At 43.1% G+C, this 72,089-nt stretch overlaps 2 protein-coding genes across 5 annotated transcripts in view; both read right to left on the bottom strand.

The window, feature by feature from the left end:
* Positions 1–54,836: 54,836 nt before the first annotated feature.
* Positions 54,837–61,931, bottom strand: hmmr (hyaluronan-mediated motility receptor (RHAMM)). Of its 2 annotated transcripts, XM_040175571.2 has the most exons (20): positions 61,700–61,931; positions 61,344–61,442; positions 61,163–61,239; positions 60,959–61,036; positions 60,606–60,794; positions 60,397–60,483; positions 60,178–60,289; positions 60,019–60,084; positions 59,834–59,907; positions 59,664–59,734; positions 59,236–59,582; positions 58,994–59,142; positions 58,667–58,902; positions 57,376–57,492; positions 57,069–57,269; positions 56,266–56,973; positions 56,101–56,173; positions 55,595–55,771; positions 55,343–55,496; positions 54,837–55,245 (listed from the first exon to the last, which is right to left on the bottom strand). In XM_040175571.2, the coding sequence occupies exons 1-20, from the start codon at positions 61,743–61,745 to the stop codon at positions 55,229–55,231; spliced, it is 3,078 nt and encodes a 1,025-aa protein (XP_040031505.1). In that variant the 5' UTR covers positions 61,746–61,931; the 3' UTR covers positions 54,837–55,228. The 2 variants fall into 2 exon arrangements, with proteins under 2 accessions (XP_040031505.1, XP_077958494.1); XM_078102368.1 differs by lacking the exon at positions 54,837–55,245 and having other exon boundaries at positions 55,320–55,496.
* A 4,517-nt stretch (positions 61,932–66,448) lies between these two features.
* Positions 66,449–72,089, bottom strand: part of LOC120818472 (NXPE family member 3) — a 12,231-nt gene continuing 6,590 nt past the window's right edge. For all 3 annotated transcript variants that reach the window (XM_078102367.1, XM_040175594.2, XM_040175595.2), the window contains 5 exons: positions 72,087–72,089; positions 70,518–70,813; positions 69,846–69,916; positions 68,660–68,863; positions 66,449–68,576 (listed from right to left, as the gene is read on the bottom strand). The exon at positions 72,087–72,089 is cut by the window's right edge and continues 435 nt beyond it. In XM_078102367.1, coding sequence (XP_077958493.1) covers positions 68,023–68,576; positions 68,660–68,863; positions 69,846–69,916; positions 70,518–70,813; positions 72,087–72,089 — 1,128 coding nt within the window. In that variant the 3' untranslated portion in view covers positions 66,449–68,022. The remainder of the gene's footprint in view (positions 68,577–68,659; positions 68,864–69,845; positions 69,917–70,517; positions 70,814–72,086) is intronic.

Genomic DNA, 72,089 nt, shown 5'->3' with positions numbered 1-72,089 from the left:
TCTGATAGCAGGGAAGAACCTAGGAAAGGAAGCAGGGACTTCCAGCTAGGACGGTGTGAAGACTCCCAAGAAGCAGATAAAAGATGTTAATACTTGAGACTAACGAAGACCAGGCAGCAGATTGAAAGTTTGCTGCCCTGCTACTGAAATGAAGTTATTGACGGATGCTTTTTAGATGAATCCGTTTCCTTTGTGAAAGTGATTGTGGTTGTGAAGGGGAATGACATTAAACATTCAACACTTAAACATTGGCAAATCATACAAAGCAATCTTTCTTGCTGGGAATCCTCGAGGAATCTTTTTCTGAAACCCCTGTAACCACATTTGGAAGAGTACTCTACTTAAAAGTTGTCCATTCATTGCTTTTACTGTCTTTTTTGATGTGGTCAAGTCACCATGCTCAATGCTCCGTTCATGCAAATGGGTCTGTGCACACAAGTGCATGGAAAAATGTAGTATTCAAAATTGCACTAGCTGCCTATTATCAATAAACTGAAAGGTCCCTACAGTGTGGTCTTTGTCAGCAAAACTTAACAAGCCTAAAACTAAGGATTGCAGAAGATAATAATGCTGTTCACACATCTTGAGTGTACAATTGCACGTCATTGTGTGAATGCAAATGATGGATCGTCCCCTACGCTAAAATTCTGGGATGCTAAATAGATTTCCTCATCTCAGAGGACAGAAAACATTGCAATAATATCTTCGCAGGGTGCTCTGAGAAATGAATCTAGCATGTGTGTTATAATTGTTCAATGATGTTCACTAAAATGTCATGTTTAAGTCAAGTCTTAAGCATGCTGATAACTTCTAACATGCAAAGCACACACAACTAATTACAGCTCCTCCGAACATAAACATAAACATGAACCAGTATTAAAATCGACAAACACAACCAGACACAAACACAACCTCAGCCCAGCTTTTATTGAACAAGAATCCAATTACTTAACCCAGCTTCAGGTTCCGTGCCCTCTTTGCTCTTCCACCTTGACAAGTTTGCGTTAATATCTGCTGACAGCCTGTGTCCGCCATGCACACTCACACACCTCACACACCAGCATACAGCTGATCCCCATAAGAGTCTGATTAAATGAAAAAACTGGAATGCCCATTTTTCCATCCCAGGGTCAATGCATACCAATGAGAGACAGAAATTACAGTCCTTGGTATATATGCATGTGTGAATGTGAATGACAAAGAGAAAAAATGAGATTTTTTATGTATTCCTACAGTATTGAATAAAGCTATGTGGATTTATTTCACCGCCTTTCATAATCTCTCCTGTTCATAGATCTCCATGACTTCTGGATCCTTATTGTTCCCAGTCCATAGATCACTTACTAAGTCAAGTAATGAAGAGGTCATGCATAATATAATTTGCTCTAGCGCTACCTGGGGACATTTTCTTACTTCACTAAAATCTATGATAGTTTCCTTTGAAAGGCCATAACTCTCTTTCAGTAGCAGGCACTGGGGTCACAGATGCTAAATGGGGCATTTATAGATTACTGGTAGAAGGAGGATATTGTGTTGAGTCGTTTCAGGCCTGTTATTGAGGCTATTTGACTCCACGTGGTTTAATTTGGTCCTGGTGATATATCAGATAAAAGACCAACCTTTCAAATCATTCTTGTAGCTTTGCTCCAACACACACACTAACTCTGTCCCATACCAAGTGTGTATTGGAGTATTGGAGTTTTTTTAAGAAGATCAATTTCAGTTAAGCAAATGAAATATCAATATTATCATCAAAATGATATTTTTACATGTGGTTGTCTATGGGGACTGTCATTAATTATGGATAGATACAATTATGTTGAGGGCGAAGGGGCTTCACCAAGGCACAGCGGTCCTGGACACTGTTTTGCAGTTCAATAATTACAATTTAAACCCATTTCTATTCATACAAGATATCAGCTAGCATCATAGTAATGCCTGTATTTACCAACTATATTAACACCACTGACTGCACCACTGAAGAAAATAGGAAAACACAATCATATTGTTTTCCTTTTGCCTTATTTCCATTTCTTTATGTTTGTATAATGAATATGATAAGCCGAACCGCTCGCAGACGCGCCACCCGCCTGGCGTTCATTCTAAGAAATATCAAATTACTGCATGCAGTTCAAAAAATCTTTGGAGATACGGTTCAGGTACGACAGACTCCAAGATGGCGATTGTCGCGTGTTCTTCTCAGCTTAAGAAGTGGGCCGCCATTGGTCAGGTGTCCTGCAGGGTTGCTAGCCAAGCTTATCAGTCAGTTACAAATCAGGCGAAGAAATTGCAAGAGCAACATATCTGCCTTTTCTCTCTGCTCTCGCTCACCGGGACTCCTCAAGGGGATCGAGGCGCCAAGAACAGCACAAATCTTCACTTCTTTTCTTGCCTTGCGCCTATCTTTGACGTCTCTCCTCTTTTCCTTCCCTCCACGCCGGTGAAAAGTTCCAAGATGAATGAGAAACTTTTTGAACTCACGCGATGAGTTTGAAGAATAATCAATTGCATATTATATATTCAATTGGCTGCATTTTTCTGTTTGTGATTCAGCATTAGTTATTCCGTTCTTTGCATAAGCCAGTCTAAAATGGCCCATATGTTAAATATTGCGCTAGAATGCCTCCCCCTCACTGATCTACAGTTTGATTCACACCTGCTGTGAATTTGCAGATAACACCTAAAGGAAACATGGTTGTAGCCTCCCCCCACATTTAACTTGAGTGTGATGAAATGAACCAAAGAACATTTAATCAGTAATATTCCCGAGAGAACCACCCTCGGGAATATCACTATTTATGGGTCAAATGTGTTTAATGATGTATTTAACATAAAGATAATTGGCAAATAGGCCGAGATACAGTAGGTTTAGACCTGAATGGGACTTGACAAAAGGATCTCACCCAAATTCTGATAGGTCACAAGATGATTGACAATTTAAAACATTTTCAAAATTAAGTTGAATTTATTAGGTATCTTTGCCTCTTTCCTTAAAATACTGTAAACATTTTTAAGCTGAGAAACCAGCAATATTATACAATGTTTTAAAAATATCCATTTTAGGACAAGACGAGACGGGAGACTGTTGGGCTCACACCTTTGCAGAGACCTGTCTCCCTGGTGGCATCCCGGATATGGCTGTTGCACTTGACGTGCGGACCAACAGAGCGCTGGTCTCCGCAGGGTTCGCATCCGTGATGCTTGTACGACATACATGCATGACTGTATGACATGTCTTATACCTAATACATAAAAGAAGATCCCGCCCCCCGTCCCCTCCCCCAATCAGCCGTCCACTGCTGCAGGTGGTCTTAGTGGTTGGTGTTTGCAGGTTAGTGTATGTGTGTGTGCGCGCGTGTGTGTGTGTATGTGTGTGAAGGGGGGCTGGGGCCCCTTTTCAGCCCTTTTGAAGTGTGAAACAGCTTAAGTAAGCACCATTTCCATATTTTAGATTCTGATAATGGACTGCCTTGCCATCACCAAATGACCCTGACACCACACTGGCAGCCAAGTGAGTGAATTAGTTAATGTCCAAAAATGGCGGTATTTGCACTCCTCTTACTTTTAATGTGTTGTTTGTGTGTACGTGTGTGTGTTTGGGGGAGCTTGTGCATGCAGAGTGCGCTTAATGACTTTTGCACCTCTCACATGTGCCTTGAAGACACATTTCAGTTTACATTTGCTGTATTGAATTTATAATTGCTTGTTGGCCATATAACTTCCTGCATAATGAAATGCTTTCATAATAATCAATAAAGGAAATAGAGCGGGCCCATTTCAATGTTGCAATAGGAGAAACCCATCAAGCTGAACCAATGCTTTCTGTGCTGTACTGTGCTACCATATCAGCGAGGTGGAGAACTGGAGTGGATTCCATTTAGAATTCTCCACTTGGTGACCTCTATTTTTCTTTCCCGTGTGATGACATGCGGGAGGTGAGGAAGGATGGATGTCTGTCTGCTTTGTTGGAACTGGTCCTGGCCTTTAGCTGCCCCCCCTCGCCCAATCTCTCAAGCCAGCTCACAGTGGATTGAGATCACTCTCATTTAGGCGGGCCTATTTGTCTTCCCTCTAAAGCACAACCTGCCCTAAAGATGTAATTCCATAAAAGCATGCAATCAATACACCAGAAACTGCGCACTCATCTATCATTTCTAATAAAAACAGATCAAATATGAAAGAAAAACATAGGAAAAATGTTAATTCTCGGAGCCACACACTGTGCGGCTGTGGGATATACATGCCTGTTTGAGTCTGTCTATGTAGAGACAAAAGTATTGCAAGTAACCCATAGAAGGACAAGTCCAAAAGGCTGTCTCAGTCATCAGTGCTCGCTCACGCAGGTGCAGAGGAGTGCTCGCTCCACTGGATGGCACTGCTATGAGGCTTGGCTTGGTCTTCAAAGCGGTGGCAACAATCAATTCATGGGTGGTGTACTGTGTCAAAAACGAGGAAATATTAATTTCTTTGCTCCTGGAAACCGTAACATTTACAGGAAAGATATAAATACAGTATCCACACAGACACCAACACCCACACACAGGCCTCATTAATCTCCTCTGTAACGGGACTCTATCCTCTGGCTCCGATATTACAGTAAATGGTGATGCATATCTGCAAGCAGTCCTGCCCTTGAAATAGGTACTGTTCCATTTCTAGCTAATTCCACAACCATTAAATGGTTGGCACATTTTTCACAGACATATAAATTGCTTTAAGCTGCGGCTTACTTTCAGCACATTGAAATACAAACACGGATGTTCTCTGCTTTTTATCTTACTCTGTCCTCTGCCTCCCTTACCCCCCCCCCACTCCCCCCCAACCCTTCCAATCGCTCATCCCACCCCACCCTTCTCCTTACAAGTGAAACCAGCATGGATCGCTTTCTAGCTTGCAGCAACGTTGAGGTAATAGCTTATTAGCAGCCAATAAACATCAGTCATTTCGATTCAAGCTAACTCTCCAATAACGTTCATAATCACCGAGACACAGATATGCCTAAAAATCAATGTCACATTTTACCAGGGGGGGGGTCCCCTGAGTAGTGCACTAACTACCAGATCAAGGTGGTGAGGGGAAGCTTTTTTTCATCCAACCACACGCAAATGTATTAGTAAATCGACAACAATAACGGCTTACGCTTGCAGGCAAAATCAATCGAAAACAAATAGTCCACAGGTACTTACATTTCGTTCAACCTTAGCATAGCGTTCCACCGCACTAATCGACTGTGTTGTTTGAACTGCGCAACATGCTAACGTGCTGTGAGAACGCCTGGAGGCGGCCCTTCCTCTAAAGAGAAGTGTGGTAGAGCAGACATTCACATCACAACCGGCATCCAGACCTGACAGCAGGACACCTGCAGCCTCATTGATGAGAGGATGAAGTACTCCCCCCCCCTCTCACATTCCCTCATCCATCCATTTTATATTCTCCTCTCCCTGCGCGCCCACAGCCACAGAGCAGCTGGCCAGTTATTTGTGACCTGCCAGTCTGCAGGTGTAACAAGGTTCCGACGCAATTAAGAATACATTTCACAGGTACCAGCACAACAAATCACAGGCTTGACTTTCTGGATACGCACACACACACAGACACACACACACACACACACACACACTCTTTGTCTCACTAGTCACACAAATCAAACGGTACACAAATGACAACATGAAATAACTGCTCATTGTTAGAGAAGAAAGGCAAATTATTAATCGATTTCATTTGTGCCGCGCTGAGAGGGATTCAAACAGACCCATTTTTTAGAGGAAATATTCGTGTGGTTGTGCAGCCTGGTTGGCGTAATCACCACCTATTATGTTCGTTTAGTTGAGAGCAAGAAGCAAAGTGGTCAAATAAATCACGGGACGCCATTATTGTGTCAGAAAAACAATACACTTTATGCAATAAATTATAAATATGCACAAAGCAACGTCAACCTTTCTCAGCGCGTTGATTTTACATTCTCGGAGGAGATGTGAGGCCGGTAGAAAGATTGTGTTTTAGTTTAACGGGAAGATGGAACACTGTCATGTCAGAATTACAAACTAGAGTTTTCCTGTCCAGTCGAATCTTCTGACCACCGTGCAGTAAGTGGTAAGAAAAGACAAGATCGACATTTTTTTGCAATTTCTGGATGAATGTTTCTTGTCTCAATTTCATTTCAGGTACTTCGACAGCCTTGACATTTTTTTATTGGTGTAATGAGATTGAGCCAGCTCCTTTTTGGCCTTGTATTAGAAATGTAATGGTTTCGGTGGACATAAAAATCCCTAAATTCACCTTCCACAATAAACTTGCACCGATTACTTTCAGTAAAATAGTTTTGAATGAATGATATACAATACATATAGTGTGGAAATGATTCACTTTTATTGCAACAAATATAAAATAGTTATTTTGTAAAAACGATCAGAGCACAACAATAGTGTGAGCAATTGCCCATGTTACAGTTATGTGGGCTGTAAACAATAACACCTGGGTTGGATGGCTGTGATATAAAACACCTGAGTTAGTGCACAATGCCAGAAACAAAAGTCAATGTTGATAACGTACCATGCTACGTCTCGTCCCGACATACTATTTCTGAAATGTTTTTGTCTGGAGCTCGTCGTGTAGCATATGAACATATCAATATTAAATGCACCGTCAGCAGAGAGCAATCCCAACAAGCCTTAATAATGAAGCAAAACACGCCGAAATAGTCAATAAACATCGAAAATACGCTATCGAGGGTGTGGAAAATGGCAGATGTTCACATGGACTATATGTTTACACGCTGCAACACGAAATTCAACTGACGCAGCTTCACTAGCGTCACATCATAATTTGCCATTGCTTGATTAGACTTTCCTACATTTATGCTAATTGCAGGACGGGTGATTTCTTTTTATATTCAGCTTTTTCCTGGTCGGCAATTTACTGGAGTCTACTAAATCAAACTATTAAGAAAATCAAAAAATCCCTCTTTTATTGTTGTTAAGAAAATGCACATTAAACCGCTTTGAAAGAGCGTGAAAGATCCCTCTGATTACTGATTACACATTGTGCATCATGCAATTTACAGAAGTTTCACAAGTTTTAAATTTTGTTGTTTGTCACTTCCGCTGTTAACATGAGATTTCATTTTGGGGATTAGATCGCATTTCTTATAATATGAATTTGAAAACCTCACAATGCATACTCCTAGCATGACGCTCTCAAAAGATCATATGTATGGACCGTATGCCGTGGCACCTCCTCTCCTTTTGTGTACATGTGTGTCTGTCTCACAAACTAGACACTGCGCAGAGACAGAGGCGGGGGGGTGGTGGGGAAGGGAGGGGGGGGTTTGACATCTGCAAATTGAATTCTGCCCAAACGTGACAGTGATGAAGTGTTGTTCATAGCAGCCGTGATTGTCTCTATCGTCACTCCTATCCGTGAGTGTTACAGCAGGTCTGCCCGGCCGCGACCCTACAGCCCCAGCTGGCTCTCCTATTAATGACATTATTGAAAAATCAAATTCATACTAGATACGTGTTTTATTAGCCAGAGCTGTCAGGTGAGATGTTTGGTGTTCATGTGCCTCCATCCTTCTCGCCGTGTGTTTTTCTCTCCCTCTGTTTCTCCTTGTAAGATCGGGTGTCCCTCAGCCCTCAGGCCGGCTTTTAATAATAGCGTAAGGTGTCGAAAATTGATCTGGCTTCACAGGCGCAAGCTTTTAGGATTATGTCAATAATAAAACAAAGTTTGGCCTTTCCCTATCCTGCATTTCTCTTCAGGCGAACAGAGGACCTCTTTGTTGCACTACGACTGTCTTTGTGGCTTAAACCATTCAACAGAAGGGAAAGGGAGGAGGAGGAGGAGCACAGAGGAAGGGAATGGGGAAGGTGTGGTTACCTGGGGAGATAAAAGAATTTAGAGAGAAACCTTGACGCGGGTCTCTCAGCGGAGCTTCACTTCTCCTACAGAGTGTAAAAGAGCGTCAGGGAAGCAGAGTAACTGGAGGGAAAAGAGGTCAAAAGTAAAGAGGGATGCGAGGCAGGTCCTGGAAAGAGGAGTCAAACAAGCTCACCACAGAGGTGATGTCGAATAAAGAAGCGATTGATCCAATGGAGAGAGCAGAAACCGGTGAGCATGGGAAACACGGTTAGCAGCTGACATATGTTCAACAGCAGCGCTGGATGCCCTGCAGGTGTGCTGAAAATAGTGCAACGGAGGAAGGATTTCAATAGCGGCCCCTCAAACAAATACTTGAAAAGGTAAAGTGGAAAGATACGGCTCCCCACATCCAGTTCCTTGGAAATCAATGCTCTCTGAAGTTTGGGAAACAGCAAATAGTATGCAGCATATGAGAGAACCTTCTTTTCAACGTTCTCTACTGCTGTTCTTTGCTGTGGGTGGTTTTTATATTTCCCTTTTAGTATTCTGGACACAGAAGCACTCAGGCCCGAGCTTCCTCCTGTGATATGTGCTATACTGCTCTCCTTCCTCTTTTCCTCCGCGCCTCCACATCTCACTAAATGGCAGGCGAACACAGACAAGACTCAGCTGGTTGACGGACTCCTTCAGTTCACACCAACAACGGCAAGGCAGTGGGAGACGAGGCTGCTTCGATGGATATAGCCCCACATAAACTTGAATCATTTCTCTCCTCTGTCACTCCGTCTATACATCCTTTCCCTCTCTCTTTCTCTCTCTCTCTCTCTCTCAGCCCAGAGAGCTGCTGTCCTCAGAATCTGAGTAATGTAAGGGTAAACTTACACTGACCTCTCTTCTGGTAATGAGGATGGAGTGACAGAGGCTCCATCATGACACAAGCCGGCAGTGAGGGAGATGTATAGTGTTTTTGTGTGCGGGTGTGTCTGTCCTGTTCTTAAAAAAGTATATATATATATATATATATATATATATATATATATATATATATTGGGTCACAGAAGCAGGCCTACATCTCAGTGTATAAAGGTTGAGCAAAAATGTCTCAAAATTTCATCATTCTCAGCCAAAGCGCGTGAGAGGACAAAACAAAGAGAAATGAACCCCTCGGCGTCTGGGAACTTCTGAGGTTTAGGGGAAAAGTTCCATGAAAGCAACAAGCATCTTGGGTAATACTTGATGAATATAGTTGCCATGGTGAAGTCCAACCAGTCCATTCTGTTTCTTTATCTGCCATCAGAGCACTTAGAGCTTCCGGGGCCCCTGGTGGCAAAAAAGCTACTTAACATTAACAGAAGACTTTTCAACTACGTCATCTGCTTTTCACCGTACTATGACCGAGGAGCATTTTTCAGTTTTTTGAAATGTACTGGACAAATATGATGTGCACAGACCAGGCAGGCATGTGGACTAAGGGTGCTTTAGTTCAACAATGGGATACATTTTCATTAGATTGCATGTTCCCTATTAATAGCATAAGGCTTTCTGCCTTTGGGCCATTAAACCAGAATGAGTGAGCACACCAGGAAAAGCACTTTCTTCGATATAGTAGCAAGCATGACTAACACAAAGTGAGTCATATTATTACATGATATATCCGTTGAATGGTAGAGAGAAAGAAATAGTTGGAGATCTTGGAAAATAACTATACTACTAATATGAAGCTGGAGCCAGCTGGATTAGGTCTTAGACAACTATTAGCCGGAAGCCCCTGCAGGTAACATGGGGGTAGATCTTGAAATATTTTAAAAGGGCCAGCCAAAGTCAGAGCTGTCACTCATAAAAGGCAGGTAAAAAGAAACAGCACGAAAAACAGCTCTGACGTGATGTAGCGTGAGCATTGAATACACAAAAATAATTCAGTAGAAAAGAGCCATACCATACTCACCACGCTGCTCTGAACGAACTTACCTGTTTCCTGCACCTGGTTGTTCTAATATTCCATTTCTATTTCTCCCAACCAGCATTAAGCTTTCATCTAGGTAGGGCCAAACCCCTTAAACCCCAACGTCATCTGGTAGCGGATTGAGTGTGAGAGTAAGGGATTGAAAATGTGTTTTTACAGTTTGGACAGCACTTTGCAGCAACATATCACGTAACCATGACAACCTTCTCGGCTCTTTTCCTCACATGATGAGGATGTTTTGCTATGACTTGGTAATTCCCTAAGGCAATGTCAGCATCTAATAATGGCTTACAGAAAGGATTCATTAAGGGCTCAAAATGTCTGCCAGAAAGCCTGCAAACACTCAAGATTTAACAGGACAGAACGTTACCCTCAGTTAGCCATAACAGTGGAGATGGGGGCTGAATTTGAATTGTCAAATTTATTTAGGAAGTTTCCTAACTGAGTGAAATGACCTGGAAGGAGTGTAAATGATGATGAGAGCTGAATTCTCTAATGCTAAGGAAAGGAGCTTCAATGTTTCTCTACGTAGCACCTTTAACATAGTAACCACTTGACCTTCCGTTACGAAGGGAAAGGAGAAAATTCCGACGCACAATTCCTTTGCGGTGGCAATATTTAAATAGTGACGTATCATTTGAGAAATAACGATCACGACCGAGAAACGCAGATCATGTACGTAACCGTTAGCATAACTCATTTATGTTGCAGCCTTGTTAACAAAGTAATACTTTGAACCTGGTTGTTTGTGTTGTCTGCATGACTCAGCACTGAAACAATACATGGGCGAATGCATCTAAGATGCTTCTTTGTAGTCCATTTTCAGAGAAAGTTTTCCCGCTGCAGACGTACGTCACATCATAACTACGTAACTTAGTGAAAGAGGAGTTGGATTGCGGTGGATAGGTTGTCTTTTCCTAAATCTTTGTGAATTCTCCTAAGCATCTTTCCCTGACATCGTTATGTTTTCTACAAAGGTCAAGCAATAGTGGTTAGGAATAGACGTTAGGTAACTTTTTTGACAATTCGAATCCAGCCTGTTATTGGGCTTTAATACTGCTTCTTCTTCTTCTTCTTCTTTTTCTTCTTAAACCTACTAATAACTGGCATTCCTGTTGTATTTTGTACTTCCCTACCTTTTGTGCCCTTGTCCGTTTTCCCGCCCTTGGAATTTTCTGCCTCGCCCCTGATTGTTTTCTCACCGGCACCGCCTCAGTGTGTTTAAACCCTGCGTGTGCCTTGACCCCAGGACGTGAGTGTGCTACTAATGCTACGGCTAGTAACTGTAGTTCCCAGTAATGCAGAGGTCTCAAACTCCGGCCCGCGGGCCACATCCGCCGCCGACGGGGAGGGGGGGGTGCGTAACGCCAGCGCCACCCACTCACCGGCCGTACCGTCAGTGACGCCACCCCCGTCGATCGTACCGTTTCCCCGGGCGGACGGTCAGCGACCGTAATGGTCTGGCCCGTGTTCGGTCGAAGTGGGCTGCATCTGTCCCGAACCTCAAATGGGTTTGAGGCAGTAATGGTTTGCTCGTGATTTTATTTAATCTGCGTTTACATAAACCTCAGATCTTTCCCGGGATCCCCTGTTACCTACCTCAACCGTCCAACCTGCCACCTGCCTTCCTTCTTGTTCTTCCGGCTTGTTCTAACACCGCACCAACAGTTCACACGGCCTGACTGGCGCCCATCCAACGCCAACCCAGACCAACGACATTTGAACCACTGGTTTTCTCAGTAATCAACTGTCCTTGCCCAGTCTGTGGATCTCCTCCTTAAGTTCAGCTCTACACTACGCTCTACACATGCTGGGTGTGTTCCCTTTTCCCAACCCTTGTTCACTAAGGAGCCTTCATGACACACAGACACACAACAGTCAGAATCACAAGCACAAACAACACACCCTCTTCCCTCTGCATGGCAGGACATCATGAACATTTTTGTTGCATACTCCTCCCACTGGTTGGTAAAGCGAGTGTCACGGTGTGGTTCACTTCCTGTTGTATTTTGTAGTTTTCTGCCACTCGTGTCCCCGGGTAATTTCACTTCCCGCCTTGTCCCGTCATCCCCTGTGATCGTCTAATAGTTTCCACCGGTGTCCAATGTTCCTGCCTGCTGTTTTTCCCCTGCTTCCTGTGTGTTTTTGCCCCGTGGCCTTTGATTTTGTCTTTTTGACAATTAAAGTCTTTTGTTTCCGGAGAAGTCTGCGTTTGAGTCCTGCCTCCCCCACGCATCCCTGACAGCGAGTGACTGAGCGGGACTAACCTTTCCAGAAACACTAAATAGCCGATGCTTGCAGTCTATGCCCTTATTTGTGAGTGTGAGAGAGTTAAAGAACAGAAGAAAAAATGAAAGCGAGAAGAGTTTTCACCAGCGGTGCAGCTATCAGCACCAATATGTATCAAGCCCAAAGCAGCCGAGTCCTGATGTCATGGATGACCTTTACGATCAGACCTGCCACTTTAGTTACAGATCAGTCCAAGAAGAGGCTCACAAACACCTTTACCGCACTCTACCAGCACCCCTCCATTCTCTATTCTGATATACACACCCCCACCTAGTGTGTATGTCACTGTTCATGTGTTTATGTTTCAAAGCAAGAGTAAACTCTCTGCAGCTTTTGACAACCAAAATAAAAGTGGACCTGTACAAGCAGCTGGACATCCACTTTGAGACTTTGTATGCATAAAAATATCTCTTTCACATCCACAACAATTGAGTGTCAGATTGAAGTATTAGAGTTTATGCACTTGTAGTTAAGAGGAAGAAACAGAAAATCCTGTCAGACTATAAATTGCATACTGTTGCCTTGTCCTTTAATGCAGGTGGCTCACTCACTTTTATCCATCAAACCACATGTAGCTGCTGAGGATATAAGTTGAGTCTGTTTTGTGGACGAGGGAGTATGGTACATCTGACTCTACACAACCTACAGGGGAAGACAGAGTGAAGATGAAAAGAGGCGGAAATCATAGGGTTGAACAGACACAACTTTTCCTCCTCCTTAAAATAGCGCGTGTTGAGTGGGTGACGCAGTGGCCTTTAACATGGGGATAAATTCCCCTGAGGATGAGAGGAGACAGGGAGGGAGATGGGGGAGGATCAGAGGAGGCTGCAGCCTTGCTTGTTGGCCGCTCATTGCCTCCGCAAGCTTAGACTCTCACATTGTCTCACTCCTATTTAGGCCTAATCACAAACAGCCTGACAGCCTGATTTTGTTTTCTCAATTTAGAAAAAAGGCCTTTGTTACGTTAATCTTCCCTCTTTTCATATGCTGGACCTTAATTCTGAATCCTGTTGCAGCCACTACAGCCAACACATTTGTTGCCAAATTGCCATGAAAGCAGGAGACCTTGTTCATGATACAATATTGCAGTAGCATTTAAAAACAAAAGCAAAGCTTATCTTAGAACATGATGGCAAATACTGCTTGTGCCTTAAATCTATAAAGGCATGTTTATTCCGACATTATCCCATTTATTGTCTATAAAATGGAGTCATAATCCCATGGTCTACAAAGGGCTGTATAGGTCACCATTACAAGCGATCTACTGATTAAAGTCTACAGTTTTGTCCCAAGGGCAAATGTACTTGGCATCTCCAGCACCCGTCACTTAACCAGCCACAAGAAAGGACGTTATCTTCTAAGAGCCATCTTTCCCTTGCTGTCATTAGCATAAGCTATGCACAGCAGTGTTTACCGCATATCACGTCAGCTCTGATAGCAGTGAAATTGATTGCTATTTCAAGCTCCGTAGTAGGTTCCTGTGGGTAATTTGTGTGACTTTCCAGCAGCTGATTTAGATGAAGTGGTTTCGGTCTGGAACAGGGGACGACAGCTGCAGAATGTAGAATAGCTAACTGGTGACCTGTGAGTGATGCACTGCCCTGCATCTATAGTGTAAATGTAAAAGTTGTATTTCTGAAAACTATAACCTAATTGATGCGAGTACCGTGGATCATGGAATCCGGTGCTGTAGACACTTGCTTTAAATGATGAGGGGTATTGGAGTCACAGCGTTATTCAAATGGTGACATGACAGTGGATAGGCCGTCTTTTTTTGCTGTTTTCTGAAGTATGAATTGATTTTGGGCCACTTTGGGGCGACGCAACATGCTGTAAAGGCAGCATTGACATATCATCTCGTTTTTATTAGCAAACAGCTGCCTATTTTTACACATTCAGCAGATACTGAGCAACATGATACATTTCTTAGATTCATGTTTGTGGCAACTTGCAAAATGCAGTAACTTTCTTTCTATAATAGTTGTGTAGTAGTGTGTTGTTATTGTAAACATATTACTTATTAGCTTTTGGTTCAGTGAAAATACATACACAAACATTCTCAATGTGAACGACCCAAACTTTTTACTCTCAGCAAAGAAAGTAGTCACTCCACGATCTGTACCTGATTTCAAACTTTTTACTTCACTTTGTGAAAGAATACTTACAAAGCTCATAGAAAGTGATATGTGAACACAATTAAATGAATAATGAAAAATATTACGTACACCTCGGCAAAGGTTTTTTTTAAATTCCATATATTAGCATTGGGAAATAGTCAATGCAGAGCAGCTACAATAAATGAACCATATAATTCAGTTGGTGTCTAGGAATATGTAAGCTGAAAAGAAAAACTGTCTGAGAGGAAAATAATACCGAAATGTTTATGGACCCTTCTGTAGTTTTTTTTTGTTTGGTAGAGCAAAGTAAAACATGAATATACTAGCAAAAAAAGAATACTAACTGAATGCATTAATATCAGAGACAACATATAAACAACATGAAATATAAAATAACCACAGTCCTATACTTTGGTTTTACCCGGACCTGGTGGTGTCCAGGGTTGGGGCTCAATGTACTCACTTTAACCTGAGGAAGGAGGCCTGTATGCGGATACAATACCACCAGAAGGGGGTAAATACATTAATTAACAATTGATTATTTAAAATTGTACAATAGTTTAACACTTCAAGGACAGAATGCAGCTGTAGCTGAAAGGAAGTTGGGAAGGCATGTTGCAGTTTGCTCCCTTGACATGATGGTGGTCTGCCTGACCCGTGGTAGTCTCACACACTTTAGTTGCCCCCTCAAAAACTATGTGAAGTTTAGATGGTTCATCATTAATCGTTCAGGGAAATAGCCTCTCTTTCTGTGTCTGCGTGATTTTCCGGGATCATTTTGGACACATAGTAGGCTACATATCCATCTCTCTCATCCTCTAGCAGTTTAGCTTTTCAACAAACTTTCACACATGGAAGAATGTTTTGCCCATGGATACCTTGTTTACCTTGGCAAGAGCTTGTGATTTTGTATTTTATATTTAAAAATATAATAGTATTTCTTCTGGATAGAGGTTATTTTCTTATATAGTAGTACTGATGAGCATCATCTGCTTTCATTTTTGGTCAAATAGCTGAACACAGAATAAATAGCTCGCCCTTTAGCAGCTAAATACTCCGCTGTGTTCACCAACTACTTGCTAACTTTGGTGCAGAGGGTTTATTAGATTTATTAGAGATTTTACCCTGGAAACAGCTGCTGCTGATGTAAATGACGGGGATGAGAGCGGTGGCCGTGACTCAAAACAGTTAATTTGCCAGCCATGAAATCCCCAAAATAAGTTACTAGAACTTGAAATGGTGCAAATGCTGAGAGAAGTTGGGTAAAAACATCTGGATTCATCGCGTCCACTTCTTTCAAATACACAGTTATTTGATTGTAAAAACATATTCATTAGCAGCTTTTCAAAATAAAGCCTCCAGTATTCTGTTCTTTTCATGTCAATATTGTGAGAATTGGATTGAAGAGTGAACTAAAGCAAGGTTTGCAATGAAACTTAATATATGTCCCAAAAACCTTACTGTTAAAACAATGTCCTGACATCTATCAAAAGTGATTTCAAAATCAAATTTGAAGTCACTTTATGATTTTGCTCCAACCAACGAGACAGAGCCACGGTTTCAACAAAAAGATAATCAAGCCACTGTCAATAATGGTGGATGGGGTTAGATTAAAATTAGAAATAATAATTGAAAAACTCTATTAAGCCAATAAAAAGAAGTTGCTGTATTGTAAACAAAAATAAAACCCACAACCAAACAAATTAATGTCAGGTGATTATTCATTATTTCTGTTTTGGTAAAAGTTGCTCCCAAGATTGTGTTGCATTGGATCTGTCAATCCCCACAATAAAAGAATCGTGTTGTCAGTATTTATACGCTGGTGTTCATGTATGTGAAGATTCATGAGAGCATGCATGAATGTGTGTGTGCAGGCATCCATGTGCAAGTATGCATGCGGCCATTCGGGCCTGGGAGCAGGTAATTACTGCACTGTGGTGAAACATCATTATTCACTCATCTGCCCACTAGTACCATCTGTCCTGCTGAGCACCACCTCATACACAATCAGCACCACACCAAGGACAACTCCACCCACACACACACACACACACACACACACATCCATCCATCTCCTGGAAGTACTGGCTTACAGGACACTGCTTATCACTTCACCTTTCTCTCAATCTATGCCCTATCACTCTCCTTTTTTTACCGTATACAGTGTGTTCCTGTCTAGGCTTGATGCTAAGTTATTCTAACTAATTGAATTTGTGACTTTTCTTGCAGAGTTTCATGTATCACTCTGGTGTATCAAGAGCGACAGCCATATTTCATGTTGCAGTTTCACCTTTTAGTATGCATTAGTCCAGATGAGACCATTAACAGTCAGTTTGTAAATTGGCAACGATACACCCCAGCTGCTGTTGGTTGACTGCAAATAACTTCACGAGATAACATGCGCTTAAAAGGATGAGAAAAAAAGAGACAGTCCTGATGAAAGTAGGCTGCAGCAGCACAGTAGGTAACGACAGAAAGGGGAAAACCACCACTCAAACTCTGCGGGAAACTCTTGCATTTATTTTAAAATATGCAGGCTGCAATTAAAAACCATGAGATGACTGAATCCATCCTAATGATGTGCCTTATTATGTCCATTACTCTCCACTTGCTCTCCATGCTCTGCAGGGGGAAAAAAGGAACTTTAATAGCAATTTGCAGTAATGCAGCATGCCATAATTTCTGACGCTGTCTGCTGGCTGCATCGCTGGCCGGGTGTAATTGCCGTTTTGCTTATAGCTGATGGATTAGAACATAAAGTTACAAGAGAGGAACAATCCTGTCAAGGAGATGGATGGATGGGCTCATTGCAGTGAGTGTATGTGTGTATTTCAGGGTCTGGCAGGGGTTTGGATAGATACTGTAAAGGCATCAAGCTGCAGATTTGGATTGCTTCAGGGAATTCATCCGGTTTATATGCGTTTGACTTTTGCAAATATCGTGTGATTGCACTAGATTCCCGCAACAACACAACAAACACATACAACTCACACACACACACAACAAGAAGAAACACACACACACACGAGCAAATGAACATTAGAAGTCCTAAGTCAAACGCATTTTCTAATGAATCTATTCATTTTACAAAGCTTGTGTGGTCAGATCAAGGAGAACTTCTTCTCAAGTGTGTGTCTTAAAAATGAAAACCTTCTTTTTCAATACATTTTAAATGGTATAGTATTGGATTCCATAGCACCACAGGTTATTTTATCTTGCATAAAAAAGAGGTTGACAGGGCCGGGTCCGGGCTGACATCCATTCTGTCGAGGAACACTTTGTCCGGGAGCACTGAGACGATTAACGCTGTCTAAGTAAATAAATAGGATGCCAAGGTAAAATAAAACTCTGATGCAATTACACAACCACTTCCAGTTAACCCCCTGGCAATTAACAAGCTGTCAGCTGGGATAGATAGGAGTGCGCATGGCAGCGCGGGAATGTGTGTTTGCAAGCATGTGCGCATGTTTATTCTGTGTGTGTGTGTGTGTGTATCCAGCTGGCCATATAACACCCCACTGCTGATGCAAACTCAATACGCTTAATTTAACTGCACAGAAACTCTATCAGCATACTGAGAAAAAAGCAGCGGGGTGCAGCCGAAAGGGAAAAGTGCTATCTCTTGAAAGGTCAAAGGTCATAAGTTTAACTGTGTTGATAAATGAATAAGACTTTCTGACAACAGTCTTCTATAGAAATGCGCCTTGTACCAAAACAAAAAAAATAAGAAATTTAATTTAGAACAAAAGAATTAGAAGCAGAATTAACTCGAGCCGAGAACGACTTAGAAATTATACAGCAGCTCCAGCAGTGGTCTTTTGCAATACATCAAAGGCTGCAACTATTTGCATAGAGAAAGGAAGCGAATGAAACAAAAGGAGGGAAAATGAAGAAAAATGCGAGATGAAAACGGGGTCTTGGCTTGGTTTCAGACACCCTGTAGTTTGTGTGTGAGTGTGTTTGTATGTACACCCATCCCTGGGGCCTAGCTTTAAGGAGCCATTAAAAGCCAGATACGAGCCAGGCTGACCTCCTCGCACTCCTAACGATTTTTGATGCCAGTGGAAAAAAAAAGCAAAACATATCATCCCTCCTCACAGCCATATTGCTATCATAGCACTTTAATGAAAAAGAATGCTGGGTACTGTCCCGGAGGTCCCAGACGGATTGAAAGGTTAGAGTCTAGAGTTTAGGAGGAATTAACGGGAGGGAGAGGCTCACAGGACATGGGTGATGACATAGGACAATATCAGCTTCCTTAGAGAAGCCCAGACAATATTTGACCTCCTCGGGCCAATGTTAAACACTCTCTCTAAACCAATGTCAAATGCCATTCCACGTAAGCGGGCGCACAGGGTCTCTGTACACACGCAATCGATCTTGAGAGCGGCAAAGCAGATCAATTGTGAATCCAGTGCAATCACACAATATTTGCAAAACGCTCCCCTGCGAGGTAGGAAGTCAAAATGCAAAAAAGAAAGCCCTCCTGTGTAATGCGCATGCAGTGCAAGTGCAAAAAATCACACACACCCACACATGCACACAGACAAATAACACATTCTCTGAACCCATTCTCCCTTCCAATCAACACAAAGCTAATTATTGTGTTTCACTGGTGATACTCCAGCGTGGTAGTAGCTCGCCTGTTGATGGCGTCTAGGCTTAAATTACTGCTTTAATTACTGATGCTAATGTTTTCCCTGCTATTAAACATTTATGCAAAGTGGCATCCGGAGATGTTCAATCCCTATCTTCGCGGATCCCCGAGAGGGCTGCGGGGGTGGAGGGGGGTGGAGGGGGAGTGGAGGGGGAATGGAGGGGAGGCCACGGACAGAGGTGGGGAAGTGCCGCGGCGGCAGTTCCAGTTGGTTGTAAAACACCGGCGCTGGCCTTTGGCTTCAGGCCCAGGGAGGGAGACATGACCGTACTGCTGCTGCTGGAAGAAGTGTGCATCCTCGCGAGTATATTATATGCTCTCAGTAGTCCTGAGGGAATTAGACACACAGGGTGGGAGAGCAGAGAGGTTCTGTGGGGCGTTGGCTTCAGCTGAAGGCAGCAAGATAAAGGGCAAAGAGAAAACGTGAGGTGGGAGGTGGACAAGGGAGAGGAAGGAGAAAAGTACTTACTGTACGTTATGTACTATTAAGGAGTCATGTGAGACTTACTGAGAGGAAAGAGAAAGGAATAAAAGCACAAAGAGATTGCAATAGAAGCAAAAACATGAGCTTGCTATAGCACAGTACATGCTATTCTGAGTTAACCTATCCAGGCTGTATGTCTCCCGTAGTGATACTCTGGCATAATCAATAACTCTGGGGTTCAATTACTGTCCCTCGCTGCTCACCATACTCATCCTCTTCTCTATGTCTGTGCATAAGGAATGCAGAAAATTTGTTTATCAGGGTGACATTGAAGCTCAGTTAGAATACCAAGACAACTACCCTCATACACTACTGTGGCCTATTTGACCAATTTGATGAATGCAAGTAGGTTCATTCTCTAGATATCGTGAGACATATTCTTGCTCCTTCCCACAGAAACAGCCAATGTCTCGATGTGAATAAATTATGAGAACTCCCACGGACAAACTGCATGCAGGGATAGCTTTAGCTGGCCAAATAGAGATATAAACTGGTATAAACCACAGTAACAAAAACTCCCTAATTGTTTAATTTCATTCGGCTCAATGTTAAAAAGAGTCCACTTGTTTTTCCAAAGTGCGTCTATGATGTCTGATGTCCATGGAGTATTTGTGTGTTTATAATGCAGATATTTTCGTAGGAAGATCAAAGTCATTGAACAAACTAACCGCGTCTAAAGATGTATGACTAATTGAGTATGTGGGAATGATAGCACATTTACTTTTTGCACCAGCGGCTTAACAATCACATCACAGAACCTCCGGTACAGTTGCAGACTGTTGAAAACAGAATGCGAGGCAAATGTTTAGGGTGATGCGGCGCATACAAATTCAATGGATCCTCAAGATTGGATCGGTTTAACATTTTTAAACCCCCAAACCAGGACTTTTAAGTGACCGACGACGGTAGTGGACCAACACAAAGTTAAACAGCGTTGACAACAACATATTGATAATGATAACAATAATTGTTCAATTTCCAATCTGTTGTTTAAATAACTGTGGTGATATCTTTATGTATTTAGATTGGGTAGAAGTTTCACACATGTGTGAAAGAAGTGCTGATAACAAGTACAGTAGTTCTAGTATTATTTTTAATTGTGATGACATTCTTGAAAATTTAATTGCGAGTGATTAAAACCATCACACAACTAATGATTTCCACATAAGCCATTGATTGAAAAACCGGCCACACAAGAGGGTGGAGTTGAGCACCACAGAATGATGAATAACACAAAAAAGCTTATTATCTTTCATGAATTAAAAACACACTGTAAAAGGGTTTATGTCCCACTAAGGGAAAACAAACAGTAAAAACTGAATGTAGCATCCCATAAATCACACCCTGCTGTCTATTTTTACAAAATGGACATCATGCTGTATTGAAAAATATTTAACACTCGTATTAGAGACAGTAAACTAATCTGTACAATGTCTGCTGAGCTGAGCTTGAAACCGCGGCTACTCAGACATACGGTGGTTCTAGAACAGACACTGAGAAACTGCGTAGTGTTTCAAGTTCAAGATCAGAACAATGTAACTGTATTTCAGGGTTTTTTGAAGTTCACTTCATGAACTTACAAGTGAGGTAGTAGAGGAAGAGAGATGGAAGGTAAACAATAGAAAGAGCGCAAGTCTCTACTTCTGTTCAGCGAAAGGTTGAGCGAACCGCACAGACACACACACACTCACACACACACACACACACACACACACACACACACACACCACGGGAGCACACTCTATCCGTCCATGTTTGTTTGCTTGTGCTGTTCATCCAGCACCAAACCTTCATCAATGTGGAAGCTCCACTTACCGGCATCCATTTGACGCATAAAATTAAAGTAATAGCCTTTTAAAAAAATCTTAACATAGCGTTGCATCTCACCACACATCAAAAGTAGCTACTGGGGGGTTTTCAGTGCAGCAACTAAATGTGTTACATTTTGACATTTTGACATTAATATTCAGGAATTGTTACCTTAATTAGGAATCTTACCGTATAATTAGCAAATCATTTAAATACACCCTGTTGAAGTGTTTTATTCCACTCACCACAGGGAGAACTCGGGGAGCAGGTACAGTCTCTTGAGGTCCTCAATCATCCTCTCCATCACCTCTCTGAGCCCTTATTAATGTTTCCCTCTCTGCACAAAGAGCAGGATACCCTGAATCTGTCTGCTTGTTGTTGTTTCTCAAGCTCAGTTTCATTTTCTGGAGCACATCTTCGCATCCCTCTGTGTGTACACTCCGAATGGCATGAGCTTGAAGGTTGGCTATGTGGTAGCATGATAGATAATAGAATTCCACTGGGTATGTATTCACTGAAAAGCTATTTCGGCCGCAATAAAAACAGAATTGTGCTGAGAGGAAGGAAATCTCTTTTGTGTTGGCCTGGGACAAAGTTTGTTTCCACGAGCCTCAGGAAATGCTGAGTACAGAAGAAGCAGAAAACCTCTACTCACAGCCTGGAGCTTTCAAAGCCAGCGTCCTTACACCTGCCTGTATCCGTTCCACATTCCCCAAATAATACTTGAGGACTTCCAGTGACGCAGCAATGAAGCCCGCTCCGGTCTAGTCCAATTGGCAAAGGGTTCACCGTAGTTATCTCAGCTCTGCACAGCTTGAAAGAAGGACCGTATCTTGTGCACAACAACCGAATTCCTGTTTTCCAGATTAGCCTCCTTTTCTTCAGCTGCTCGTAGCTACTTGGAGGTGCTGACGTTTGTGCAGAAAGCCCAATAGAGAAAATATGTTTTAAGCACGGCTGTTATGAATGGTAGTTCAGCATTGCTTCATCTCTTTTTTCTTTATTGGATTTTACTTGTTTCACTACATACCCCGTCAATTACCCACAGAATGATTATGTTGGATTGTGCTGTGATATTGAATAATGGCTTTGTGTTGTTTCATTAAATGATTGGGGATTTTCCGCTGTCAACCACTTCCAGTCTGGTCAGTTAAGTCGTAGATGAAAGAGGCAGGCGGGAGTGAGAGAGAAAGAAATAACTTACGCTAGTGGTACATGACCTGAATATTTCTGTCCCTTCCTATGAACGGATTCTAAGTGAGCCAATGAGGTTTGCTTTCTGATGAGGCCATTTGCATCTGTGAGCTGTAAAGGTTGGGGCTTCTTTTGTCCGTGCATTTTCTCATTACTACCACATGATGTGTGAGATGTATGAGGAATATATTCAGATTATTTGTTTTGCAGAAAAGCGTCTGCAAAACAAATAATCTGAATGAATGCAGCAGGCTCTTCTGAAAAACCCTTCACCGGTCCTCATTACCTCTCAGCTGCAGACATATAGACACAAACACACGCAAACAACACATACACAATTAAGTTTGTATTTACCACATATTTCTGAGCCCAGTACTTTGATGTACCCCCAATTATTCCCCAGAGTTTGGTTTTCTCCGAGTCCGCCTCTCGAGAGGGATTCAAAAGTTCGCCAAAACATCCCGAAATGAAGGATCTCAAAACTGTTAGAGTACAAACAAGATAACAGAGGCACCATGGGTATAGCAAACACAATCTAGGACCTTAACAGAGGGTATAAAAAACTGTTTTCAATTTTCAAACTGTATAAGCATGGTTCTAGAGGATAAGCGGAGTATTCTAGACATGTTTTTCACACAGTGTTTATCAAAATGTTCATGTAGTATTTCTGTTCAGCGCACCCACACGCCTTGCTGTGCCGCTCCACAGAGCACTGGCATGGTATAGATGGATTCAGCTCTGTTATCCACCTTGGTTTTCAGAAGTTATAAAGCTGAACTTAACTAATTTCTGATAACCCAGGTAAATGTCACCAGGGGATACTCCTTTTACTGGAATTCGGATCCATGTGCGTTCCAAATGTCAGGAAAGGTACAAACGTGGGCATGTGTCTTTTTATGTGTGTGCAGGTGTGCGTGTGTGTGTGCGCGTGTGTGTGCTCTGTCAGACAGTGACCTCCTGCAGCCCTGAGTCGAAAGTGCATCCTCAGCAAAACGGGGACGACATGAGAAGCAGAGTCTGCAGAATGCTCATAGTTTACACACACATACCGGCTCAAGATTTAGAGCATTAAATACCACACACACGGGCGTACGCGCACACATACGCATGCACACACACACACACATACACGATACACTGCAGAGTGGCCGATGTTTTACACTTTCTCAGCAACATTTACCTCTGCTTTATTTCAGGTGATAAAGCACCCTGATATAACTCAGGGGGGCAGACTGTGGGACAGCATGTAAATGCAGACATGAAAAAAAAGAAAACTGGGCTCCTGCATAATTTCAATTGCAACCAAAAGAATCAAGGTGCCCTGTCGCCAAGAGATATACAACCAATGCTCTTCTATTTCAGCCTCTGCAAGCATGCTAATGCAAACTGCATGACAATGGGTGTATTTAGGCTCTTAAAAAATAGTGATGTAATTAAATAGTAACATGTATTCAGCTCTCTAGGCTGAGAGGAAGAGGCACCACTGGTCCACTCAATAGAGGCCTCTCACTTCTGCTGCAAGGATAGAAGCTTTTAATCACTTGTTTACCAGGAAAGTGCACCTAAAATGTTCAATTTAGCACAACCAATACAAACATTTGTCCCTGCATAACGATGATCATAGACACTCTCATTTACTTTAAGTATAAATTTGCACCAAATGCGTATCATCATTCAACAGAAGTGTCCAATAAATGAACCAAAAGGCTTGGCTCCAGGCAAAAAGTTCCTAATACATGGAGACATTCTAATTATAACTAATTAATCACTTTATTTTAGTTTTGATTTTAATGCAGCTGTAAATTTAACTGCAACTCCACAACTGTAATTATGTATTAGCTGTTTCCTGAAAAATCCCTAGCAGTCCTGTGTAAAGCAAGGCAAGGCAATTTTATTTGTATAGCACTTTTCATACACAAGGCAGACTCAAAGTGCTTCACATTATAACATTTCATACAATAAAGTGAAATAAAATGCAGGAATTAAAAGACAATTAAAAACAGCAAATAAAATTATAAGTTAAAATATTATTTAAATTGTTTAATTAAAGGCAGAGGTTAAAAGTGCAATGTAGGTAAAATTTAGCAGAAGGCGAAGCTGAACATAAAAGTTTTCAGTCTTGTTTTAAACGTGGTCAGAGTTGGGGCAAGTCTTAAATCTTCATGAAGTTTATTCCAGCTGTTTGTTGCATAGTAACTAAATGATGCTTTCCCATGATTTGCATTTACTCTGGGAATCACTAACAGATTGGTGTCAGAAGATCTTAGTGATCTTGAAGGCTGATGTAGTGGAAGCATATCAGTGATATACTTTGGCCCTAAACCATGTAGTGATTTATATGTGAGCAGTAGGATTTTGAAATTAATTCTCTGACATACTGGGAGCCAATGTAAGGATTTAAGAATTGGTGTAATGTGCTCACATTTTTTGGTCTTTGTTAGAACTCTAGCAGCAGCATTCTGAACAAGCTGGAGCTGCTTGACAGTTTTTTTTGGAAGACCTGCAAGAAGACCATTACAATAGTCTAGCCTACTAGTTATAAAGGCATGTACAAGTGTTTCTAAGTCTTGAGCTGACATGAGCCCTCTAAGTCGTGCTACATTTTTGAGGTGGAAGTAGGCCGATTTTGTAGAGGAGAAATTGTTTCTATATTCAAACATATTCATGTTCTGATCATGTAATTGTTTAAGTAGGTCTATAGCCATAGACATGTTTGGGTAGGAAGTTGTTTACAGTTCAACAGAGGGAGATGGAAATCTAGAAGAAGACCCCCAGACATAACAAGACCCCAATCATGCAAGGTTGTGGAAGAGAAGAATAAGGATTGCAAAGGCCCGGGAAGAGATAGTATGGGGACACAAGCAGTGTCGGCAGCCGCTGAATGTTTTCCAGAGCGCGCCACCCTCTCTTCTCATAACACAGACATTGAAAGCACTGTAGATACATTTGTGTCAAAAACAACTTGGGAAATTGGGATGTACGGTCTCTGAGGAGTTGAGGAATCATTCCCCCAGTAATTGCTCACTTTGTTACCGTGTCTTTATTAAATCTGTAGAACAATATAGTCCCCAACAAATGCAACATTTTCTCCTGAGGAAAACCACAAAAAACTACAGTGCCCAGCTATTTTGGGAAATTGTTGAGCCTTTTCTAAAAAAAAGGAAAAATAAATCTGTGACATCTTTTCAAAGATTTAAAAAGTTGAGAGCCACAAACAAGGTGAATAGAATTGAAACATTTTTTTTCTGATTGTTTTTGCTCTGATATGTCCTTATTGTTTTGCTTTGTACTTCATTGTCATGAATTTGTCCTATATTTGGAGAGAGAAAAACACTAATAAACATACACAACAGCCACAGTAAACTGCAACAACCACAGAATGTATCATACTAAAAGGTTCTCTGAAAACTTAAAAGTATTATTAACGTCATCTTTCCTACAATAAGTGCCATGTGGCTGCAACGTTGGAGTCAGTGTGCTTTATTGGTGTCGATGCCGACAGTCTCTGCCCGCTTAGTGTCCCACCTGTTATATAGGTCAGATATTTCTGAACCGGATGTGCATTTTCATTAGGGAGCTTCTTCAGGGAGTTTTCTGTTCATCCTGAACATCAGAATCTGTGTCTTGTGATGCACTTGTGAGGTGATCGGATATTTGACTGGACGTGTGACAGTCAGTGTCAAAGTCTTTCTCATCCACGTGGTTCTGGTGAGTTTGTAAAGTGGAGCTGCTGCAGTCTGAGATTTGCTCCTTGGCTGTATCAAAGGACTCGGTCCAAATACTGTCACTGTGCGACTGACTGGCCAGGGTTTCTGTCCCGGGCCCAAAGGGGTCCAAAAGAGGGCCGTCTTTATCACCATTCACTTGATTATCCCCAATTGCAGCGTGTGTAGATCCGTCCGCTACGTCTCTCATAATTATACCAGTATTTACAAGCAAGTCATCTTCACGTTCGTTGTCCGTCTTCTGGCCCGTCTCTGAGTCCGGATCCTCCAGGTTCTCCTCTGCAGCAGCAGCGCCTTCCTCTCCAGCCAGAACTCTCTTCAGACCCTCGGCTCTGTCTCTGTAATCTCGGCACAGCTGAGCATCGGGCAAGTGGCTGCCGTGGATCTCAGCCAGCTTCATGTACACCACATACAGCGCCTGTGGGTTAGCTCGGTCCTCCAGGGCCGCTGCCAGAGCCAAATGGAAGTAGCCCACGGCGTCAAAAGAATCCTTGGGAGAGGGCACAGAGCAGAGGTCGCATGTTAATCAAATACACACCATCTTCTCATCTTATTTGCAGGCTGGGATTTGGTTGACACCATTTAAAGGATACCAGATAAAGGTAAATGCTACTGTTGCTCTTCCAAAATCTGAAGCCTCATATAATAAGACACTGGCTGGCTGCGCTTCCACTTGTAGCCAGGGGAAATCTAGAGTTTGTGTCAGCGTGTTATTATTCTGATAAAACCCCTTAAAGTACGGCAGGTGGATTTGTGATTTCCTCAAAAAGTAAAAAAAAAAGAAAACTCTGCAGCATACCTTGCTGTATCAGCAAGGTATGCTGCTACATCATCACTAATGTATTAGTGGGACAATCAAGGCCACAGCATCTTGGAAGGGACCAACCTGACTAACTTCAGCCATCTGCACGCGACTCGTGAGGTTCTGGTGTCTCGAGGAGTCATTGTTTGTTTCCTGCAGAGTACGTCACTTTGCCAACTACAAAATGTAAAAGGATGCAACTTATAAAGTCCCGCTCCCACAGGTGTTCTATAAAGTTGTTGTTGCAGAGGCAGACGGTTTTATACTAGGATGTAACCTCCCATTAAGACACTAACGATCCCGCTGAGTTTCACAAGGACGACGAGGTCATGATAGACGCCAGTAAACGCTGTCTTATCTTCAGGTGAATGCTCAAATCAAATCTGCTCGGCTGCATCGATTTTGAGATTTCACGAGGTCATGGGCGTTGTGTTTACACCTTTAGAAATTGGATCTATTGCTTATTGGTTATAGAGTCTTATTTTTAAACTACCCAATTATCTGAGTAGATTATGAGGAGGTTTATGCTACATCTGTCTTTCGCTATAACCTCTGCTACAGGATTTATTAAATCAACTTCTCAGTCGCATGATGACACAGCCCAACAAAGCTCATCAGACCCATTTATGCACGTTCCAACACGAGGTGTAACTTGCTGAGTCCATCTTTCCCTCCTGCCACCGTCTAACCCGATGGCCGACCTGCTGTCTGCATAATGAGGAGAGGATGAGATAAGTACAGAGGAAAGTTTAACAACCGGAGCCGACCCTGCCATGTTTCTGGTGACCACATGACAGTGGCAGCTTTATTTAGATCATTTCAACACCATCATTCACAATTACGGAGGGAGAAATTGAACGTGACAATCATCCTTAAATCCTGATTTGAATTCGATAGTGGCTAATGAACTGGTTGGACGTGAGTAAGAGGAGGCTGAGGATGGAATGAAGATTAAATGTTTGACAATTTAGTGATGGCAATGGAGACATTTCTGGAAGCCATAAATAAATGATTTTTATGAGGTTGTATTTTTAGAATATATCTGCAAAAACAATTCAGTGACTTGTCAACACAAAATGGTCACATGTTCCACTCCGGTCTATGGAGCGTTGTTATGTCTTTAAGCTATATTCACTCAGTAGTTGGCGGAGACTAAAATAAAGAGTGAAAATTGCAATTAAATTTGTCTTGACTTCCCTCATTTTCGTCAAAATGAATGCTTATTGCTCATTGTCTGGTGATTTATTTATACGGTAATTGTTTGCTAACATATTATAACGATATTGACTCAAGCTTTCATCATTGGTCTTTTGAAGTATTTAGAAACGAATACAGACAGTCCTAAAATGTCTTATTGTCCAATGGCATTGAATTCAAAGTTTTGTCTTCAATTTAATGTCCTTGGTTCACTTTAAGAGTGTTGCTAGTAAACCATTCAATTACCAAGCGCTAACATTTTATGTTTAATGTTTCTTCCTATGATATGAAAATAGCCCCCCTCATAAATGGATATGTGCTTAGGAGGGAGGGATTCATCTCCTGCAGGGAATGGCCTCATATTTTTTAATTCATCTGTCAGACTAATTGTCTACCAAGACAGCCAGGAGCACAATGCATCAACAAAACATTAGTTTGGCAAGTCCAAGAGAGAGAGCCAAATAAAAGTCGCAATTCACATTGATAGCGGCATCAATTTTGTCCTTTCGAAAATGTAAAACTCATTTGCAGGATATTATTTTTGCTGTGCATGTTGTTTTATCACCAGGTTGTTAGGATGAAAACCAAAAAGAAAAGATGAAAATGTTAGTTGGTCGACAAATCAGCAATCTTTCAGTGAAAACTTATGTTATATGGTAAGTAGAGGAATGTGTTTTGGGGACAACAAGTCAAGTCTACATACAAAATAAAAACTCCTTTTATTTTGAAAGGGGCCATTGCATCGCGAAAAACACATTTTGTCTTCAAAAGAAAATAAAGAGCCAAAAGGAGATGTTTTGTTTCTCAGTTGATGAGTTCTCCATCCAAGTGCTACTTTAGCGTCTGCATTGTCCCACAATACACACAAAACAGACAAAAGCATGCATGCATACAAACCCTTGCACACACAAATTGCATCCAGAAAATTACATCACTTCCCCGCCGTGTCTGAAAATTACATCTGTCCCTCACACTTTGCACCAATCACTCCCCGGGTCTCCTTTTTCTCTCCTCGTAGCCTCTCTTTCGCTTTGCCGCACTATTTTAGTCTTTTCCCTCCACTTTAACTCGCCCTAAATTGCCAGGCCTGAATTGCCCTATGAACAGCGTGGGGTGGACAGGCTGGCAGGAGGTGTGTGTGAATGCGTGAGTCTCTGTGTTATCACCATCTCTTTTCATTTTCCTCTCCAAGTGGTGCTGTCAGGAGCCAAACAAGATATCACTCTCCGCCTGCCCCCCCGACAGGGACTCACAACACAGCACAGAGGAAATGGAATAAAAGAATAAAAGACAAAGGTAAACAAAATGGTTGGCTTCTAGACTCCGATACCTCTGCTGTATCGGACTAATCCCATGATTCCCTTTGTTCCTTAATCCCATCCGCCAGCGGGGCCCGGCTTGGCTCTCTGGGTGCAGATAACGGCTCCATGCCGCGTGTCTTGATGAAGTTCAGGACCTTATTAAAGAGAATTTGCATGCATGTGTAAATCCACACAAGGGAAAAAGCCACCTCCCGATGGTACAAAGGTTTGACCTTTCTCCACATGCTTATGGAATTGTACATTTCCAATTTGGCCAGAATTGACAACAAAAACTTTTTCTCTGCTCAAATAACCTGTTTGTTTCAGGGTAACTTTCTGAATACGACAACGTCTGACTTCTAACAGTCGTTGCGTGGTTTCATTGCTAGAATAAACCAGCAGTGGAGGAGAGCTGCAACCATCACTGCCGACACTGTGAATCAATGTGTTTAGAACCTCTTGTCACGTTGTAAAAACAGCCCCACACGACACAAACGGCCGCCTGCATTTGAGACATCACTGACTCGTATTTTAATATCGGTACAGGTACAATGAGGTACAGCTTTACTTTAATTAAAAAACATTTCATCTCACTCAGTCTTGTGTGTCAGGAACCTGTAGGTTATAAAAATGTGTGATTTAAACCGATTGCCTGTGAGGATCCAAGTGTGTAACAGCGTCCATTCGGGGAAAGGCTAAACAAGTGCACAATTGATGCCCAAGCAGAGTTAGTTTCGTTTCACTCGGGGACAGTGTAATTTGAGCAAGCAATGTCCAATATAAACACCTCTGCAAAAACATGCCTGCACTCATTGTTTGGATAAAGAATGGCACAAACCGGCCAGCTGACGCGTTTAATGAACGTATGTCTTTAGATGTATTCCAGGCCGCCCTGTTCTGTTCTAAAAGCCACTGCAAGTAAAGCAAGGCAGGTTTCTCACAGAGGCAGCAGTGTATTTTGGGAGCAATGGGTTTGGCGACCTGAGAGTGCAACCAGGAGGTTACAAAAATCAGAAGCTCTAGTGGCACAAACAGCTTGAGTGGTGTAATTTCCTGCCCAGAGTAAATAAAAACGGGTCTGAAATCAGCACTGTTCCCTAATGTTTGTTACTTGGCACCCAGCGCACCATTTGTAGATGAGCAGACATATATCCATACACCATCCCGAGAGTGGTAAAAGCCATTGAACGAGTTTTTCTGCTCTTCTCTGTGTTTATGGGCACACAAATAGCCTGGTGCTGGAGTGATGAGGTAAAAAATTCCGGGTCATTTGTTATGACCCTGAGAGGATGCTGGTCATGCATTCAAATATAAAGTCCTCTCACCCTATCTAGCTCCACCGCAAACCCCCTAATGTGTAGGCATGTGCTGTAGCCACAGCCATCCGACGCAGCATCCATCTCTGTAACTCAACGCGCGGGGGGGGCGGGGGTTACTATAAGGGCGACCTGCTCATTACTCCAAGTGTTGTTAGCTAACGTACACATGCACCAATTCATCAGCACACGGCAATTTGTCAGAGACACTCACTTCTCCCTGTTAGCCAGCGTTTCACGTTCTAAGAGTTTAAGTCTAGCGTGTGCGCAGGCATGCTTTACACGGGTGTGAGCATATCAGCAATCCAATGTTTCCTGCGTGGATTTCATGGGATGTGAAAGAGGTGAAGTGCAGGTGCACCATTGTCCATCTGTGATTCCTTATCTTCCGCATGGCCGATTTCCAGCAGCCTACTCTCTCTCCCCACAGCAGATGATGTGTGTGCGTACGTGCAGACTGCCTAATCTGTTGCTGCAGAGCCATGGCTGGGGGACTGCAGAGGATATCCTTTATTGGACTGATTAGAGAGGGGGAGAGGAGCGATGGATGGTGGGAGGGAGGAAAAGTAGGATCGGAGGAGGGATGGACCCTTCTCAGGTAAACACACCCCAGGCGCCGTTCGATCTCGACACTTAAACACATGCACGCTCAAAGCCGCAATCCAATTACTCACCACAAAACTCTGCTTTCAACAAGCACCAACCCCATTTAAGAGGTCTCCTCACCCGAAGGATCCTATTTAATAAACAGGAGCAAACAAGTGTTGACCAAAAGGCAGCAAACTATTGCTCTGCTTTCTTTGTTAACTGTTTAATTAATGAAGTAATTTGGCTATAATGACCTGGAGTTCATTCTTCAAAATAACTATGTAGAAGTCAAAGTGTAAAACAGAGGAATAGCTTGGAAGCTTAAAGAGAGACTGTGGGATAAGAAGTAAACACAGCAGCTTGGTAGTCTTTTGTATGATGATAATACGGAGTGTTAAGAAATGCACTCACACACCCAACATTCTCGCACCATAGCTTCAAAATGCACATTTCACGCAATCTTCCGAATATGTAAAAACAATTCATTTTCATGTGAATAAATAGCATCTATTGAGTCCAGACCAGAGGGAGAGTTGCTACCCAGAACTCATTTACATAAACACTTAATGTTCAATACAGAGAGAGCGGGCAGGCTTGAGTTGATTGACTCTGATGTACCCATCTTATTAAATATTTATTAAACTTAGTTACAGCAGAGATTGGGTCTCATAATAAGGAAAGGAAAACACAGTTAAAAAGCCACACAGGAACAGGAATAGACATTTAGTGAATAAAGATTACATTTTCACTGACTTGTGCTTGCATCACAATTGCCGATATGTTGACAAGTCGTAAATAGCAGCAGGTCTCAGACGTCTCCATTTTCCTATTTCTTCCCTTTATGCCTTTTGCTTGCCATCGGCGCTCCTGCAAACCATGAAGCTGGGGCCAGAGGGCCAGTCATCATCTTGTCGTCATCTTGTCATTATCTGATGGGGGCACCGCTAACTTCCTTACTACTTCCTTGTTGGGGTGGAAAGGGTCAATAAGACGGCCTCTGTCAGAAATGGAGAGGAAACTGTTGGAGCCCGAGCTGTGCTGTATTGATGGCATTGACATATGTAGCCGACTGTGATTTGAATTCGTAAATCCTCATTATAGCCTAAGCCTTTCTGAAGACAGCATTATTAACATAGTGAGAGGCATACATGCCCCCATGAATATTAAAGTCCTGTTTGCTTTCAGTGGAGGATTTGTTCCCAAATCGATTGGGAAAATATGTACTCTGCATCAGTATGAGTTTGAGAACTTGGCATTGTTGAGGTTAAGTCAGTGTTTTTCACTTACTCAGCACATTAGCAAAAATGTTGAACTCAAGGTTAACATATTCTCAGTGGACATCCTTTCCGTGAGTCAATGATTTATCATCGTCATTTATGTTTTTTTTAATCAGTCTGTTTTGATCTCAAGCCTGTCAATGGTCACAATTTAACGGAGAGTGATGATCTGGGCCGTGACTTCTAGGATATGAGTGTTACTCATTGTTGTCTAATTTAAAAGAAAAAAAGTAATTATGCGTGTGTAGCTATACACACACACACACACACACACACACACACGCACACACACCCCTGTGATGTCCTGCTTTGGCTTGCCCTTGCTCCTTCCTGTTTGCAAACAGAGCTGCTCTGGAAGCCTCTGGCTGGCCTTTCAGCTGGTAATCGGAGCTCCTGCACGCGGCCTTTCCTTTCTGATTCCGCTGTCACAAACACAGGTGTACAATCAAAAATTAAACCAGTGTAACCGTTCTGAGAAGGTTGCCAATAGGTCGATGTTGTATCGTTTTATGTTGTAGAGGTCAGTATTTCATCAAGGGCTAAGAATGTCTGTGCTTCATAGTGATACTTTGATTAGCTGAGTAATATGAAGCTAATGAATCACCTCTTAAATGCACTAACTGAAATCCCTTATTGCAGTTTTATTGGCTTAAAGGCCTACCGGACGACTCAGCTTTGCCTCTAGGCTGGAAGGCGGCCTAAGCCACTGCTCCTAGTGAGGAGACAGTCCAGCACACACGCCCTTCAAACCACAATTCCTTGTCATCACATGTGCTGGTAGGTTGATACTCTTCTTGGGCCGGAGTCAAGCTAGCTGTTTCCCATCGTTTTCCAAGACTAATGGTAAATGGTAAATGGCCTGTACTTGTATAGCGCTTTTCTAGTCTTCTGACCACTCAAAGCGCTTTAACACAACATGACATCATTCACCCATTCACACCCATTCATACACTGATGACAGGAGAACCATACACAGTGACACCTGCCATCAGTAACTACCATTCACACACTGTAGTCGCAGCTACAGGAGCAATGTTGGGTTAAGTGTCTTGCCCAAGGACACAACGACATGCAGGTTAGCCGGGCCTGGGATCGAACCGACAACCCTCTGATTGGAGGACGACCGTGCTCCCCACTCACCCACAGTCGCCTACAAGCTAAGCTGTTGTTGGTTCTGAGCTTAGCTGTATCGCCTGGACATGAGCGTGGCGTTGATCGTCTCATTTTGTCAGGGTTGGGTAGGAATGCAGGACTCAAACGCAGAGTTTAAACAAAAGAGACTCAAAACGGGCAAAAAGCAAAAGCAAAGGCCAACGGGAAAAAACACACACAGGAACGGGGGCAAAAAAGCAAGCAGGACGATTGACAATGACGCGACAAGTGACAGGAGACACACACAGCTTAAATACACTAGGGAGGTGCAGGTGATTGGACACAGGTGGAAACAATCAGACAATCACAGACGATGACAGGACAAGGCAGGAAGTGAAGTTACCCAGGGAGACAAGAAGCAGAAAACTACAAAATAAGACAGGAACTAAAACCACACCGTGACAGTACCCCCCCCAAGGGCCGAATTCCAGACGGCTCACACTAGCAGAGAGCGGACAAGGGGTGGGAGGGAAACCAGAGACGTTGGTCGGAACGCCCGGGAAACTCTGGCGGGCAGTCCGGCAGGCGGCCAGACGACCGGGGAGCCTCTGGGGGTCGGCCCGGCGGACAGGCACACGACCATGGAGCCTCCGGGGGTCGGCCCGGCGGACAGGCACACGACCATGGAGCCTCCGGGGGTCGGCCCGGCGGACGGTCATTTGGCTGGCTCCGGAGCGGCGACTGCAGGGCACGGAACGTCTCTGGAATGGCTCGCTCGGGGACACAGGAAACCTCCGGGGTCGTCGGTGGCTCGGGGACACGGAACACCGCCGCGGTCGGCGGCGGCTCGGGGACACGGAGCGCCTCCGGAGTAGTCGCCGGCGGCTCGGGGACACGGAACGCCTCCGGAGTAGTCGACGGCGGCTCGGGGACACGGAACGTCTCCGCAGTAGTCGGCGGTGGCTCGAGACACGGAACACCTCCGCAGTCGGCGGCTCGGGGACACCTCCGCAGTCATCGCCGGCGGCTCGGGGACACAGAACACCTCCGCAGTCGGCGGTGGCAGTTAGGGGACACGGAACACCTCCGCAGTCGGCGGCTGCGGCTCGGGGACACAGAACACCTCTGCAGTAGGCAGCGGCGGCTCGGGGACACGGAATACCTCCGCAGTCGTCAGCGGCGGCTCAGGGACACGGGACACCTACGCAGTCGGCAGCGGCGGCTTGGGGACACGGAACACCTCTGCAGTCGGCGCCGGCTCGGGGACACGGAATACCTCCGCAGTCGTCAGCGGCGGCTCAGGGACACGGAACACCTCTGCAGTCGGCGCCGGCTCGGGGACACGGGACACCTACGCAGTCGGCAGCGGCGGCTTAGGGACACGGAACACCTCTGCAGTCGGCGGCGCCGGCTCGGGGACACGGAATACCTCCGCAGTCGTCAGTGGCGGCTCAGGGACACGGGACACCTACGCAGTCGTCAGCGGCGGCTCGGGGACACGGGACACCTCCACAGTCGGCGGCTCAGCCCCCCCCTCAAGGGCCGGATCCCAGACGGCCCTCAACTCACCAACGGGAGGGTGGGAGCGGACCATGGGATGGGAGGGAGAGAGCCTGAGTCTCAGAGCGGGGACTGGAGGCGTCGGGGTCATGAGTCTCGGAGCGCGGACTGGGGGCGTCAGGGTCATGAGTCTCGGAGCCGGTATTGGCCGAGTCGGGGTCAGGGCTGAGAGTCTCGGGACCGGTACTGGCGGGGAACGGCAACGGGAGATTGCTGCGTCCTTTCTGGGTCGCGCCATTTTGTCAGGGTTGGGTAGGAATGCAGGACTCAAACGCAGAGTTTAAACAAAAGAGACTTTAATAGTCAAAACGGGCAAAAAGCAAAAGCAAAAGCCAACGGGCAAAAACACACACAGGAACGGGGATCAAAAAGGCAGGCAGGAACGAGAGGCAGGCAAGTGACAGGAGACACACACAGTATAAATACACTAGGGAGGTGCAGGTGAAACAATCAGACAATCACAGACGATGACAGGACAAGGCAGGAAGTGAAGTTACCCAGGGAGACAAGAAGCCAAAAACTACAAAATAAGACAGGAACTAAAACCACACCGTGACACATTTAACCATTGGTGAGCAACCATTTGCCAAACTGAGAATACACGTTAAAGGGCTACAGCTAGTAGTGCATTTCTGAATACATTTTCTTGTTTGATTCTGTATTCATCATGTTGATATTTTTCCATGACCGTCAGCCTTGACAGAAGTTAGTCTAATACTAAAAAATAGATATCTAAAAATGTCTTATTAGTGTTATTCCTTCAAAATTGATGGGAAACAAGCTTGCTGGACTCAATATTTTGCCAAAAGAAAATCACACTGACGGATACTGGCTTTGATTTCTGACCAGCAACTGTGACTCCCATCGTTTCTCAAGTGCAAACTTTTTCTGTTTTGCTGCTGCCGCCTACACACACAAAGTAGCTTGATGCAACAAGTCCAGCCAAGTGCTCTGGAGATAAGTCAAAAGTCAGTATCTGGATATATAACTGGGGCGGCCAGCTGAGGGAAAGTGGTAGAATCTAAGGTCATTACAGAGTGTGTGCTAGCCTGTGTGTGCTAGCCCGTGTGCAAGCTTTTAGGTCTCTGTGTGATCTTTTGCCCTCTGGGCTGTAATTAATTAGAGTTGCAACAGGGCCTGATTAGGATTCCTCTGTGATTCACAACCTCGGCGACCTCTCCATCCAGCCTGCACGTCTGATTCCGATGCAACGTACTGAATGTGTGCACTGCTCATTTAGCTACTTGTCAAACGTGTATTACAACCTATTGATGCGTGCAGTCACAAGGAATGCACAGTTGTGTAAGTTTCTTGAAAAGGTGTGCGATTTTGAGAAGAAACTAAAATGGGAAAAAATGTAAATGTGGTTTACTATGTATATGTTGTTTATTACCATGATTCAGCAAAAATGAGTAAAAACCTCTTTGCTTTTTTCTGTGAAGCTGCCACTGGGTATATTTTGAACCCCATCGCCTCTTGTCCTTGTTCACCAAGGATTACTTCCACTAACCAGCTATTGAAATTGTTTCTTTTGATCGCACATTTCCAAATTAGGATTTTAATTCACACCGTGAAAAATTAATTATCATTTTCGGGGCTTTCAAAGAGAATGCGTATGATTAGATCCACACACATGGCTGGCATTAAATATGTTAAACAGAGGCTTTCTTGTCTTTCTCATGGACATTTTTGTTACTTGGTCAGGGTGCAGCATGTTGAATTAGTGATGACCTTCATGCTGTGACACTGTTAAAAAGGCGATCTGAGAGTCAGAGCCGAGGTTTAAGAGAAAACTCTGCTCTGCAAACACAAACAGCAATTCTTCAGAAATTCTTCAACAATCCCGCACAAGTACTAGATTTGTAGAATTTCCGGTCCTGCTGTGACACTCAAGGAGGATATTAAATATATAATGCATAACACGTCGCCAGAGAAGAGCGAAAACACAGTCCTGGTAGCTGTCACAATTTGTCTCTCCTTAGAACAGGAAGGAAAAACTCAGAAACTCAGCCGAATTGCCTTTTGTTTCATCCCATTCTGACAAGGAGAGAAAGGAACCGGAATAGACTCATACAACAGGGTTGCTAACGTACAACGAAATTATGAAGAAATGAGACATACGCCTCACAAGCCAACACGTTGGAAACAGCTGTGATTAACATCTACAGCCACTTAAACTTCACTTGTCTCCCTGCGTATCTAAAAATATGTGCCTTTATTCCTTTTAATTTAGGTGTTTGATCCGAAAGTTTCATCCAACTTTCAACCTCTGCTTTGATCAAGAACATGTCTACCCTTAGGTGTATGCTTCAAACACATACTCCCATTATTCTTGCTAATTAATGACTGTATTTCCTTTAAATAAAAAATTAAGTGCCTTCCTATCTCGACTGATTGCTAAGCGTTTAACTTCTTTGTCTTTCATTAAGCGATATTTAGGTATGTAATGGATTTCTTTTTGCTAGGAACACAATTGATTCATTAAAAAGAGAGGATTCTCCTTATCGTTTTCCCAGAAGGTTTGCACCCACAATTTTATGTTCTATTTCAAGCACATTAACTGTTCAGCTGAGGCCAGTCCCAATCAGCACACATTTAATGATAATAGTGGGCTCACTAAGCTATTCAAAGTTAGTTGACCTTACACAATTAAAATGAAAGGAAATTAATTTTCATTGAAATTAACAATATGCTTAACAACCAGTTGGTTTTCAGTAGAGCTTGAAAGGTTTTCCATCACCTCTTTTATGTCTCTTTTTTTATATTAATTTATTGACAATGAATAAGCCTTGATTCTTCCAAACTGTTTTGTTGAACAATCACACGTTATTCAAGTAAAGTTGTAAAGTATATCTGTTTGAGCTTTGGCGATGGGGGATTGACAATAAGGAGAAAGCGAGATCCTCTTCTAATTTCTGAAGCCATTTCTATTGATTCTACCACACACTGGAATGCTCTATAGTGATTCATTTATCTGTTAATCTGTCTGTGACCTGCGGGTGAAGAGCGAAAAGCGGACAAGAGCCAGTACACCAAAGTCTACGCAACATTCCATAAACTAATTGATCAACGCTGGGCCTCAGCAGAGGCCAAGAAACCCGCAATGGAACTGCAGAAGAACAACACTGCCACCTGCTGCCGCTGTGCTCCAACCCCTCAAAAAGTAAATTAAGCTTTGGCACCAACCACGGTATTAAGATGAGAAAACAGGCCTTGCCAAATGCTGTCATATTGTGTTTTCTGGTTAAAAGAGACGACCACTGATTCAGCTGCTGTGAAGCTGAGGGAGATGAGCATATGGCCACAGCAACTAACGCTGGACTCATCGGCAATGTTAATTAAAATTCACAGATTTAATAGAGATGCAGATTTTGGCTCGAACAACGTTCAAGGTTAGTATATGATTATGATACATGGATTAAACCTTGATGGTACTGCTGGAATCAATTGCCAGCGCCCTTTACGGAAATCTGCCGGTGAAATGAAGAATTAAGGGTATTCCGTTTAGCATGAAGAAAAAAAAGAATCTATCTTTTGCTATACAAATGGAATGTTTCAGACATTAAATAGCCCTACTTAGTCTGTGTCTAGATGCACTAGAAAAACAGTTTAAATTGTATCTTCTGACCTTTGTTTTACTCTTCAGCATTGTCACATTCTCTTCTCTCTACGACCCCAAACACAAGTGAATGTGTCGGTTTTCTAAAACAAATTTAAAATCAAAATTCTAAGCACGTAGGCAACCGAGTCACCGAGTATCAAGCAGATTATTCAAAGTTTAGATCTTGTTTGTTTCTGTGAGATGTTAGAGGAGGCTATAGGGTGTCCAAGACCCCAAACAGAATATTAGATTTAGTCAAACAAAAGCTCACTTTTGTTGGTTTGTTTACAGTAACTACTCAGCTGAAAGGAATCATTCAGAGGTCCATTTTCAAAGGTATAGATCTGACTTTTGAAGTGAAACCGTTTAATGCAGCTCCATCCACTATTTCTACGGCTTATTGCAGGATAAATTGATTAAAGATCAGTGGTAACTTTATGTGTACTTTGTGGGTCTCTCGAGGCTCGATGGAACTTCAGCGAATGTCATGCATCTTTCCCAACAACAATGATATGATTACCACCAAATCCTCAAAGCAGTTGTGGATGTTTACAGCGGTGTGTCATCACCACAATAACAAACCCCAGAATTATGTTTTATTTATCCCCAGTCCTGGCACAGGTTCATTTATCGCTATCATGAAACACAAGCCACCGGAAGGAATTCATGCCTTACAGCATCTGCAGAAGTGATTAAATGGAAAGTCACTCTCAGTTAATTAAGCGAGGACACTTGCCTTATCAGCTTGTATACTTCTAAATGGCTTTAAATGTATGCCAACTCTTACGTTTATTCAGATGCACAATCTGATTTTGCTGTAATGCAACCTTTCAGTCATGCATTGTCATCCTTAAAAAAATAACGGATTTGGCCCTAATGGCCTGTCACTGACGTCTCATTGCTCTAACCAAGCTTGTCTTCAGCTACAGCGTGTAGATGTTCTACTCTGACCAGCTCACTGTCGGCTTGTTACCCGACACCCAATAGTAAGAACGGGTGACAACGTGAGTCAACATGCTGGCCATCATGGAGCATGTAGCAGCTTAAGATTTGGGTATTTCCCACAGGAATGGAACCAAAACACAGCCTTTTGGAGATGCATTTGTCATGCGGACAAAAGAAAAAAATAATGTTGCTGCTGCTGTATCTGCTGGGTGCATAAATATGGAAAATAAACATGCAAAAAAAAAATGTGTATGGAAATAAACTGCAAGCTGTATGAGGTTGTGATGCTACAGGACATTTGTGTTTACTACGCTGGTCGCTTATGACAGACATAGCTGTAGACCATGCCTGACAACCGATTTACACATTTCATAAGTATTATCTAAAAGCATCCTCTTCAATGGTGCAACCTGATGTAAAGCAAACACCAACAATTGTGAGCACTTGCAAAGACTTTGCAACCCAATTACCATGATGGATTGACAAACTCAGGAATCAGGAAAAAAAATTTCACCAAAATATGTTCGACATACAAGGAATTTGACTTGACGGTTGGTGCGTAATATCAGACAGTAAGACAATGGACAACAAGACAGACAGGACAGCGTAGTGCAAGAACAACATAGTGCAAAAGGAATTTAAATGAAAAAGTGCGCCAGCGAGCAAAAAGTGACAAGTGCATGTGCAGTGTGAAGGGAGTGACCGGTATGAAGTCAGGATGACAGTGAGTCAGTGGGGGACCTGGTCTCTGTCGATGAGCCCGACTGCGGACAGGAAGAAACGTTGGCGGTCTTGGTCCTGATGGACAGGTTTTGTCCGGGGTGAGAGGGGTCGGCAACGATCTTTTTAGCTCGCTTCAGGGTCGTAGAAGAGAACAAGTCCTGGAGGTGACGGCAGATTGCAGCCGATCACCCTCTCTGCAGAGCGCATAACACGCTGCAGCCTGCTCTTGTCTTTGGCTGTGGCTGCAGCGTGATGGAGGAGCAGAGGATGGACTCGATCATGGCCGTGTAGTACTAATGTGTTCGTGGTGTATAAATGTTCCTTTCTCACGGATTTGTCCAACAGGGAGCTGGAGCTTCTCTAACCAAACGAAACAATCCTGTGTTCACATCGTCCCTCTGCTCTTTTCACTCAAGTTTATAACGTGAGGACACACAGTACGTTACACCTTTCTGACAAACAAACTAAATTAAGGTAATGATTGGAGCTGCTGCTTTCACAGCCAAATGAACACAAAAAAGAACATTTACTGCAACCAAATAACCAAACAAATGACTTGCATTTAGTTGTTGACACTTTTATAGGATATAGTGGGATGTTAGTTGTTGGCTGAGCCCTGATAAACTTTGATTGAGAAGGGTGTCAATAGTGATCAAATTCCTCCTTCTTCTCGGGCTGCTGAGTGCTCCTCAGCTCGGGGTGGTGGATATGAGCTGTTATATGATTAACTATAGGATTAACTTTTATATCTTTAAATTTTCTTCAGCAGCCTTGTATTTCAATCTTTAAAATATGTTGTTATTTATACCAAGCCTATCTCCACTGCATCCTAAAAGATGGTAAAACACCCCTTGTTCATCTTACTTGTGACATTTAAAAACGGACTGGTTCCGACAATCCTTCATGGCTACTGATCTTTAGGCGTCACGTATGTGGAACCTTATTTGCTTGACCTAATTCATAGAACGGACCACGTCTTAGAATAGCGGGCCTTGCATGTTGTACAGATTGAAAAATCCCTCTGAGGCAAATGTGTCATTTGTGATTTTAGGTGATATATATATAAAACTGACCTTGTCTCCTACCCAATTTGAGCCGGGATAGACTCGGGCCACCTGGGACGCTGCAAAGAAAAGTCGTGTATGGGTGGTGGATTGGATTGGTGCTTGGACTATACACATTGTCATGCAGTTTAAGAAATACTTCTTGTCTACAATGTATTGTTACGGATTTATTAGAACGAACAGGGATTATTTTGCCCCTGCTTGTCCACCAGTGTAAAAGAAAAAAATACTAAAAGTTTCTTACTCAAACATTTTCAGATTGTGTTGCATGTTGTTTTATCGTATTGAGTTTCTATTTTCTCTGTGGTTAGAGGCTTGATGCTTCACGAGTGCAGCAAACATATTACGTAACAGATTACGCCTTAATATTAATTAATCATGACGGACAGGATGCATGCATACTGCCCAGCTATGTAAACAAGAGAGTGTCTTCATCCTAGATATTACGCCACTATATATTTACAGCAGCATATGGCAAATTGCCCATTTCTCGCTTATAATTGGAAACATTGTCTCCATCACTTGTCTTTTGCAATGTTGTGATGTATTTATAAATGTAGAGATCCCAACCACATGCACAGCCTGTTTGACCTTCTCATGGCTACCAAGGTCAAGCATTTTCTCAGATTTTCAGTTTAACAACATACAGTGACAAAGGCTGCAGATCCCCACACTTTCCCCTAACTGATGTGATAATACAGTTTCAATAATTAAGCAGTACTAAACCATGTGCTGCATGCTGAGTAGCAAAGTGTCACGCTTAGCGGGAGCTTTTCACTTTCACTAAAGGAATCACCAGCAGTAAAATCTATGCACTTGTAAAAATATATGCACTTGTTACATTATAAGTGTTCATCAATAGTGTAATGAGGGCCTCGTATACACCAGCAAAGGGGTTTGAATGATGAGTTGACTGTGACAGAAAGTAAGCTTTGGCACTGTACCATAACTTCCGGTGTGTGTGTGTGTGTGTGTGTGTGAGTTGATTTGAAAAGGCTGGCAAGTGTGTGGATTGACATTGGAAGTGAATTTGGGAATTAAGGAAAGAGTGTGAGCTACACTTGAAAGAAAGGACAGTTTGGTGTTATGTTTTGTGCACGCACACACACAAGCATGCACACACACGGCCATAGAAAAGTGAGTGTGAGCATAAGGGGACAATTTGATCTGTTCCACAGAACACAAACCAATGTATATGTGGCTCAATTTTTAAGGGTAGCGCACACACGTAAAGACACACAAATAAATTTGAACGCAGTCCTAATCAGTTGGGCTTTCTCAGACAGGGACAAAACAAAGTCATCTGAGGCAGCAAGGGGCTCTCAGGCTGGTTGTGACAGCCAGGATTGCTGCTATTAGACAGATTAACCTCAGGGATTTCTCCCCAACCCCTACTGCCGACCAAGGACACGGCATCCTCTGCTCCTTTATATTTATTTTTTTACTCTTGGACAGAAAGTAATTTTTCAATTACACCAATTTTACACCAATGTGTAAAAAAAATGGACTAATCCATGAGTTTGTGATCTTTGAATTTTATGCAGAGAGGACAAGATTAAAACGATTAAAATTATTAAAACAAATCATTGAGATTTGATATGTTGAAGCTCAGAAAGAAATACTTGTAATCTTCTTTCCATCTTTGTCACATATTAGATCATCTGTTGAAGCTTCTTCATGTTCAATCATCCAGCTCACATTTGCATTACATTACATGTCGTTTAGCTGACGCCTTTATCCAAAGCGACTTACAATAAGTGCATTCAACCATAGGGGTACAAACAAAGAACAAGAAACAAGATACTAACAATATGCTTCATACGCACAGGACCACCAAGCCCAACTCTCCTACTCTACTAAAGACCAAATAATAATAACGTGTGTAAGCATCATGAAAAATAAAAACAATATAGACTGGAAGCAGGTGGGAACGCATTGGTGATACAGAGAGGGAGTAGGAGGGGAAGAAAGAAGACGCAGACGAGCAGGAGGAGGAGGAGGAGGGTGGAATGCAGCAGGACGACAGTGACAGATGAGAGCCGGAGCTGACATAGCGCTCAGCAATGGCAGTTTATCAGCATCTGGTCCGCAGGGTCACTTCAGCTCCCGGACTCCCTTTCTCATCTGTCTCCATTTCTCTCCCTTCCAGATCTCCTGACCCAACTTTCTCTCCCTCCCTTCCTACCTTCTCTCTTCTCTTCTCTCTCACAGGCTGACGGTTCTGACAGAGCAACCAGAATGTGCAGTCGCTGTTCCTTTTCTTTCATGCCCCCTCATGCAATATACACACAGTGAAAAACGGCGCCCACGGAGACGGAGCCGCACACCAATTAAGACCAAGAAATACCACTGGCAATATAAAAGTAGTTGTCAATAACCTCAGAGATAGATTAACCAAAGATTTTATCGCCTTTGCATTAACATATTTAAAATGCCAGCCTCCCTGGGCAACACCAGGGGATTTACGCCGTCTGATTAAATGTGATCTTTCAGTATAAAATACGGCCTCGGTGAAAGGAAGAGGAGAGAGTTGGGGAGGCCAGGCTCACACTGCATGTGTACGACACCTTAATTGCATCAATGATTATCCCCCCGCATTACGCTTTCCTTGCTTATATTTATAGTTGTGTCCAATTTTCATTATGCTCTTCATTATCAAGCATAAATAACCCGCGTAAATGTGCCGGCACACCAAGACACTCCCCATAGCATTGGCAAGCGACATCCACCTTGTCCCAAAGTGATCCAACATTACCTGGCTGAATGATGTCTGTTAGCTGTGCGTGGCCCCTCCCACCCTATCAGAACAGCTGTCCGCGGAAGACAGCATTAACTTTAAGACTTTATAACCAGCATCTCCTTTACCCGACACATAGCATCAATCCGCTTAATGACCGCCATGACCCCTTTCATCGTGTTTTGTAAAATAAAATTATGAATAAAGCCCATCTCTATCGAGTGATAAATCAAAGCTTCTATTAGAAGCTACTGTTTTCTTTATTAGAAGCTATCTTCTGTGGCTGTTTAATTGCTATAGGTGGAATCTTTAACGTTGAGTCATATTTCAATCCCCTCACGTCCTTTGGACAGTTGTTAGCGTAAAGGCTCTTCCACATATTTACCCCGATCTTTGAGCGAGATCTGTCTCACTCTCTTTTAGGATATCTGCTCGCCTTAGATAGATGGTTCTTCGTTTATGTTTTGCAGCAGAATGTGTTGAACCTCTATGCTGTTGCAAATGTTGAAGTACATGAAAGCACTCAGTGTGTTATTTTGGAGTCATTTTATTCCTTTGGTTTCCAGTCACTTTCCTTGAAATTGTCCTCGGTTTGAAAAGAGAATTGCTGTCAGCTAAAATGTTCACCGCCCACAAGGATGGCACTTCAAGGCCAAACATGGTCAATGTGTAAGCGTTAACAAACCACAATTTAGACCAATATTTTAAGCTTCGCTAATCAATGTGCCCATATCAACAATGACCTATGTGATTGTGAAAAGGTGAGTGTCTGACCAGGACCAAGTCAAGATCGACACGGTAAGCGACTAGTTTAAAAGCCGCAGCATTCGTTAACTGGAGACACCACATTAAACAGCTGCTGACTTCGTCCTCTCACTGTGTAAATAAGCCACTACGTGCTATTAAAATCCCAATACACATTTTCAAAGTGATTTCAGCGCTGCCCCCAACACTAACCTGATGAGAGTTAGGGTCTCTAAAATGCCAAATGTAATTTGTTGTGAAAGCAAAAAAAAGTCAAACTGTACAAATTACATTTCAGTTTAGTTCAAAACATGTACTATTGAGAAGAATCAAATACAACATACTGCTTAACAGGAAGACCTTTTAACCTCATCCAAAGGAGTAGCTGGAAATCTCTATTAGACTTGTTAACATTTTGTTATATTGGCAGATAAAAATCATGAGCATGATGCAGAATCTGCAATCAGAAGGATCCACATCCTGTTGTCTACTGAGTCAGGGCAAAGGCCAGTCCCCCAGCATAACTTTTAAGTACAAAGTGTGTGTGTGTGTGTGTGTGTGTGTGTGTGTGTGTGTGTGTGTGTGTGTGTGAGTGTGTGTGTGTGTGTGTGTGTGTGTGTGTGTGCGGAAACATCATGTGGAGGAGAAGCTCAGGTCCAGATACCGTTGAATTATGGAGCAAGCCCTACCTGGAAAGAATGAAGTATTCATGCGCCGTATCAAGAAAACTCACAGCTCTGTTTTCACCTTTCTTCATTCTCAACCTGCTTCCGTCCTTGAAATACGTCTATGCGGCAACTCAAAGTGGAGTCCTCTGCTTACGATTCAAAGAATTATTTTCACCTTTCTTTTTCTCCGACGCTGCGCAGAAATCTACTTCCATTAATGGGTAACAACCCCTGTGATTGGGCGTCACATATAGTTTGCTGTTTGGTCAATACCAACCAGTTTGTGCTAGGGCACAGTAATGATAAATGGAATTATCCGTAACAAAAAGCGCTATCACTAGCTGTGGTACAAAGGCCTTTCAGTAAATTCTCAATTTGTGGATCTAACACCGCCCTTGAATTGTTTAGGCACAACTGGGACGGCTGGAGGAATTAATTTCAGATATTACCAAACAGCAGGGTACACAGCTCCTCGGGGCGCCAAAGACAAAATCTCTCATCCTGGTTAAAGAAAAGATTGAACGGGGATTTAAGGAGAACACAGATAATTCAATCTTTATCCGCGGCGAGCCGCAATGAAATGTTGAGTTTCTATAGGATCCTCTTACGTCAAACGAGGTCACTGGAATAAAAGGACAACACGTCGGAGAGCATCTCCTTCCTCCTGTCGGGCAAAGGAGTAAAACACATGCCCAGACGCACACACCCGTACACACCCAACATCAAAGGTTCTCATCAACATATCAAAGCTGTGGCTCCTACTGTTCGACATGCTTTATTGGAACTCAGTGGAAGCCAACAAGGCAACGTACAGCCCCTCTCTGCACCCCGCTTGTATATATCACGCTGAAAGCTCCTGCAGATAGCAGACAGTTACGGATCCAGATAAATTCCCAGGTGTCAGGTCTACATGTGCATGCACACAAACACCAACATGTTTGCCATGCTGCTCAATTTAACAACCAGCGCCTCGCTCACCGGCATTCGCACCTTCGCAAAGCTTGAGAGAAAGTTTATTTCGAGGGAAGGAGTGAGATGAACAACTGGGGCTTAGCGACATCAATTGAAACTAACTGAGATTCCCAATAGCAGTATATATACCTCTCCACAAAAGCTCCACTGTAGCATTAAAGTTGTCAAGATGCATCTAATCCACCTGTTTGGAGACTGTTACACTGAGTCAATATGCAATTTAGGGCGGGTTGGCGGAGAACATTGGATGGATTGATTCTGACCTTTTACCTGACGTACCCGCTGTACACATCGTCCACCAAATAATGAAAAGTGTTGAAATCCCTCTGTCTTTGGCACCTTTTCTTCTACCGAATAAGCACCTGCTGATAATCTCACTCATATGTCTGGCTGTGGGTCTGCTTTCTCTACTTTATCTCTAAAAGCAGGGGGGGGGGGCTACCCATGGGGGTGATACCATCCGTATTGATTTCTGCAAACATGCACACACACAGTCGCACAGAAGCATTCATATGTGTTTCTGTGTCCAGCTTTGCTTCTAACACCACAAGTGGAAGGTGATGTGTAATGGGGGGGAAAAAACACCTTATTACGATTGCACACCCACACCCAGACAGAAATAACCATCAATATTCCACCATGTAACACTCTTGGAAAGATACTGCTATTTTAGTCATACAAGCAGCATGGCGGATGGCAATGTCAGCCGGTCACTCACACTGAAATATATGACTGGTTGATGGATTGGCATGAAATGTCGTGCAGACAGCCATGTCTCCCTCAGGGTGGATTTTAATCACCTTGGTGAGCCCTTAAACGTTCCTGTAGCGCCATCATATGGTCAATCTGTTCCTTTGTGCAAGCCTTTGGTTCACGACTAGCTACCTGCCGAACTCCGACTCCACCATCAACCTCACCGGTACCTTGTGTTTAGGGCTAATTATATAATGCTGACGGTTCAAAATTCAAAGGCGACATCCGAAACACTAGCAAGTAAGTTTCGTGAGCATGTTAGCAATCTGATGCTAGCTCAGCGGCACGGCGGTCGTAAAACTGATTTAAAATGTTTAATGACATCGACAGGACAAAGTTTGTATGACATCAATCCCAAAACAAAAGGGAATCAACACCCTCCTCCGATGTGATCTATCAATCAATGTGAGCTATCAAGAGCATTTCGAGCTGATACTAGTCATGTGTGCACTGAACGGTTATAATGCCCAGTGGGGATTGTTGCACTACAAAGAGACACAGCATCCTTCTCCCTTCAGAGGGCGTGAAAAAACCCCAAAAAACAATCCCTTCAGAGAGCAGGCCAGTCGCTCTCATATCAATCCATCAAACCAAAAGACGGCTCACGCAAACTGGAAAAATGCCATCTAGATGGAATCCTCTTGTCTCACCCAGCGCTCGCCTCAAAAAGGCCGGTCACATGAGGGTTTTAATAGAAATCTATTTTCCGGCCTGAAAATCAAACCGGCCATCATTCTGTCCTGCCTCCCCTCTCTCTTGAGGACTTGTCACATATAACATGTAGTCATTTTCTCAGCTGTCAAACCCGTGCTTCTTACCAAGCTCTGTTCCCCGACACAAACTGTCAACTTCCAATCCTAATCTGCTCCAATGTCTCTGCGTCCACGTGTGTGTGTGTGTGTGTTTGTGGGAATGCGCGCGCTATGAACAAAGTAGTGTAAGTTAAATTAAAAAGTGGTGTTTTCATTCATTATAAACTTTGTGTGTAAGAAGGGGTCCCGGAAAGAGGGGGCATGGCAGAGGTTAGTGTCGGATCAGCGACTGTCATGGCGGGACAGGAGAGTGCACACACACACACACACACACACACACACACACACACCAGGGCAGTTTTCTCACTCGCAGTTTCTCTCTTTCATACACTCACACCATTTCTGTCATGGATCTGCGCCAGCAGGCCGTGACACGAATGGAGGGAAGTATCCAGAACAGGCGGTGGTGTCCAGTCTGTCTTGTGTGCGTGGGGCCACACATGCATGACACTGTTTGCATATGACAGGGCTGCCTGGATCTAAACTGTTTGCCCTTGCCAAAGATTTAAATAAAAGTTACTTTATTTTGAACACCTTTTGAGGCTCTGCTCACTCGGTCAATTTGTTTCTGTATTCAAAGATTTGCTCCATCTAAGCACAGATGAATCTTAGCGGAGCCTTTGTATCAGTATCTAGTTCTCAGAGTTACTTATGGAAATCCGTCTCATTACTTCTGCCTTCTTACTGTTCAAACTCTCACACGAAAACAACGATCCAAGCGGTTTCTGTTGTCTCTTGCGTAAGTCAACGATTTTATTTTTCTTCTTTTGGATGTTCCAAGTCTCATCAGTTTTCATCCAGAGAAAGTCGGGGGATAATTATGGGAATAAAAGGACTTGCTATCAGAGCAGATTAACAACATCTCTCTGGGCTGAACTCCTCACTCCCTTTTATCTCCTCAAACTCCCACCTTAGGGACTCAGCCGACTTTCCTCCCAACGTCTGTCTGCCTCTGCGTGTCTGGGGCGCCTGCCAGTCCTCTGCTATTTGATGTGTGCTTTTGAAGCATGCGACCGGGGTGAGACGGATGGGTCTGTTGTTTGCAGCTCTTGCCGCTGTGCTCGCTTCCCTGGGGGATCGAGTTTAAAGGCACGGCAAAGTTGGACCTTCCCTGCTTTTACATTTACACCTTCTCAAATAGCAGTGCCTGTGTGCGCTGGACGGCTTTCTTCCTCTCTTTTTTTTATCAGACCTTCTTTTTCTTTTGCAAGGTGTTGAAAGACCTGTCCTTCCTCCCACTGGCATTTGAGGGGAAATTAACGTCACCTCACGTCTGCAATACCCTGAAAACACAAGAATCCTAATGTGCTGTCCTGTATCAACATTGTATTTCATCATTCTAGCTTGATCAAATGTCTTCATACATCAAACACACTACAAAGTTACAATTTTTTTAACGCACTCTTTAGTAACAGGTTTGATTCCCCAAATTTAATGTTGGGTTAATTTAAAATGTACAAACACCACATGCACACATCTGGTTGTCTGACTTCTTCCTGCATGAAACAAACCACATAACCTTTATATTAAGCAGTAACCAAGACTAAATATTAATTTCAAGCTGAATATAAATGTGCTGTAAAACAGTATTCTCAGTATACTCACTCATCTACTCTATTGTATTATAGAACAAACTATGTAGACCTCTTAAACTTGTATATAGGCATCTAAACGTAAAACAATTGAAAAACAGACCCATTTACTTCGAGGGCATAATACTCATGTAATGGTCTCAAACCCATTACTGCAAGTCCTGTGGGAGCAGTTGTCTTTACTTGGGATGGGAAATGCCAACTGTTTATATTGCATTTACTTTTATATCTATAATGTCTAGATTGGATTACATATTAATCTCGGTAAGAGGCCGGATAACAAATGTATTGCATTTTCCCCTTTCAAAGCGTTTGTATACGTCTCTGTGAAAAGCACAGCGGAAATCTAATTCTCAAACATCCCTCTCAAAATGTAAGTATACCGCTGCTGGCATTTCTGCAAAAGATTATTTGTTGAGCATATGTTGTAGTGAACATGGTACAAGGAAAGATGCATATGAACGCCACAAACAGCAAACATGACGGGCGGTTTTAGTCATCTACAGTGTTTGGACTTATGTAACAAGGTGCTTACAGCCCAGTGGTTCTCAAACTTTTTCTGTCACGACCCACTTTGGAGGAAGGAAAATGTTCATGCCCCACCGCTCCAACAAAACAGTTCACATTGAAATAACATTTTGTGACTCCATCTACGTTTTTTCAAATGATGGAATAAAAAGAATTGCAAACACTTTCAAGTAAACCAGATCGCTCCTTACAGACAAAAACAAATAGAATGTACAAACATCTTGTTAGAAAAATGCAAATAAATATCTGGCAGAAAAATGGTTTATCGTGGCTGTAATTAACCTGTTTTATACTGAACGTATTTTGAAGATAACGATAGCGTGCAACCTGTGAAAAACAAAACAGCTGCTTGCAATGAGCCTATTTCCACTATAATAAACCGGATTGCACACTGAATACGGCTTCTCATTTCATGCTCAATGTTGAGCAATGTTAATCTTGAGAAAGGCAACAGCGGTCCGTGTACTTTTCACTTCTATAGGAAGTTCTCAATATAATTATTGAAATTAGATAATTCTGAATATCCCAATGTGACCCACCTGTAACACCACTGCAGTGTGAGAAACGCTGCTGCAGCCCATGTGACCACAACAATAAAGTGACAGCACAACCACTACGGCCTGCATATAGATCTGATGTATATATGTATATATACCTATGAGGTATAAGTATATATGTAGACTATCACAAATAAACCTAAAAGATGTAGTTGATGGGGCTATCTTATGTGACAGCTCTATTATTGAAGATTCTCTTCAGGTCACTCTCCTGTTAAAATGTACTTGGACTGTTTTTTGACCAGAGGATATTTTTCAAGGTGAAAATGCAGCTGGTGAATACCTTTAAATTCAATGCAGCCATGACAGCTAAAAGGGGAATACGACACAATTTATGAATTATTCCGGTTCCTAGGACAGTTCAGCTGACACTGTGCTCGTGAACATGCGCCTCTATTTCCTGCACATAAAACTGGAGAACTCACCCCTGAGGGTCAGTGGATGATGGAAAACCCACCGCCGTGCCATGCACAATAAATACATGCCGACTTTGCTCCACTTTAAGATGTTCTATGTTTTCCTTGCCCCAAAAAGTAAAGCAAATTCTGCAAATTCTGGTTTGTACGCATTACATTAATAATTTGAACGACAGTTGAAATTAGCATTACATCAGCGAGCTTTAAATTCAGTGGTAAAGCACTACATTTCACAAATACTCACAATATATTTAGCAATGTTTTATTCCTTACGGGTTCTTTTATCAGAAGCCCAACCAATTCTACACATTAACAATTAAAATCCGCCGCGCTGTGCTGCTTCTTCCGGGGCGCCTGACTATTGCATCATTATTTGACATTAAATTACACAGTGTGTCACGTCTCATCTAACTTTGTCCCACCCTCAGATACTGCAGGCACACTACAATTAAAAAGAACAGCTGCTGACAGGAGACGAGTCAAAAAGAAAACAAGGCTTTAATAGAAAGACAAACCCACTAAATAATCACCACCAAATTACATTTGTTATATTCCATTTTGTGAAACAGTAGCTTTTATCTGGGTAACAGATTGTTAGAACTGAGCATTGACACATTATCTGAATACATTTACAATAATGCCCCCATGCACGGATGACCCATCTGCTCAATGCATCCAGGAACGTTCAAGTATATTTTTAGATTGCAAATTTAATGTTTCATTTTCCAACATTCATCATTCATAGGCTTGTTTTTTTTTTAAAGATCCTGTTAAGCAGATAAATAGAAACACTTATAAAGACAATAATTTTGAACTTTGTGCCTCTTGACTCGACACACGGCTCTGCCTTAAAACCGGCCGCTCATGATCTCCGACAGGCCTGGAAGTCCCCTAAGCTACACGTTGTGATTCAAACACGTGGTGTTTGCCGTCGCGGGAGGGGGGGCGCCGGTCGAGACCCCCGACCGCATGTGTTGAATTGGCTATCGTAATGGGGGACAGCGCTCTCTCGCTCTCACCTCCCGGGTTTAAAGGAGAAAAGGTATCCTCGTCACGATGTTCTCCTCCTTAGCGCAGTAGGCCTCGGTTCTTTTCATTTGTAACCACCAGCTGCTCGGCTGCGCAGAGGCCTCAAACACAAGGAAGCAGGTTTCTCTGTATTCCCTCAAGCTTCCCAGTTTTAAAATTGATGTGTTCAATAGCCGGGGATGAAAGTAAAGAGTAGCACAGAAAAGGGTCTATAATTCAACCAATCTACTGTGCCAAGGAGCCTGGCACACGTCCAAGAGGGATAGAGGAGCGGCGGGCCAGCTAGAGCGCTCCGCCAAAGCAGTAATACCTGGCACAGGTGCATTGTTAAAGACGCGGTTAAAATGATTCATTTTCAATCCAATAATCTGCAGTGCACTATAAAATGTCCACAAAATGTCTATCTAGTTTCCAAATGACTGCTAAATAGGTTTCTCACCTTGAAAAAAGGCAGCCGCACTTCCAGCTCTGGAGAGCATCCATCACAAATGGGATTTGACTAATGCCACTAATGACAGATCTGTAATCTTGGACAGATCATTCCGGCTTGAGCACCGTAGGTGCTGAAAGTGGAGAGCGAGGTGTGGGGGTGACCTTGAAGCAGGCGCATTCGGTCTGGCTCGCAATAGATGCCGCTTCGAGAAAATGACCGCACGCTCTCTTTTTCTATGTTGGACAGCGGGGTTGACTCCAATTACTTCAGGAAGTCAGAATCATCTCTGTAAATAAAAGCTCAAAGTCAATGTAGGTCATGAAGATGGAATTTTTGCACTAATCACTTTCCTTGATCTTTGACATTGCCAGTTTAGGCTAACAATAACTGTCAGAATTAGGGATCGGAGTCAAATACTAATGACTTTTCAGCGGACCTTGTTGCACCGAAGCTTTTCATCCCTGGCCTTTGATTTCCAATGAAATAATGAATTGTTCAGTTTTCGGCTCACTTCAAAGCCCTTATTTGAGGCTGCGTAGCCTAAGTGCTATCTCAAAGTCATTATACTCTCAAAGCCTCAAGCTATCGGTTAGAATATAACAGGAACATCACAAAGGTATCTTGAACTCAAGTGTTTAAAATCAAGAAAAGGTCTGATCAAGTTGTGAACATTACTTCATCCCTTTAGCTTTCAACCGCCCGGCCTCCAGGTACCGACCGCGGCAGGCTGGATTCAGTCCTACCACCCGTCCTTGAAAACGTGCACAATAAAGATTTGATCGGACGTGTATCATTTTTTTCCTGTGAACTCATCTTTGTGTGTGCTGTCCAGGAGGTCCCCCCCCCCTCCATAGTAACAACGTGCTGTTCCTTCCGGCGCTCCGCTTTCCAGCAGAGTCCTCGTCCCCCTGCTGCGCACACATGCGGCTCGCACCCTCTTCTTGGTATTGGAGAGCAGGCCTTTTTCCTACAGTTCTAATCCACCACGCTCGGTGAGGCCGGGTCCAACGGTTTGGACTTATTTTGTTTGACTTGTGTAAATTAGGTTCTAATTGTCCCCCCAGACAGTGGGAGTTCAGAGAGGAACAGCGGGACATTGCTCCTGACACACCAGGTCGGCGATGCATCCCCGCCCGCCGCGTTCCAACTTCAGACTCACTCTAATGAGAATGCCAATTTGGATCCTAGCTGGAGAAAGAAATATTAAGAGACAACATGCTGGAAGCTTAATCTATGCATTCGTCCGGACCACCATTAGTGTGCAGAGCACGTCTCTGACCTTGTTTGAATTTACTGGTGTGGCCAGGCTTCTGGTTTCATAGATTTCCAATAACAAACCTCGCAGAATTGCTTTATATTCCCCACAAGGTATTATTTGGATGTTCAGCTTCGAACAATGTATCAATATTTTGAATTTAACATTAGAGATGTAAGCCATGATTTGCCCTTCGTTGGGATTCCAACATCTTCCCTCTGGAAGTGGATCCTAACAAGACTAAATGGATATGGGCGATCTGATTACCTAGCCATTAAGTCTTCATTAAAGTGGGAGGACTTTAAATGGTGTTTTGATGAACCGCAGCTTTATATTAGGAACAGGAGGACTTAACACATGGCTACGGAAACTTTCTCCAATTAAAAAAAAGGGGATCCTTTCCAGACCAAGTTGAAGAGAGGCATTAGCCATGCTGCATTTACCACCTGGGGGGCCACTGCGACGGAGTTGACGAGCACGACTCATACTTTGAAAAAAAAGAACGAAAAGAGGTGTATTTTTGGCCCAGGCTATGTCTCGTCCAATGGAGGGAAATACAGCTTCATGACGCACAACGCACGGCTCCTCTCTACAAAGTGGTAGCGTGGGGGAAACATGGGCCTGTGGCGGCCTTTTGCTGCGCTCCGACCTGCGGCTGCAGTCCAAGAGTGACCTCTACTGGCCGAGGACAGACATGGCCGAGAAGATCAAACCAGAAAAGGGCTTTGTGAAAAGCCTTTTCTTACACTCGGGAAGTAAATAAATCTCAGTAATACTTTTGTTTAAGAAGTGTAATTAAACGTGACTTTATTTACAAAGAAGAAAGACTTAGAAGGGAGATGCTGGTTGTGCAGTCCTAAGCGTTGCTTAAAGTATCACCTATTCTAATGCTGACTTTGCTATTGTTCTTTGCATTGTGTGTAGACGTACAGACATCCATTTCCTTATTATTTCAAAACACTGCTGAAACAATCTGCTTCTAGCAGTTATTGTTAAAATCTAAACAGATACATACATCCTTACTCGCTCTGTCACAATTTGACTCAAAAAGGCTTTACCACAGTATGACGCCAGTTACAAAATGTCCACAAATAAGAGTTAAAGCATTAAAAAGACCAATCCATAGAAATCTAATTGAGTTTGTTTGTTGTCCGGCAGAGAAGCTCCATTATGCATAATGATTTCCTGACAAAACAAGCAAAGAACACAAAATCATTTCCATCCAATATTATGTATTATATATGTGTAAAAATATGTAATTATTTAGAAATGTAATTCACACCTTCTTTAAGTGCTTCGGTTGGCCTGTTCTCCTTGTCGTGTTGGAACGCTTTGCTGGGATCAAACCTGCGACCCACGTTGCCAGGGAGCTGTGACTTCAGCTGCTCCACATCAGCCTTCTGCCGGCTCACCTGCGCCCGAAGCTTGGACACCTCCTTCACAAACAACCCGACAGATGAAGAAGAAACAGGGATGAAGTGCAGCTACTCAACTGGCGGTCTAGAAGGCCGTCTGTGCCGGCCTTGTGCATCACCTGTTTCAGGCTGACGTTCTCATCCTTCAGCTTCATCACATGTTTGATCTTCTGCTTCTGGTTCTGGTGGCCCAGCAGACGGGCGTAGGCGTCGGACAGCTTGTTCAACTCCTCCTGGTTCGCTCCGTTTTCATTCAGTAGTGCGTTTCGCTCGGCCGCAAATGCGTTGAGCTGTTCCTGTGGGCGCGTTGGGAGGGATTTATTTCAACTGAGCTAACAAGCCTGAGTAAGAACGCCAGTGTGTAGCTGGAAACCAGGCTGATGAGAGCGGTGAAATTAAGATTAAAAACATTAACGGTGTAGCCTGGAAAAACAAAAGAATGAGCCAAGAGACACTAAAATGCTCCACATAACTGCAAGGGGGTGATAAATATGTGGGCTTGCATCGCACCTTTCACATTTATTCCCGCTATGAAAATTTAGATATTGATTGGTGTGGCTTCAGTTCAAAGTGATCTCGGCTAGATTGACGTGACATACTTGACCCGGTGGTGGAAATGACTGACCTGGAAGGGCTTGACTTTGGCAAACAGCTCCTCATATTGTTTCCTCCAGTGTTCCGTCTCGGAGCCTTGCGTGCTTAGGATTAAAAAGAATATCAGATTAAATTGTGCAAATGGCAAAAAAATAGATATAAAAAAGACAAAATTATCGAATCCAATCCTGTTCACCTTTTCTCCTGTGCTTCATTAATTTGTCCTTGAAGTTCCTGCCGCTGCTCCTCCATCTCCCACTGCAGCGTGACCTTTTCCTGAGTCAGTAGCCGTACCTGCTCCTGCAGAGCACGTCCGTCTTGTCTCAGTTCTTCCAACTGGCCCTGCAGAGTCTGCGTCTTCTCCTCCATATGGTCTAATTGGGCCTGGAAGATCAAACCCCCTTGTTCAACCACATCCAGGCGAGCCTGATCTCTGTCCCGCTCTGCCGCGTTCAGTTGATTTTCAAGAGCGAGCCTGCTCTGGTCATTGAGTTCTATTTGAGACAGAAGACTTTTCCTTTCCTTGTGTACTCTCTCAAGCTCAATCTGTAGAGCGAGCACCTCTGACCTGACCTGCTGGAGGTCTTCTCGTTCAGCCCCCAATGCTCCCCTTTCTGCCTGAAGAGCCGCCTGAACTTTAACTTTCTCTTCTCTTTCTTGTCGGAGCTGTTCCATGATTTCCCCTTTTTCCTGGTTGACCTCCCTTAGCAGTCCCTGGGCTTTTTCCTTCTCATTTTGGAGCCGATTTCTCTGTTCCTCTAGTTGCTCCAGTGCCTCATCTCTCTCTTTTGTCTGCAGCAGTAGCTCCTGCTGAAGCTGATTGATCAGGGCTGCGTGGCTCGTCGCCATGGCTTTTATCTGCTCATCCTTTTGTGCCAGGCGAGTCTGCACCTCCAGCAGATTTCTATCAAGTCAATGAAAAAAGGAATGTAAAAAAAAAAAAAAAAGAAGAGAAAATTGACAGTTCTTTCATCGCACACAGAGTGATTTTAAGCATACCTTGAATTCTCCTGTCTGTCTTTCGCCTCAGCTTCCTGCCTCTCCGTGTGCTCTTTTAAGTCCTCCTTCAGTCGGTTGACCTCCTCCTTGTTCTGCTGAAGCATTTTGTCCATCTCCTCCTTCATCTGTTGCGTCACTCGGCCCATCTCGGCTTCCAGTTTCTTCTGCCGTCCCTCCGCTCCCTGTAGAGCCTCTCTGGCGCTGAATAGTAAGGCGAGCAGTGTGTGAAGTTTGCACATTGACTGAGGTTCAAACTCGACGTGACTCCAGGTCACAATGTAGGAATTCTGACAACAATGGCGCTCACCTCTCCAGCTCCTTGACAAGGTCTCCCAGCTTGCTCAGGGAGTTGGCGTGCGCCCCTTGGAGTTCTGCCATGGCTGAGGAGTGCTCCGCTTTCAAAGCGGCCACATCATTGCTCTTACTAAAAATGATAAGCAATCAGTTTTCATGTGATGATCAGATGAAGAATTGTCTGCTCTTAAATTTGACAGACGTACAAGGCCTGTGGAAAATACATTAAAACCATAAACATTTCTAGAACACCTTATTTCTGAAACATCGGGCCGTTCCTGAAAGAATCCCATCGATGGTGGATTGCAGAGCTATGAAGTATAGCTAATACAATTAGCGGATATACCAAACAGTCAATAATCAATAAATGGTTTACAATGCCAAATACTAAACATTAACTGTTACCAGCAGCTAAAACCTGGAAATGTGTTGATTTTATTGAGATAGACAGTGCTAAGAAGCAACCAGTTAAAAAGACAAAACCTTAAAGTCAAACCAATGCAAATTTGAGTGATATAAAAAGGTTACATCTGAATATTTGCTCTCTGGTAAAAATGCTTGTATGTAGAATATAACACGAACCAATCTCAATTTATAATTATTTAAATCACATTTACTATTGGTAATTTACATTACTTTGAAGTAATTATACTAGTTTATACTATTTACAACATTTTTAGAAGTGACGATCCCAACATCAGTCATGTATGAAAATAAACGGAACATCCTCCACTTCTGGACTGCCGTCTGGATCGAATAGGAACGGTTCATCCTGGGCTCCCGTATTCTAGTAAACAATAAATCCCTAAATATATGATGGAATAACAAATTGATAAAGAAAATATAGTTTAGTGGCAGACTGGTCGTACGGTTCACTTTGACACACTGACATTCTCCGTTGTCATTCAATACTATTTTATCTGTCTCCACTCTCAATTGTCTGATGAAATAAAAAATAAATAAAAGTTCCCTCCAACTTGTGCCCTTCTTCCCTTCAGATTCCAAAAGGAGGTGGTGAGGTTACTTGAAATCATTGAAATTGGGTTTACACAAAAATAGACAGTGACCCACGAGGCCCGGCAACCTGTCAATTATTTTTCTTTACGATCAGTGCATCCTGGGACACGCTCCCAGCTGCCGCAGACTTTAAATAGGAGCAAGCCGGAGGAGGGGAAAACTTTTGTTTTTACAAGTGCAGTGTGGAGGACGTCGTTAATTCAAGCACGACTTTCAGGCTTTCGCCGCAATACGCTCTTTCTGTCAACGCATCTCGTCGTCGGCGCATTTGGCCTTTGGTTGCTCACCTCTCCAGCAGTGCCCTGGTCTCCCTCAGTTGTCTCTCCAGCTCGCTGTAATCCTCCTGCAGCCTCTCGAGGGTCTCGTGGCTCCTCTGCGCCGCCTCCAGCCCCGTTTGCTCCTGGTCCTCCAAGACAGCGAGCTCTCCCAGCACCTCTTCCATCTCCTCCTTCAGCTGTCGAAGGCGCTCGTCTGCCTCCTCCCGCTCCTGCTCCACCAGCACAGACAGGGAGTCGACAAGGGACTGTAGGAAATAAGAGTCAGTCCCGGTTGAGGTGGTCAGACAGTGAATCCCGACTGAATGCGCTGTGTGAGATGAACAAAGAATGGGTAACCTTTTCTTTTGTCAGTTCTTTACTCAGAGCAGCATGTTCGTGCTGCAGCAGAATCTGAGCGTTTTTCTCTTCTTTTCTAGCTTCCTTTAGCAAGAGGAGCTCTGTTTTCAACTCCTCCACCCTCCTCATTCCCTCTTCCTGAGTCTTGCCTTAAAACAAAAGACACAATATGTGAATCACATCAGCAGGAATAAACCTTTGTAAATGAAGTTGTTCCTGTGAACACATCTTGGTGAACATACTTCTTTCTTCCTCAGAGAACAGACACCTCTGCTCCAAGTGCGCCACCCTCTCGTCCAGCTCCTTCTCGGTCCTTCTGAGCACTTCTCTCAGTCGATTGAGATCTGCCTCCTGCTGTCGAACGGTCGCTCGAGAGTCCTGAACTTTTTGTCTAGCCGACTCCATTTGCTCCTCCATGTCACTCATGGACCTTTGTGAAGATTGAAGCACCAGCTCTTGGTTCTCAAACCTCTTCTCCAGCTCCACTAAAGCATTGTTTGACACCTGCAGCGCTTGCTGGAATTTCTGGGCCTCTTCCTCTTTCAGGCTCAATGCAGCCTGGATTGTTTGTAGCTCAGTCTCTAGTAGCCTGCGGGAAAGTGGAAAATGAATGTTCTGGTATACAGTGAACATCTAACCTGCTTTGAGGATCCAGTAGGCATTAGCTTACGTCGCTTTCTCCACCTGAGAACCAGCAGCAGAATTCTCCTGGGTCTTCTCTCGGAGCTTCAAACGGAGATCCTGCAAACAGAATTAAGGCAGTTTCTTTTTTAATTTATGACTTAAAGATGTCCACAACTGTAAGGACCGTTTCATGTGTCCTAAAGGCAGAGTTTGAACCTGGATTTGATCATTGGCTGTGTCCAGGTATCCCTGCAAAGCCTGGATCTCCTCCCTCAGCTCCCGTATAACAGCTGGAAAATAAAAGAGAATGATCAGTAATCGGATGAGAAAGGAGGCACGCACGCACACGCACACCTTGTATGCACAAGACAGGCGGACAAATCTGGCATATAAGAACTCACCTAACAATCTAGCATTCTCATTCTCCAGCTCTTCGTTCAGAGTTTTGGTCACTTGATGAAGGTTCTCTGTTAAAAATCAAAAAGGAGCCACTACTTTTATTCTTCTATACATGCACGCATGTTTGCATTGCTGCAGTATCTGATGCTCTTCAATTTTACCCAAGTCGTGATTCCTCTCCTTCAGAGAAGTGACAGTAGCCCGGGCAGCTTGCAGGTCAGATTCTAGCACTTTAGCTTGGCCTTCCATGGTAATCTGCAGGACCTTTAACTCCTGGACGCACACACGCACACAAACTATACATAAGCATCTGCTGCAGCCGAAAATGTGATCAGCCAATTGTGTTCTATAACAATGGAAGATGTGTAAATAAGTCATACCTTGTTTTTAACATCCATAGTGTTCCTGGCTTCCATCAAGTCCATTGTGAGTAAATTAATTCTCTTTTTTGTAGTGTCGGCAGAAACCTAAAAGAAAATGCACAAGGTCACACTTTTTTTTAGCAGCTAATACACGCACCGAGGTGTAATAAAGACAGGATTGTTGTTTATTCCCTCCCACAAAAATTGAATAACACAACCAACCACACCTTGTTTTTCAGGAACTCGTTAACTTTCTTGAGCTCTACCAGCTGTCTGTCGAGGGTGGTCACATTGGCAGCGAGGCCGGTCTTCTCCCTGACTGCAGCCAGCAGCTTGGCCTCCACCTTCCTCAGATCCTCTTCTAGAGCCAGCAGGCGACGGTCTTGATCCCCTCGCTGCTGAATGAGGGACCTTATCTGGATGCAAACAAAGCTACGGTCATGGCATTTTTTTCAACACAGCCTCTGTAAAGATCTGTTGATCTGACAAAAGGACACAAGACATTTAAAATAAACAGAAACCACAGCATTTGTTTTAGTAAACCTATAACACAAATGTTCCTCTGGAAAAGTGCCACTACCTCTTTGTCCAAGAGTTTCTGCTGCTTCCTTTCCATGGTCAGGGCATTCTTCTTCTCCTTTACAGAGGAACCGTCAACCTAGGATTTCACAAGGGAATTTCATATTTTTTTCACATTAGCAGATTTTGAAATAGCTCATGTGTTACTGAGGAGCCTTATGGGTAGATTAGTTAGCGTTGCATACTGATGTTAAAGACAACTTACAAGACCATCGACTGACATGGTCCTGCGGACAGGTGACATCAGGGCATTTCTGGAGGGTGACGGAAGTGGCAGAGCGGCTGGAGAAACAGATACGTCGAGATAGATTACAGACAACTTTAGGTTGTATCCAACCGTCAAAGCACTCTGTCCTGGATGCATTTTGCAGATCACGTGTACGCACCCGCCTTGACCAGTCTGAACCGATCCGATTTGTCGAAGGAAGCTGCTCCCTTTGGGTCCCCGGGTCTGATGTCATAGGACCCCGGTGGAGGAGCACAACCTTCGGCCAACAGCACAACATCAGCCAGGTTACGGAGGCAAACATCTACTTCCTAGTTGGTTTAGACAGCTATCGTGCGTTAGCTTGCTTAGTTTTAATGGCTTTTATTCGCGTCGTGTGTAACTACTTAACGTTTCCTTAGCACTAACTGTTAGCGCATGTCAGCTAACATAAGCTACTTAAAAGCTAACGTTAATTGTTGAACAACGTGAGAATACTTTGCCTCCACGCAACTGCTACTTCTGAGCGTCACTCACCTACGTTCTCGTTGAACCTCTTCAAAGGGGCTCTTGAAAAAGACATTTTCAGTCCACCGCTTGCGACTATTTTTGAACTTCCGACCGTAACACAAAGGCTGCAATGTAGCTTCCAGTGACACACAACAACAGCTCGACCGCTGAAATTTCAAAATAATGTCATGCGTGCGTGAGCGGCCAATAGGGAGCCAGGCTTGGATGACGTCGGTTACGTCTGGCCAATAGGAAGCCAGGCTTGGTTGACGTATGTTAAGTATTTGTGGTATTTAGGGTGCAACTTCCCCTAGAACTATTCTAAGGTACCAATATTTACCAATGATCTCAGGACATATAGATAAGCACCAAATGGTGAAATCTGTCAGCGTGCTTCTTCAACCTCCAGGGCTGATTCTAATCGGTGGAGGCGGAGGACCCGTCGGGCCATTTTCAACCTTCAAAACGCAGATCTTTACAAACGATGGAAATATTAACGGCAGCGTTAATGTGTTTCATCACACTGCTGTCACCCATTTTAATGTGCAGGGCCTATTCAATGTCCTTTGATGTTAATGTTTTACTTGGAGATTAGTATAGCATTACAAGTTGTGAGACACCGTAGTATATTCAAAGTTAAAATAGTCCGCTTTGTTCCTATGTGATTATTTTCCAGATGGAAAACACAGAGGGGAACACAGGACGAGGCACCTCAAAGCCCTGCATTGATCTGGAGTCCATATCCAACTGCATGGATCTAATGGCATGTCTTTGTTATTCCCCAATCCGCTGCCTTTACATCCCCAAAACGTCAGTGAGAATCCAACGCAAGACGAGCTTGATGATCGATTTGCAAATATGCAAAGCGTGTGATGCAACTGTTATCCTAGATCTGAAATGTGATAACCAAATCGGATTCCTGCACACCAACTGCTGCTCGACTTAGCCTTTGCTTGTAGATGTCAGTGGTTGGAAGATGCTACATGATGAGGTCTGTCAGAGGGTACTCTGCTGATGGGCAGATAGGAGTAACGGAAGGATTTCACTCACATGCTTGTCGCTTTCATGCGAGGCATTACGTTGCAACTTGTCCTTTTTTTTTCGCCCCGGGAGATAGTTTTTGGAAAAGAGTCAGTCAAAAGAGTTGTCAATCAACCTTGTTTCAGAGCGCTGTTCTCAGTTTCCGAGTGGAAAGCTACTAAAAACTAAAATATAACATTTTGTCAAAAGGTTGAGTGCCCATGTTATTTAATTTAGTCTGTTCCCCAAATTGTTTTGATAGTTTCATCTGTTGGGAGCTTCTCTTTTTTCATTGTGGAACCATTTAGTTCACCATCAGTTCACTCAGTGATCAAACAACCTGATTGTTTGCGTTGAGCCGGCGTTTTCTGAAAAGCCAACAGGCGCTGAAGCAGCAGCCCCCGGCCGGACCTGAAACCCTGGAGCATGTGGAGAACAGAGGTAAATGCTGAGCGAACGCATCTCGGTGCAAAACCATCGGCCGTGGTCCAAAATATTTCATTTTCTCTCATTCCGTTGACTAAAACATACAAACAACATTACAACCCCCCCACATTTTGCATGGTGACGGTCAAAGAATCAGCGCTCCGATTCGTGTATTCGAGGAGCAGCAGTGGGGTGTTGGTGTGATGGTCAATCATCTGCTTCACCCCGGGGAAACTCTGCAGCACGGCGACACACAGACATACAAACACATGTCAGGAATCCAATGATGAGGCACAAGTCAGCATCTAATGCGGCCCGAGGCGCGCCACAAGATGTGAGCTTTTCCGTTTATTTGAAGTGAAAACATTTTTGCTCAGTATCCAAAAGAATGTAAATGGATTGTGACTCCTCTTTTGCTTCTCACCATACTTTGTCTTGGTATCGAGTTGTTCACCTCAGCAGGCTGTGGTGGCACAGCAGGAACCCGGGGGACTTTGCCTTCTCTGGGAGTGGACAGATGAAATGGAGCATCATCGGATTAGCCGTAGGGACCTCATTACCTCCTCCTTGAATTGTTTAGCTTTGCCTACCTGTTGGGCACATCTGTGGGTTTGGGGAACCTTGGTTTGGGGATATCGCTCGATGATGAGACATTAGCCATGACAGCGCTGCTCTCTGGTGGACATGACGGATAGTGCAAAACATCAAACGTGGTCAGCAATATTTAACCGGTACAGTTGCCCCTAGACAGTTCGTATTAAGCAGCACATACTTGGCTGTGGGAGCTCTGCCTGCGATGGGCCGCATGGTCCGGATGGTTTGCCCTTCCCGCTCCTTTCGTTGGGCAGAGTAGGTGGGCCGGCTGGTCGGCCGGCTGAAGTTCGGAGTGGGACGACACGTGTCACAGAAGGATTAGTTCCTCCACATCATCGCCAGTAGGTCAAGTGTCTGTGGAGTCTGTAAATCTACGGTCACCTGGTGGTCTGAAAGGCCTCGGGGGCGGCAGCTTCTTCCTCGGGCGACAGGGCAGTGGAGGTTTCTTGGTCTTCCCAGCAGGGACCACCCCGTGAACATTATTATTATTATTGGGCGCCACACCGAGGAGGAGACTTCCCCTGGGCCCCGAAGACATTGTGAAATTTATTCTTACGACTTGTGTCAATTCTCAAAAAAGTCCTTCTCTGTGTCGAACCTTTGCTGGTATTTGAATGTGAGCTGATCCAAATGGTGGCCTCGTCACTTCAAAGTGGTAAGCTACTCTTCTCCACCCCTCTCTGGTCGGATTGCCCTTGCTTCATGGCAAGATGTCACCTCTCATACCTGCTTTATGTGTTTTTGGAAACACCCCTTGCCTTGTTTGATTGGCTGTTTTATCAGATGAGAAGTCTTTTCCTGTTTTCTCTCAGTTTTTTTGTCAGCTGGTTCACTTCCTCGGGGGGTTTTGTGCACCTTCGATTAAATAATCTTCTACTTAAGCTGTTACTTCAACGTTAATTGACCTTAGTCATCTGTCTGTAATAATGAGGTAGATTTAAAGACAATGATACAATTTAGAATATACATTTCATTTAAATAAAACTATTTTCTGGTCAGTTCTGGACAGTTTTAGTCTTTCTAAAGAAAAACTATCTTCTCCTTCAGGACCCCAACCATTTTGTGACCTTATCTTATTTAATTATGGATCATATTTTTACATTAACATGTATATGCATTATCTTCAAATTGCATCAATATTTTCCATGAAGCAGAGATATTTAAGTATTATGAACAAAAAAACAATTGTAATGCCCCTTAGCTGTGGAAACATGATAAAAGTAGCTTCAGACTACCACATTAGGAGTGATGGGTTAATTGCATTATTACAGGGATTACATTAGTTTACATTAATTTATACGGCTATAGAATATAATAGCATTCTGATATTTAGTCTTTTCAAATGGCGATTGAAGCCGATGAATAATTTGTTTTCATATATGTGAGCTAATATATATATATATATATATATATATATATATATATATATTAAATAAGCGTGTAGTGGGGTGAAAATAAGTTAATTACGCCATTACCAAAAAAAAACGAGGATCCGCATTGGGCGGGTTCTTTTCCCAGTCAGCGCGAGGACTGTTAGGTTTGGGTGAAGGTTTGGGCCCTCAAGCAGACAAGAAGAGGTTTGTAGTTAGATATGTGAACAGAGTTTATTGGCTGGCGAGGATTCTGGCAACGGGGAGGACGAAGAGCCGGGCGATGACGCACACGAGCGTTCGTAGTGGACGAAATAATCTGGCGTCGACGTGATGAGACGCCCAGGTTTATATGGAGGAGGATGATTGGATGCAGGTGTGCCTCGTCCAGTTGCCGCCAACAGCCAGCCACACCCCCTGCCGCACACAAACACAGGAGAACACAGCCAAAACCCAAACAAACAGAAACACAATCACCACAAGGACTTTCTATTTCACAGTAAGTTAACTAAGAAGACAGGACCTCTATCGTAAGTTTTGCGCATTTCCACCACAGAGTTAATATCTATTTAATCCCATGAACTAATGATTTAAATGTCAGCTATTGCTTCTCGATGGTGCGTTTCTTCTTGGCAGAATCGTCTTAACGCGTCTTTATGCTAACTCGACCGTTAGCTAGCAGCTAATGTGACGAGCTAACGGCTCATAAAACGGTTTGTACTTCAGATGGCCGATGGCGATGCGCCCTCGCAGCGACCGCAGGACGACTTCGCCGACATGGTGGAGCTGAAGATCCAATTATAGAAGCAGTTGAAAAACTATTAGGTGTGTAACGTTAACTTTTGTCTCGTGTAAAGCGTTCAATACAAGTTACATATCTTTAGTTCATGCACAATGACCAATATTCCCAAAATTCCAATGAAGTAATACATACACTTCCGGCTCTTACAGAGACTGTTGTCTACTGTAAACTGTTAACAGTTTATGTATTGTCCATAATTTGAAGTAAATTGATGGAAAACAAGTATTGTTTTAGGCACTGGTATGTTTTATAAGTATCGTTTTAGCACTGGTATCAGGAAAACCCCAAACGATACTCATCCATAGTGGATAATTGTATAATTATAACATCTTGAGAGCGAATTGAATGGTGGGGGAAACACCGTACGCTTTGATATTCTCATTGTTTAAATACTACATTTTCTCACTTTTTCATGTATACACTGAGATTTCACACTCATATCTATTAATTATTCTGTTAGTATGATCACAAACATACATGCACAAAGGTGCAGAAAGACAGATGAGTGTTTGTTGCACTTCTTCCCAATGTACAGAGAATTGAAATACACAAACGAGGACACAATTCAAACCTGAAAAACAACAGTTTTATTCATATAGGAATCCATGTATTTATTAGATGATTTATTGGTTCAACTTTTCATAATCAGATTGGGCAAAAATATACTGGTTGGCTATTCGAAACATTTGCACTACAAGTTTTTAACAGCAGAGGTCATCATAGAGTTTGCGATGCATTGAATGAATGAACCTTTTTCTGATACAATTGGCTGGAAAGCTTCACTGGTTCAGAAAGCTTCACTTTGCCATCACTACCGCACAGCCTGTCCAGTCTTCCTGACTGAATTTCCGCCTAAGCTTCATTTAAAAAGGACACCACATTGGGCCAGCACGGACAACGCTCACGTGGGTAATTACGCTACGAGGACAATTTGCTCACCAGTGTCTTCAAAGCCAAATGGCGTACAGATTTCTAAAAGCTCTTTAAAAACCACTAGTCACAATTCTTTCTGTCAAGGTCCTCTTGTGCATCTCTAGTCCATGCTGCTCCAACTGCCGACTTCCACAGTATCACACCAGGCTCTTTAAAGGGGCAGAGTGGCACACTTGTGTCAATTCTGGAACGCACCTGTTGTCCCTAATAAGATGCCCCGTTAGACACTCGATGAAACAAAGTAGATAAAACCGCATTTGCAATAATATATTAACCACTACGCACAGAAAATCAAAACATGCAAACAATAAAAATGGAAGTCAAAGCATGCAGAAATAAATGACTGTATAATTAAAACAAAGTGGTGTCTAGCGGTTACACTTCCATCATTACAGAATTTGTAAAATAATTTGCCGCATTGATACGATGAATGATGTACTTGGAACGATGAACTACGCTTCTGCCCAGACTCCTCTACTTATTCCAGATGCTACCTATAGAAATTCCAGTTTTTGATAATCTGGATAGAATCATTTTCCATTTCCTAGAATTAGACTTAAAACCTTAAAGATATCTAAGCTAAATGGAGGTCTTAAACTTCCAAACTTTAAATATTACTTCTGAGCTGCTCAAATTAAACCTTAGTTTGGATTAAGAATGACACGTACAATGGCTCAATATTGAGAAAAAGTCATGCACAGAACCCTTACAAATTTTGCCTTTTTTTAGAAGCGCCCTTAACGATTGGACAATCCTCTTTCTATTAACTCCTTTTTGGAATTAAAATTTGGAGTTTGGAGAAGTTCCTTGAATCTTTGATATCGGTCATTTTGACTTTGCAGCTGGTAGAGACATGCTGCGCAAATATCCAGGAATATTTCGATTTTCCAACAGAGTTGTGCTTTTTGCCATACATGTTGAAGAATGGCGTTTTACATTTTTAGGGGTTAGGTGTCTTGCTCATGAGACATGGAGCAGCCTGGGTTCAAACCGCCAACCATGTTATTTAAGAGCTGGAGAATATTTCTACACCAAGAGAAAAACCAAATAAATTGATGAAAAATATGTTTTTGCTTTTCTTCCAATTAACTTGTTAGTCTGCTCAGAGTATGAAGTTATGAAGGAAAAATAAAGCATTTGGTGGAAACTAAGAACATATGTAAAATGAACATGTGCTTTACTGCACATTCCTCCCCCCGAAAACACTAACCACCCTTTTGAGGACATATATACGATAATAGATTGTTTATCATATTCTTAATAATGGGAGGTGGTGGGTGGAGATTATGCGGCAGGTGGTGGGCCAAGGTCATTTCCCAGGCATCGATCAGATGAACTTTCAGTCCTTTGAACATTGCTCTGAGCACATTGTTGCACTGCAGCGAGTGCCAGTCACTGTTGGTTAGGGACACAAAAAGGTTTAAAAATTTAGGGTTCCCTGTACGGATGGCGACCAGCGTGCCTGGAGCCCTGTCCAGCAGCCGCACCACTGCCCTACGGATGCTCTGTAGCCTCCTGATGTAGATCTCCATGGGGAAAGTGCCAAAGTGTGCCCAGATGCCAAAGACTACCACAGTGTTGGGGCCTCCGATCAAGCCATCTAGCTCATTGGCAATGTAACGAAGGTCGCTGGTCGAGACAGTTACAATTCGAATTGGGGGGCCGTGGAAGCGGGACGTCACCAAGATGTTGTTTGCAAAGTCCAAGGAGATGTAAGGTCCTGCTTGCTTCGGGCTGTGTAGATCAAACTCCTTTAGACCTGAAGGTATGACAGGGGAAACATATTAAGCTGCTGTGGGAACAAAATCCATCCATTGCCAGATATCCCTGTGGATCAGCTACCTGGTAGAACTACGTTGAGGAACTCAAACCACTGCCTGACGGTGGAATCTCCATACATGTGCACTGCCTTGCCTTTAAGACACTGCGTGATGGCAGACGTGTTGAATTGGTGAATTGTGAGGCCACCTACTGCTCGCCACACGCCCTGGTAGTAATAACCAGAGGGTCCAGATGTCACAGTGGCGCTTTTCACCTTCAGCTGACCTGAGGGGAGGTTTAAGAATAAGCATAAAACAACAAAACCAAGGTAGGAAGTTATTGTACTACCCTTTCTTGATATACTGCTAACAGATGAAGCCAGATTTAAACACGTTAGCTTTGTGCTCTATGCTGCCATCAATCTTTTAAAAGTGGGCTGAATATCGTGAAAACAATAAAAATAAGAAACAGCAATGATCCCACTACTTCTCGCATGTTTCATTCATTACTTGTAACGTAACAGGATACTATACAGCGAGAGAAGTCTTATCGGGTTCAACCAGTGCAGGTCCAGATCAGTCTGTTCGAGACATGGTCATAAAACAATTGGCTTCCCATCCACACACACCCGTGATCCATCACTAAGCCCTTCCCAAAATGCACTCTCTCATAATTTCTCCCTGTGTGTAGAAAAACTACCTCTCTAAACTACGTTGTTCATTCTGTACACATAACATCCATTGCAGTCTCTCCATTCAGGGAAAGGATCCTTCTCTGCCGTTCACCCAAAGGCTTCTTCCCTTTTTTCTCCCCATCAAGAGGTTTAGGGGAGTTTCTTCTGTGCCGATGGAAGGGTTTTGGAAGCGGGGATGTTGAATGTGACTATAAAGCTCTCTGAGGCAAATTTTGAATTAGCAATTTTGGTTTATACAAAAGTAAAATAAATTCAGTGTTTCCATCAAAGAGGGAATCAAACAGAGAAACTGCATTATCGCTCCAACAAAGATGGAATATTGCTGTGTCGCAAATGAAACATGCAGCAAGGAGGAGTTGAATAAGTTGTTAAACAGTATGAGATGGTCATAAGGACGAACAACTACAATAAAATAATAAGGATATAGTTATGCTGTAAGAAATACAAATTTTTTAAAAAAAGAGAGCACTCCTAAATAACCAAAACAAGCTCCTTAAGAGCAATTACGTTTTGTAAAAGGGGTATTAAAGTTATTAAGGTAGTGGTGGCATTAATGCAAATATCAATATTTACCTATTTTTTCTGGCAACAAAGTCACACTTGCAGGTCCTGAAGCCCGAATGTTGACTTTCAGGTTAACACCACTGAAGGAAAGCACACAAAATGTACATCTCAAATATGCTCAAACATTGAGGGCATAGATGGAAAAATGACAAACATTCAAGCACAACTATGGGAAACCGCAAGTAAGATAACGGAAACCTCAACCACAAAACCACTTTGTAATTTCAATGGAAGTTCATATTTCACAGAATCCATGGATCCAATGACTAAGTAATGTGAAATGTGCCACTCACAAGGAGGGAGCCAGAGATGATGATCACTATCTATAGAACATATGTCAGTAACTAGTTGAATTAATGAGAATGCTGCCTCTCTTATCAACATATTATAACAACTCTCAATAATGAAAGCTTAACGTTAACTTCAAGTTTATTAGCGTATTGAAAACAGGCTCCTGCAGGCTGTAGCCCAAAACAACAGTAAACATTGCTAAACGCGATAAAGAAAAATATCAGAGCAAAAATAATATTATGTTCCAAAGAAATGTCAACCGGTATGACTGACTCTTTGGCCTTACATTTAAATACATTTTACCTTTTGAAACATTCCACAAAGGAGATACATAGGAAACCCAGGATGTGTATATTTAGAAGCCGCACAAAAGTGTGTCTACTACCTCACCTGTGAAAGAGCTTCTCCTCATTGGCGCTGATGTTTTGTATCGCTCCTCCCATGAAGTGGTTGATCCTCGTATCACAGCCCAGGTTCTTTGGCTTGTAGCAGAACCAAGGCTCGCCTGTACGCAGGTCAGTAAAGTTACACAGCGGCTGATTTGTTGGCCGAAGGCAGACATCGCAAATGGTGGTTTCAGAGAGAGAGCCTGAGCGGAAGACGCTCTTGAAGTAAATCCTGTCGGGCTGTTCTTTGTTCAGCCTGTCCAGCACTGAGAAGGCCTCACCAGGGTGAACCAGAGTCACCTGATTGGAAAGAGAACCACAATCACTTTCACGAAGTTAAATCGCATTGAAGCTCCTCAAATAAAATTGATAAAGATTTATGTCTTCAAGATCGCCACCTGATTGCAGTCCAATTATTCCCCTAAACACTTCCCTGATTGTCAAATCAAAGCTCAACAACAGTATTTAGAAAGGTCTGTCAAGCTATAAATTTTGACCGTAGGATGGAGGCTGTGCATTCTCATATGAAAACATTTTTTTGAGAGTTGGTTGACCTTATTTGAACTTGTTAAAAAAAAAAAATCAAGAGTGTGTGTCTGTGATGTCATTGTCCGTTTCTCCGAGGTGATTCCATCAACCTGATTGAGAGCAGCTGGGGGTTCCGGCGGTATAAAAGCGCATGGTTGCTGCCTGCCAGCGTCGCTGGTTTCCCTGGCCAGCATCTGCATCTTTGTTTGGGTCTCTTGGCGTTTCATTTATGTTCACAACACTCTACCTTGCATGATCAAGCACCCACACTGATATGACTGAAACTACTGACGCACACACACCTCATATTTGCTTTACTTTTGGTTTTGCTACTTTACTTAAATAAATATACTTTTATATCGGCTTTGTAGTCGGCAGTAGTCTAGCAGCTACCAACATGTTCCAGTGCACTTTCAGTCCTAAAGTGGTCAGTTTGCCACTCGGCTTTGCACTGTGTCTCTCCCGAATTTGTAATCTCCTTTGAGCCTTTGTCTCATGACAAGAGCAAAGTCCTAAAAATTGAGTAAATGTTTTGTTTTGGTATGAACTTACCATGTTGCTTTCTATGTCACCTAACTACTTACATGAGATAATAACATTACCTTACTTCCAAGACTAAGGTGTATGCAAATGTGAAGTTACTTTTATATGCCAAGCTGCTTCTCGAGATTTAACGTTGGCAGCACCGTCTTGTTTCATCATATTTAAAACCCCGGGCAAAGTTAAGATGAGAAATATGATAAGCACCATCCACATCAGCCAAACAGCATTTTGTTGGCAGTATCTTACAGGCTTTCTAATCATGCTATTAACACTAAGACCAACTAACTAGCAGTTAAATAAATCTTCTACTGACAGTACTATACACATGAAAACCTGCTGTACGAAAAGTCTCAGGTTAATAAATCATTACCTGTTACCTTAAACTCCATAGGGACTCTGTAATAATAGAAAATTAGAAGAGGCAAAACTTTGTGAACAATGTATTATGATAGTAAAAACACTTTATGTACCGATTCATTGAATATCATGGTTTTAGCATCACCTC

This window comes from Gasterosteus aculeatus, chromosome 4, assembly GCF_964276395.1.
Source record: "Gasterosteus aculeatus chromosome 4, fGasAcu3.hap1.1, whole genome shotgun sequence".
In the NCBI taxonomy this organism is placed as follows: Eukaryota; Metazoa; Chordata; class Actinopteri; order Perciformes; family Gasterosteidae; genus Gasterosteus; species Gasterosteus aculeatus.
The sequence above is the reverse complement of the archived record's forward strand: the minus strand, read 5'-3'. Positions and strand labels throughout refer to the sequence as shown.

What these genes read in the sequence shown, in the direction of transcription:
- hmmr (XM_078102368.1), bottom strand. Translation starts at nt 61,745, where the DNA reads ATGTCTTTTTCAAGAGCCCCTTTGAAGAGGTTCAACGAGAACGTAG. An exon ending in GGAGAGGAATCACGACTTGG is followed by an intron (nt 60,085 to 60,177) that starts GTAAAATTGAAG and finishes GATTTTTAACAG; the next exon opens with AGAACCTTCATCAAGTGACC. An exon ending in CTTGTCAAGGAGCTGGAGAG is followed by an intron (nt 57,270 to 57,375) that starts GTGAGCGCCATT and finishes CTTACTATTCAG; the next exon opens with CGCCAGAGAGGCTCTACAGG.